The sequence below is a fragment of the Sebastes fasciatus genome, chromosome 13 (genome assembly GCF_043250625.1).
Source record: "Sebastes fasciatus isolate fSebFas1 chromosome 13, fSebFas1.pri, whole genome shotgun sequence".
NCBI classification, from domain to species: domain Eukaryota; kingdom Metazoa; phylum Chordata; class Actinopteri; order Perciformes; family Sebastidae; genus Sebastes; species Sebastes fasciatus.
Window position 1 is genome coordinate 7157569 of NC_133807.1, and position 71172 is coordinate 7228740.

A 71172-nucleotide genomic window follows, 5' to 3' on the forward strand; every position below is an offset into this window, starting at 1 on the left:
GCCTTCTGTCCTCTCTGTGAGCAACATTTTGTCCCATTGTCCATATTTGGCCATACTTGCTGCTCTGAATACATTCTCATTTCTGGCATCTTTTCTTTTTACAACTTTCGCCCAAAAAACTATTTTTCACACTTGCCATTCTGTGTATCACACATTGTTATCTAATAAATAATGTGTTTATTCTCTGTAATTCCTGCTATTTAAAGCACTGAATAGCGGAAATTATACAGGGAATTTTCTAGATTACCGATAACCGATCAATCGATTAGTTGAGAGCTATTAAATTAATTGGCAACTATTTTGATTGGTTTGAGTAATTAAAAAAAAAAAAGGGTAAAAACTCTGATTCCAGCTTCTTAAATGTGATTATTCTCTGGTTTCTTTACTCCTCTATGACAGTAAACTGAATATCTTTGAGTTGTGGACAAAACAAGACATTTGAGGACGTCATCTTGAGCTTTGGGAAACACTGATCGACATTTTTCACCATTTTCTGACATTTTATAGACCAAACAACTAATCAATTAATCCAGAAAATTGTTTGTGGTAGTTTTCCCCCACATTTTGCCTTCTTCCCCCTCTGTGAGTAACATTGCATCACATTGTACAAATTTGTACTTGCTGCTCATTTCTGGCATCTTTTCTTTTTACAGCCTTTGCCCAAAAAACTCTTTTTCACACTTTCCATTCTGTGTATCACACATTGTTTTCATTTAGCACAGTTGGTTATCTGAAAAAATAATGTGTTAATTCTCTGTAATTCCTGTTATTAAAAACACTGAATAGCATAAATGATATTGGGAATTTTCTAGAGCTGCAATGACTAATCGATGAGTTGTCAACTATTAAATTAATCGGCAACTATTTTGATAGTCGATTAACCGGTTTGAGTATTTAAAAAAAAAAAAATTAAAGATAAAAAATGTCCGATTCCAACTTCCTAAATGTGAATATTTTCTGGTTTCTTTACTCCTCTATGACAGTAAACTGATTATCTTTGAGTTGTGGACAAAACAAGACATTTGAGGACGTCATCTTAAGCTTTGGGAAACACTGATCAACATTTTTCACCATTTTCTGACATTTTATAGACCAAACAACTAATCAATTAATCAAGAAAATTATCGACAGATTAATCAACAATGAAAATAATCATTAATTGCAGCCCTACTCTGAATGCATCCTCGTTTCTGGCCACTTTTCATTTTACAACCTTCGCCCCAAAAAACTCTTTTTCACACTTGCGTGCTGCCATTCTGTGTATCATTCTGTGTTTTCATTTAGTTATCTAATACATGATGTTTTTATTCTCTGCAATACCTGCTATTAAAAGCACTGAATAGCGGAAATAATAGGGAATTTCCTCCTATAGGAAGGATATAGTATCCATCCATCCCACTATTAACGTCTCTTTAGCCGTATAATTTGGCCAGAGGGACATACATTACAGTGCGTCTGTCTCTGATATTCCAGAGATTATGTTGTGACCTTATCACACTTTAAAAACACTTGATATGTATCATTTTCCCCTGTGGTATATAGTGAGTAATGTTGTTTAGATTATACAACTGTTATTATTATATAAGGGGGTATGAGCTGCCGGAAATAATATGTAAGCTGTTAAGACTTATAGTTATGGCCTTCTGATATGCCAGTGTTCAAATTAAATTGCATGATCAATATGCACAAATTAGGTACTAATGCTCAGCATCGTTTTTAAACTTCACAGTGTTTTGAAGCCAGTCAGCCCCTCTGGACGATCAGAGATATGAGTGACAGGCCAGTAAAAATAGAGCCCGGCAGGAAGCTGCTGAACTCAAACCTCGGGGTAGATTTGACTTTTCAGCTGAGAATGCTTCCAGACCTGATAAAGAAGACAGAGACACAGAGATCTCTCAACACTCTCCAACCTGCTGCAGCATCAGCACTGATAACTGCAGCATGTTTAAAGGCAGCTGTTAGTTTAAGTTAATGGGAAGTCATCCAGATAATTACGTTGTTTTTTCTCCGCAGTAGAAGACAGAAAAGCTCTTTAATGGTTCTGCAGTGTGGCTCATGGATGTGAGTGGGAGAGGAGCTGCGTTCAGGTGTATAGCTCAGTACAGTGAATGTGCTCCATGTATATATAATGTCCACTAACTTCACCTAACACCTTAATGCAACCACTGTATTAACAAAAACATCATCATCCAGATGTTAAGCATCATTTAAAAACAATGCACCTCTATAATGGAATGAAAGACTCTAAAATACAGAATCAACACGTGTGCTGAGTGTCTAATTGATAAAACAGTTGTTTTTTTCTAGTGCGACACACTATAGAGAATAAACAGGGTATGCTGCCACACAGTGGCTCATTAACCTCAGCACACCCCTTCCCTTTAAAAGCCCAACACAGGCACGCACACACACGCACACACACAAGACACACAGACGAGACTGACTTCAATAAAACAACACCACATACAGTACAAAATATACTTTTTTATATATATAATATGATAACAAAGCACTTTTTCATGGCACTTTGTGATCACCGTGACGCCTCAGAAGAGGGACAAATGTGACAGCGAGCAAGTTCGACAAGCAAACATTCATAATGAACATTGTACAAAGAAACGAGTTACACGATGCGGTGTGTGCGTGAACAAATACAGCTTCGGGTACAGTCTAGACAACAACATCCATCGGTATTAAAGGAGACACAACAATGTTAGGGAGTGTGTGTGTGTGTGTGTGTGTGTGTGTGTGTGTGTGTGTGTGTGTGTGTGTGTGTGTGTGTGTGTGTGTGTATAAAGATGTGAAAATAATGATAATTATCTCTCTGTGGGATGATGCTCCAGCACATTTACATGTACAGTACTTTGAATGATGATTCACTGGCCCTGAATTGAATGTACAGACAGACACACAGCGGGCGAGCGCCCTCAAAAAGTTGGCTTTATTCTATCTAACAGCAGTACAGATGTGAACAGACGGGATCATTTTAGCTACAATCTGACTGTGAGACTGAAGTCCACTTCTCAAACACACTGAGTTAATCAAAGAATAATGATGGAGACTGTAAGGCCAAAAGGGATTCAGTTCACAGTCTGGTCAAAACAGGGATGGCAACAAACTAAGAGCTGCAGGGCAAAATGCTATATCCACACCAACAGTCGTATTGATTGTTTATATAAAAACTGCAAACTGCGGGATGAAAAAGGTGACGGGTTCTGAGAATATGGCCAAACTTCGCCTTCAGGGTTTTGCTTCTGCCGCCGGACCGAACTCAGCTCAAATAGTTAAGCTCACTGTGGACAAGATTGATGAAGCTCAGTTAAACAGCAACATGAGGTCAAGCTGGGTCCTGAACTACATTACATTGTTTTATTGTGCTGTAATCACATAGATTCTTGATGGCATATGATGTTGATACAGGTCATTTTTTTTGTATCTATCTGCTTGGATTTGAAAGTTTGGTTCAGCCGAATTCTCTGGATCCTCCCTAACCGTGACGAAATATACTCCGAGGTGTGTTACGCCATAGACCCCCATGTTAAAATGCAACTTTAAAGCAGAAATAAACATGTTTACAGCCTGGTACAAAACACGGTTTCGGTCTGTATAGCTAATTTCACCGTTCATGACAACTGTACGGGGGATGAATTTTTATATAATAATAATAATAATTTATATTAAGGCTTAAGGTCACAGGTGGGTCCCGTCTCAGGTCACTAGCTGCTAGCTGTCTGCTCTACTGCGTCACCCTGGCCCACCTCAGCTCCACCGACGATCCACCTCTTAGCTCGTTTTTGGATTAGTCGGGGGTTAGGCTGAGTCGTCACTGCCATCCATACTTGCCAACCTTGAGACCTCAAAAATAGGGACAATTTCCAAAACCAAAGCGGGGTGTCTGGGGGTCCTTTCAGAGACTTTGTTTCCTGCATTCTGGTGATTTTGTAAAGAATGAAAATAACAAAATAGTAAATGCACTGCAACAGCATTTTTTGTTAAATAGGCCTACTTTTAATTTTACTTTTAATTCTCAGGAAAAAAACACCTGAATAAGCAGCTCTCCTCCGCCGGGAAAAGATATTTGGTGTAGTTCTATTGCCGTCCCGGTGGACAACAGTAGGTTTTATGGCTTATACACGCTGTACAGTGCCAGAAACAGGTTGAGATAAGGAAAAGGAAAAAAAAAAGGTGTGGAAAAACTGCCATAAATCTGGAGAAATGCGGGAGGATTGTGACCCCGGGAGGAAACCGGGATAGGGCAATGAAAAACAGGACCCTCGGCATGGATGGCAAGCATGCTGCCAAGATAGCGACGGCCGTAGTCACCCACTTTGAGCTTCACAACGGTTCTTCCGAAACCTATGGGTGACGTCACGGAGACTGCGTCCATAATTTATACAGTCTATGCTATAGAAGCGTTATGGGCCTTTCACACAGAATGCAGCAATGGCATCACTGCGCTCTGAAACAGATTATTTCCAATGGCTTGCGCTGTGCAACAACAGCTTTTTGTTGCACCGAGCACAGCGCAAGTGCAGTGGAGCGCGTAAGTGCAGTGGATCGCACAGCTTGCGGCGCGCTGCGTCCAAAGTTCAAACTAGATTACCTTTTTTGCAACCGTATTCTCTGTGAAAGATCTATTAGCATTAGCACATGCCAAGAAACACTGTTCACCGGCCAGATTTATTTCTCCTCAGTGGCAGTAAACACAACACAAGGGCCCACCGAAAACTGTGCTGTATTCCGAGCACAAGATATTTAGATATTTTGTACTGACACTCCAGGTTCAAGCAGAACCTGAGGGTGTAGTTACCCTTTAGGTGCAAAGTGTCTGCCTAGCGGAGCGCGAACACCTCCTCCCCCCCAACTAATAAACTCTCTGAATCTACACAGATCACGACGGTGCCATATTTTTCATCCAAAACGAGGAGTTTTGAGTTTGCAGCTATGCAGAACAGAATGATGCTTTCTGTTTGTCCCTGCAGATGGATATCGCATTTCAGATTGCAACTCCTGACTTGTAGTTTGATACAACTGTCACCACAAAGACCACAAACATTTCTACGCATGACATAAACAAGATTTAAATTCACATTTCAGATAGGGGATGGCCGGCCAATCCAGATTCACTTCAAGCTAAAAAGCTCAGTAGAGAAGACGAGGTCGTACGCTTCTCAGGATTGGTGCTGGGATTGGCTTTTTGTAAAGAGAGCAGACTTCTTTTTTTACCTTGTCCCCACTCCCTCCCTCCCTTTCTCTCTTTCTCTCTCTGTGTCTCTGTCTGCCTGGTGATCAGGATCGGCTACATGAGGCCACAGCAGCTAGACTTGTGCTTCTGAGACTCGATGTAGTCGTGTATCTGGAACTTGGGCTCATTCTGCTGCTCTGTCGCTCTGTGCCTCAGCTCCCTGATGGCGAGAGAGACAGGAAGTTAGACACGGAGGGGGTGGATGAGTGGGATGGAGCACGTACAGGGTGAGCAAATCAAGAAAATGAGAAGGGAAGAGAAAGAAAAAGTGAGTGAGGGAGAGAAACAGGACTGAGATTTAATCAAAATGCTTCTGGCATGAATCATTTAATCTAACTTGCACTTAAAATACACATGAATATAGCAAATCACCCACATTACTGACTTCCACAGCTCCGGGAACATGCTGTGCAATCGCTCATTTTTAGACTTAATAATAATCCTTTTCATATTTTTCTGCCTTTCAATGAGAAAGGTGTGTGCACAAGGAAGTCAGTCAAAAGCAGAAATTACACAGTTTGAGATCCACAGGGAGCCTCAGACAAGTACAATCCCATTAAAACAAGTCAACAGGAACTAACAAGAAATTAGCTTAAAAAAACAAAACATTAGAGTGTATTAGTTGCAGGGATCAGAGCATCAATGCCAAGTCAAAGAAAAATATAAAATACTGAGAGGAGAAGACCGGAGTAAACTCAGTCTGCAAAAAGATGTCGGCTGTATGCATGAAGCAGATTAAAATACAAACCCTTTATGTGAAACCTCAGTGTTTACTACTCCAGAAGCATGACGCAAACTAAACTGGGAATCAGGATAGAGAGGAAGGCAATCCAGGCACTCCAAAATATTAAAACAAGTGGCGAACGAGGAGGGAAATATATTAAAAAGGCTATATTATTGTAGCGGCTAAATCATTAAAAAAGCATTTTTTGACCACTTCTTCAGGGCTTAAAACAAACTTACAGTGGTCGAAACATGTTGGCTTTTTTAATGATTTAGCCACTATAATAATTTAATATATTTCCTTCCTCGTTTGCCACTTGTTTTAATATTTTGGAGTGCCTGGATTGCCATCTGGTCAATTATGAATTTCCCCCGTTTTCCAAGAGCACCCGACACGTTTTTACCTTACGGTTGAGCACACCGAGCAACCAGTGATCCCTCTTTCCAAGTAAACTGGAAATTAATTTCATTTTGTTTTGGCTTTAGGTGCATTTTCTATTAGTACAATTTGTAGAAACATTAACTTTCTCACTCTTAGAGGACTATTTAAAAGAAGATGTAGCCTTTGAAGTGTAAAATATTTGTTTTGTAGACAACTCTGGAAATGAGAAAAGTGCAAATAGCTTCTCTATATGATCCCCAAGTGTATTTGTTTAGGTGGGTGGTGTGGTGTAGAGACAGGTCTGCTCTAGAGACTTTCACCTGTCGCTTCTATCAAGCATCTTGTAACAAAAACATGAACAAAAACTACTGTGAGGCCTTTAGAGCTCAGAATAAAGACACCTGACCGATTAACCAATCATGTCTCTGAAAATAAAAAACATCTGCATCCATCAGGGATTTCTCTCCTGTTGAGCCAGGCACCAACATCTGGGTTTGAAAAGTGAAGCCAATGTCTTAAACTTGCATTTTTTTCTAATAGCCAGCAGGGGGCGACTCCTCTAGTTGCAAAAAGAAGTCTGATTGTATAGAAGTCTATGAGAAAATAAGTCTCACTTGATTTATTACCTCAGTAAACATTGCAAACATGAGTTTATGGTCTCAATCACTAGTTTCAAGTATTCATTTAGTAAATGATGGTCCCATTTAGAGTCATTTAGACCATAAAGCAGGGAATGCTTTAGGGTGAGGCTACCTTGTGATTGACAGGTCGCTACCACGGCGTTGTCCGGTCTGGGAGTCGTCTGTGTTTTCATCTTACAACGTTAACCCTTTCACAGTGTGTTTTCAGTTCATGAAAATGTCTTATTCAGCGTTCGGTTGTACTTAGCTCCACCCTCTCATGTCACTTCTGGTTGCCAAAAAACAACATGGCGACAGCCAAAATGGCGAACTTGAGGCTTCAAAACCGTAGTCCACAAACCAATGGGTGACGTCACGGTGACTATGTCCACTTCTTATATACAGTCTACATGTTGTGCATTATATTTAACTAGCTACATGCAGTGTGTTGTGGGATGGGTAACTTGTATTACATGACATACTAGAATGACATATACTATATGGCCAAAGGTAAGTGGACACCCAGGCATCTCACCCACATGTGATTGATAAACATTTTATTCTAAAACTATATATACATTAATAAAACAGCCTCCAGTTTTCCAAAAAGGCTTCCCACTAGATTTCAGATTCTGGCTGCAGGGATACAAGAGTGTTATAGTGAGTTTCGGCGATAAAGTCTGACTCATGAAGTCAGCGCTCCAGTTCATCCTAAAGGTGTCTGATGGGATTTAGGTCAGGGCTCTGTGCAGGCCAGAAAGTCCAGGCCAAAAGGTATTTATGGGCCTTGTTTTGTGCACAGAGGCATGTTGACACAGAAGAGGGTCTTCCCTCAGCTGTTGCCACAAAGTTGGGAGCACTGTCGTCTAGAATATCATTGTATAGGGCCGCATCCCTTTACTGGAATAAAATAAGTAAAAATGTTCTAATTTTCTATATTTTTATGTAAATGAACAACACGTTCTCATCCCATCTCCTCACATACTGCTGCTTTGTCACGCCCCTTGGCGTCACATTAGGTTTAGACAACAAACCGCTTCGTTTGGTTTAGGAAAAAATAACATGGTCAGGCTTAAAACTGCTACATTTGTAAAGTGAAAATGAAACGTTAAGGTGAACAAACAGCTGATTGTAAGGTGAAAGTAGAACTTAACGCGCGAGACACGATTAGCGGTCTCCTGGATGAAAGCCTTGTGTTTGTTGTTGGCTAAACACTAACTTTGACTGTCTGTCGTGCTGGGTGGGTAGTGTACAGTGGGCTTATAAGAGCTTTTTTTTTGTGAAAATAGCTGCTGTTGGAAACAATGCTGATGATAGCAGTGTGAGTGAACCAAAACAGTAAATGTTTGTGCCGGAAAAAAACAAAACTGAGAGCTAAAAGAAATGCTCTGTAGAGCTGAATAGAACTGCAGAGTCAGATAATGTTTCTCTAAAATACACCTTTCACATTACACACAGTCATTTCATCCACTGCTAATATGAAAATATTGATTAGTGCAGCTTTATGACTTACTTTCCTATAGCGAGAAAGGCCAGCTCCACATTGACTCCTGTCTTCGCACTGGTCTCCATAAATGGTACACCGTATTCCTACGATGGAAAAAACATTAGAAGAGCAAGTGCAGTGTGTGTTGTTGAGAATATGACCACACGGAGCCGTCATACATTACCTTCGCCAGCCTCTCTCCGTCCTCCACCTTCACAACCCTCTCCGCGGCCATGTCTGCCTGTAAGACGGCAGCAGGGGGAAGAGAAAACAAGTCATCATAGCGGAGGTGAAGGGTCACAGAGACACCATGCCATTAGCTACAGTGAGACACCGCCGTGTCAACCCGCACGTCCTCTTATCTGCCGCCAGCTGGCTGAGCCGGAGCTCCTTCATAATGATGAGATGTCAGAAACTCCACCTCTAGCAGAAGAGCAGCGCTCCCACAGACTGATGCCGGCAGTCCCGCTGCTCTCACAGCAAATGATCTGAGTGGCTGCTGTGTGACATGTCTGACCCTGGAGAGGGGTGAGTCCGCTCTGAGCCACCAGAGGGAGCTTAGAAATATAGCAGCAATGATATTCATCACCAGCAGCATTGTGGGGGAAATGGGTCCATGCAAGGGAAGCTTGAAGCAAGTGATAAGTCATTTTGTGGCTGGTTTTGAATGTATCCTCCCCAGTCACAACAATCAAATAACATTGGGTGATGGGAATGAAATGAATGTGTAGACCAACTTTAGTTTCACCGCAGGGAAATTCTTCTCACAGACAGAAACATAAATCAATGAAGACACACAAAACACAATTAAAACTGCGTGTCACTTGTAAATGTTCAGCGAGAGTTTTGCATCCGTGCGTCACAGCGGAGACATTTTCTGGCTTTGGAGCGTTCACAGGTCTGTCTGAGTGTGATAAGAGTGTGTTAAAATTGTGCTAAGAGACCAGTTATCCTCCTGATCTCTTTTATGTAACGCGAAAAAAGGAAGCTTCGCTCACCTTGTTGCCGAGCAACATGATGACCACATCCTTCTGGGCATACTCGTGTATCTCAGTCAGCCAAGCCTTTTGAAAGTATAAAGAAGAAAGAGAGATTGGTCTATAAACAAAACAAATACCACCGCTCGCACAAGTCTGCATTTTCGCTCTCCTCTCCCTACGCCGCGTATTATTACCATCCTCCAATCAATCATGGTGAGACTGAGTCACTCTTATCCTTGAACACTTTTATTGCTTTTCATTACTGAAACTGGGAACAGTGTAGCGAAGCAAGCGATAACATCATGTCATTTCAAAAGAGAGCTGTGAGAAAATGTTGGAGGGCCTCGCAGTGCTTTGCATGTAAACAGACAGAGTGAAGCGTTCAGCTTGAGAGGGTTTAGGAAGTGAAAATGGAGAGAGAGAAGAGGGAGAGAGTGGGAGGGAGAAGTAATTTGATGCAGTCTTACCCTGATATTGTCAAACGACGGCTTGCTGGTGATATCATAAAGCAGAAGTAACGCTGTAAAAGGAAACAGAACACCTTTATTGTTGTCTGCACACCGTCTCATGCAACACACACACATCAACACCTACACACACCTTCTATGCACACACTAATGAAAAGCACACATCTTAGTCAGGTTACCTACACCACCCGTTCCCACACACACAATATAAGACACACACATACAGAAGCATGAGGAAGTGCAATATAAAAAGCAAAAGGTTACCCTGGGCATCTCTGTAGTAGGCGTGTGTTACGCTGCGGAATCTCTCTTGGCCAGCTGTATCCCAGATCTGCGTAACAAACCACATAATTACACAACAGCAAACGTGGGAAAACTGAACATCCTGAACAATCCTCGCAGCAAATCATACACAGCCAACGACTAAAGCAGAAACATACCATTATACCGCCCTACAAAAGCTAAAATGCAGCAACTATATATTTAGTCCAAATGTAGTTAAGACCAGAATCTGACTTGTTTTAACATAGAGTTTTAAAAAAACGGTATTAATGCAAAGAAAACAGCTCAAAATCAAACCATACAGTCAAAGCAAGAGACACAAATTTAGCTAGTTGAAGCTAGATTTGAATTTATTTTTTATATCCCCTAGTTGTTTCCTATGAATGAAACACATCAATTAGGATTTTACTGACATCTTGGTAGTTTAGTTTGTTATCCTACATAAATAAGGTAGAAACTATCTGGTCATAGAGATTAAAAACATCTTAACTAGTCATGGTAGTTGCATAACAGACTGAGAAAACTCAACATCCTTGCAGCAATATCCTATTGCACAGGCAACAACAAATGCAGAAACATCCCATTACAGTATTCTGCCTTACAATGACAAATTGTAATGACATATTTACTCAAAGTTTAGTTCACACTGGATTCTGACTTTTTGACGTTTGTTTAATCATACATTTCATGCCATATAAATGTATATATATGCAGCTAAGCTGAAAACAAACCAAACAGTCAATTTGCTAGCTGCTACAGCTCCATTAACTTTTTGATCCTGGAGCTGTTTCCTGTAATTGAAATCCAATCAATTTTTGATGAACTAACATTTTGGCAGTTTAGTTTGTTATCCATAAATAAGGACATGAATAATACATAAAAAAGGTAGCATGTAAAGCTGATCATAGAGAATAAATACAGCTGTAGTCATGCTAAAAGGTAGACTAACTACCCTAGTTTAGCAAAGTAGCAATAAGTAGCTTTTGACTCTTGTGGAGTTCAATGTTTTGATGTAGTTAAAATTTAAAGGAACAGTGTGTAACATTTCGGGAGATCTATTAACAGAAATTGAATATAATATTTATAACTATGTTTTCATCAGTGTATAATCACCTGAAACTAAGAATGGTTGTGTTTTTGTTAACTTAGAATGAGCCCATCATACCTACATAGGGACTCTTCACGGAGTCCGCCATGTTGCTCCGCCATGTTTCTACAGTAGCCCAGAATTGACAAACTAAACACTGGCTCTAGAGAGAGCCTTTCACGTCTTTACGTTACCTGAAGGCCACCGTAGTTCTCCGACACGCTTGTGAAACTGCGGTAACGTGATCCGCAGAGTGCAAAACCGTGGTACCGCCAGCCGTCATCCGACTTCCGTTGCTCCTAAAGTGTTGTTATTATGGCAAGGATGGCCTCTGAGCGTGGCCAACAGCGTTACCACGGTTTTGCACTTGGCGGCAAGGGAGGAGTGAGTGGAGGGGTACTCAGTTGGCTGCAATCTACAACCACACCACTAGATGCCGCCAAATCCTACACACTGTACCTTTAAATCCTATGTTTAAATATATTCAATTGTAAATTAATAAATTATATCAAGATAATTAATAGGCCTTGAATTATGGAAAGCTGAAATAACACATTTTGTTTGCTGTTTCTGTGTTTTTCCTCATATTCCTTTAAGTTTTCTAGAGTGCAGTTTTTAGGTTGTATCTATATAATAATTGGTTTAAAAAGACATCATATGACAGTATTACATCCAATCAATCGGTCACACTGTTTATCCAGTCAGCCTGAAAACGTAAAACCTTTTTCTCTGAACTTCAGCTTCTATGTATTTCCTTTCTATAGTAGCCCAGCCTATAGACTTACACCTGTGGTGGTCGACTCTATTTTGGAATTAATAACAGGATTTTATCCTGTTCAAGGCCCGTGCAAGAAAGACAAATCTAAGGATTTACTCGAGGTAGCAGAGGAATCTAATTTTGCCACCTCCCACTCAGTGTTGAATGAACAGGTTATGATGATAGACGGGTATGTGCCTCAGATTAACAGCTTGCTGCTGGCACATGAACCTGCAGAGCCGTTTATCTTACTACAATATCAGATTCTTTGATTGGATTGGCAACACAAACAATGACAAGGTAGTGTAAAGCATATTAAGGTCAATTATCACTTTTGATTTTATTTTTGATTCTACATAATCTAGCAGATGAGTCAATATTTAAGTCAATTACTGCCAGATGGATGAGATGATTTGCCATTTATAGTGAGCTGAAGTGTAGACACTGTCTCACGCAGGTAAAGGTCCATGTTCTCACCTGGAGTTTGACTTTCAGGTTGTCGACATCCACCACTTTATTCTGCAGACAACGAGAGAGAGAGCAGTGAGAGACTGACAATCCACCATATGCTTTAAAGGCTAGAGTGCTGTGAAAACTGCATAGAGATGAATGACGAACATCACGGCAGACTAAAAAAAGCCAAGCTACTCTGCATGTGGTTAAAGAAACAAGACAACTAAAAGTGGTTTTGAATGCTGGCAGGGAATGTAATTTGCAACACCCACACAACAACAAGGTCCTGGGATTAGACTTAATTACACAACAGTGCGAAAGATAGACTGGCAGCATAACAACTGACTCCCCCGTTAATTTCCTGCAGCCCCGTAGGGGTGCCCTCTGATTTCCTGTAGAGAAAAGATTGGCTTAAAATAGTTTAGGCACCCCACTAAAAAAAGCTAAATGTTGTGACCGGTGAATGTGTTGAATTAAAGAGGACATATTGTGCTCATTTTCAGGTGCATAATTGGATTTTAGGTTTCTACCAGAACATGTTTACCTGCTTTAATGTTAAAAAAAAAAACTTTATTTTTCTCATACCGGCTGTGCTGCAGCACCTTTTTTTACTTTCTGTCTGAAACGCTCTGTTTGAGCTCCTGCCCCCTCCAGAAAAGCCCACTCTGTTATGATTGGTCAACCGAACCAAACTCTTTGGACTCCGCTCCAGCTCCGCTCTTACTAGTTTTGTTTGAGGGCGTGCCACACTAGCCGTTAGGCAGGTATTACGCAAATGTATTACTTGGTGACATCACCACATTACGGAAGATAAGGCAGGACTTCAATCAAGACGTTTCAGGCAGTTCAGGAGCAGTGTTTCTGTGGGGGAGAGTAAAGATTTGTTTATACTCGCGTGAGACACCGTGACGCGGGCCTCCGTAGATGGTGCGCGCGCTACGAGCACGAGCATTTATGCACAACGCATTGTTCGCTGCAATATGCTCCGAAACGCCAGGGGGCGTACAAACAAAATATTCTGTGGATAAGCAAGAAGTCAACGAGTGGTACCGGAAAGGAAAGTAGGCTGCTTGGCAACAGTAGTAAACACTGACGTACCGTCAAACGTTGCATTTGTGCACTGTAATAATTGCTCCAAGTCAAAACTACTTTCTGTCTCTCGGTGCTTTCCCTTGGGTCGCTTTTTTAGCTTTTACAATACAATGTCTCGTATTCTTTCACAGCCTGCAGCAATAAGCCTCTTCTTTCCCCAGTGTGTTGCCTATTTCTTTTCAAGTATTTAGTGTCATGGGACTGTCCCTGTTGTCTCTCAATGAACAGTTGTAGAGAAGTCTGTACAGGAAAACCTGCTTGACGAGTCTTCCCTCGAAAGCATCCATGTTGAACTGAAAGGTGCAGTGGGCGCGTAGTTATAAAAATTCAGAGGTGCACGACCAAGCGAAGCGACAACTGGCGTACCACCTGAAAGCCGCAGTGACATCATTTTCTGGCGCGTGCACCTCGCGCTGGTTTCACTACGGCGACCATAAACCAGGCTTAACTCTCTTTGGTGTGGACTTTGGGCTTTTGTAACTTTGCAGACCTTTTACATGCACAAAAACTATACAGTATAACACACTAAAGGAAAGGGAAAAGGCACAAAAGCATAATAGGTCCACTTTAACAGTGAAGTGGAAATAAAGGTTGAGGTAACATGCAATATTTTAACATGCATGCTCCAACATGCAACGTCAAAAACACAGGTTCTTTCACGGTCTGTTTCATGGGGGGAGTTTTTTTGATGTTATGACCTGCTACACAGCAGCAAGCCAGGTCACAACCGCATTTCAACCTTGCACAGCGAAAACCACCAAAGCGTGATGAAGGAAGTACGACTCGCAAAATGTTCTGCAGCACTTCCTGCAATCACTTTATCGCTTTGTATCAGTGACAGGTCATCACCAAAACACGCCCCGGCCTTTCCTGAGAAACACGCAGAAATGCGAAACCAGACACAGCGACAAAATAACAACCTCTGCGACGTGTGCAAAAAGCTAAAGCTGCCACCTGCTGAATCCTCTTGCCTTGGCAGAATGGACATGGTTCAACCCCTGCATTAGTTGCCATGGGTTTCCATTTTTTCCCCTCTCAATTATGACGTGAGAGGAGCCTGCATGCTGAGTAACTGCTACAAGGAAGCATGCCGAAAATAGACCGGCCATGTTACAAGCTGCCACAACAGCCTGCCTGCCTGCCTAACCATGCAAAGAGGAAACCTCAGCATATTGACTCAACTGCTCCTCTCGGATGATTTCTAAGCAGCTTTGCCCCTTTTCACAAACACAAATTGCTTACATTAAGAGCCCCTTCTTCTGAATGAATAGTGTGACACTGAATCCATCCTGTTTTTGTGTGTAAACCAGTGTCAGTTCTTTTTATAATGCATTTTATGAATGGGCACTGGCCGCGGTACTTGTTGCTTTCGCTTGAGATGAACGCTTCTGAATAGACAATGTCCATACATCTGTCAGACATCCATTACACTCTCTAATGTCCACACCGCCGTCCAAAGAAGACAATACATTACTCCGTCTAATGCAACACAATTTCCTCCTCAAACCACCCCTACTTGACTCGCCATTAGTGTGAGTGTTTTGCCTCGATGGGAGGTCGAAACACTCGCCTATTTTCCTGTTCATCCCCGCAGAGGAAGATATACAGTAGAAAATCTGCTCCAAATTCAGCGACAGTCACTGCTGCGTGGGTCGCTGTGTGTGTGTGTGCATGAGGTGTATGCGACTAGTAGGTAGGAGCTCGTCTGTCAGCAGTGTGACTCCTTCAGGACTGAGTTGAGCCACAGCCAATCTTTCCAGGAGACAGAGAGAGAGACGTGGGCAGGCATCTGCCAAGACATTTAGGAAGCCAATCCACACCGAGCCACGCAGCACAAGTGGTCTGTGAACTCGACTTGATTGGTGAGACGATTTTGTACATTCGGTGCCATCGTCGCCAGAATGACAAAGTGTTCTGCGCGGAAATAAAGGTGATAATTGGGCCGCGGTGGCTCTAACAAGTGGATCCCTTGTTGCTTTGGTAAATATCATTAAGGTTGTTTTTCAGGAAATAATATAAACACAGAAATAATGAACAGTATAATGAGCCACTCTGTGACTGCTCAACAACATCTCTCTCACCCTAAAGTCTATTCCAACGGTGGCTATAAAGTTGCCTCCCAGAAATGCCCCGTCCTTAAAGCGCACCAAGACGCACGTCTTCCCCACGGACGAGTCTCCCAGCAGCATCACCTATAGAGCGAACCCCACCACCAGAGAAGAGGGACAACAGGTTAAACATGTGACTGACAGCTTATACGTGATGCTAGGATAAGAATTACAATCCCCCCTCTGTGAAGAGGAAATTAAAGCTGAGGGACGTGCTGCATAAATTATTTTGCAATCCCGTGAGAAAAATCTTTCACAAGTGGGATCACGATGTTTGAGACAGATGATAATGTTGTGCAATGTCTTATTTTTCTAAGATTTCAGTTAATATTATATGGAAAATACAGCTACAGATAGGGCTGGGCCAAAATCTTCTATCACGACATAGGTCATTTCATAACTCGATAATGATATATATATCACAGTATAGCATGTTTTCTGGTAATTCAGTAAATACATAGTCTATATGAATTAACCACATGGTGAAGCCCATTTTTGTTTACTCCTGTGTGAATTAAACACAAAAAGTATGGAGTATTTTCTCATTTTAAGAACGGGAGTGCAAAATGAACTTAACTTTAAGTGAAATTATAGAGAGAAAAAAAATTGCCTATAGCCTATATCGCGATAAAACAGGCAAGTCGTACAGCAGTTTGTGAAATAGTCAAGAAATTGAATGTATTGATTGAAGTATGAAGAGCGGCGAATGCCACGTAGGAACGAGGTTGGGGTGGATGGGTTGGTCAAAAAACAAACACCGGACACCAGAGTTATTTTAACCAAAAACCACGATCTTTTCCTAAACCTAACCAAGTCTTTTTTTTCACGTAACTTCCATACTTATGTTACGCCACTTCTGGTGTTATTTAAACCAAAACCAAGATCTTTTCCTAAACCTAACCAAATACTTTTTTCACGTAAGTTACGTACTTATATTACACCACTTCTTGTGTTATTTTAACCCACACCGTGATCTTTTCCTAAACCTAACTAAGTAGTCTTTTTCACGTAACTTCCATAATTATGTTACGCCACTTCTGGTGATATTTAACCCAAACCACAATCTTTTCCTAAACTTAACTATGTAGTTTTTGTCACATAACTTCCGTACTTAAGTAACGCCACTTACAGTGTTATTTTAACCTAAACCATGATCTTTTCCTAAACCTAACTAAGTAGTTTTGTTGCCTACGCCTAACCAAGTCGATGTTTTCCTAAACCTAACTAAGTAGTTTTATTTTGAAAAGATTGGAGTAGAAATTGACACGTGTTGACACGTGTGTTGCTGAACATTCTTTTAGGAAAACGCACAAAAAATACTTGATTGAAAGTCGTGCAGAGCATCGTGAAAAAAAAAGAAGGGAAATTCGTGTTTATGTACAAGAATCAAATAGATTAAATTTCATGACTATTTCACCAACTGCCGTGAGACTGTGTTGAATAGTAACGATACAGAAAAATATATACGATAAGACTATTTTATATGGTTTTGACCATATATCATCATATTGCCCAGCCATATAGCTACAGATAGTGTTGTGATCCACTGTGTGTCTGAGCTGCCACCAACATGTGACACTGTATACTGTAGAGAGAGGACTCGAGATGTTTTGAGCCAACTCTGTAATTTCAACTCTCTCATTATTTTTCCAGCATGCATCCAAAACTAATCAATATAATTACACCAACAGGATGTGTAATTATACAATCCATCCAGGCACAGTTATTCACACAGTGAGTCATATATAGCTGCATAAACACATCATAGATAACAAAGACAATTTAACTTTAACTTTTGTCTTTTTGTCTGTGGCTCTTTTAATAAACAGTATAGCTTTTTATAAATAAATATTTAATGGGAGGGAGCAACAAGTACACCCTCAGCAAATATTTGCCTATACCAGTAAAAGGGCGGACAAAGCAAGCTGGAGAGATTTAAAGGCTCAGAGAGACTTGTTAGTAATTCAGATGAAACCATCAGGTGTATGACTTGTGTCATGTGTGGCCTGTTTAACAAGCACAATGCATAATCAACTGATTTTCACTCATTATATGCTCCAGATGTGGAGTCATCCAGCTGTTTGTGTATATCAAACATTTAAAGACACCTGTTCCTTCCACCACAAAGAAAAAAAACACCAAAAACATCAACGCACAAAGACGGAAATACACACCTTGAAGGCAATATCATAATACTCGTTAACAGAAGCGCATCTCTCCAACACATATTTGGACGTCCCGTTTCTAGCCTGCTTGTCCGTCAACGATGTCTTCCTCGTGGACATCGCAACACCACCAAAGAAGAAGAAGAAGAAGAGTGCGCTAAAAACACACGCACACACAGTTGTCTCAGAGAGAGATGTGTCCAAGAGGAAAAAAAGACGCGCCCGGTGTCTGAGAGCTCTCCGCCGCTCCGCCGCTCAGTGCCGGTGTCTGCCAGCCTCCAGCAGCATCTCCTCCGACGATGATGATGATGCTCGAATCACAAACATGATCAACACAACCACCAGGCGCTTTCCCCCGAGGAAAAAAACAAAAAATCACACCTTAAATATGTCAAAAAGACGGAAGCAAGACTGTCAAAGTTGAAAAACAATCAGCGGCTCCGTCTACATCCACGCGTCACCAGAATAAAAGCAAAACAGGCGGAAACATTTCTCTGCATCCTGTGGCGTGGGCAGGTGGTTATTGACTGAGCATCTGAGGACGTCGACAGCTACTGTGGGTTTTCTTATTAGTGAAAACACCAGTGTGTGTGTGCGTGTGTGTGTGTTTTCAGGCTGACATTGTCCCTCCAATAAACAGCTGCTGGGGGTCAAAGCGCGCTGATGACGGCTGACTCATCCGCCACAGGTGGTGGTGGTCCATCACTGAGAGGGTCAGAGAGGAGGAGAGCAAAACTGCATCTATTAGTTTAAATACACTTGATGTATATGGTGAATTTCCTCCCTAAAGATAGACGTACTTCGTGCGTAAAATGGCGCACAAACCTTCTTTTTTTTTTCTCCAAACATGTTTCCTTTAAGAATATCTCTTGACAAAACCATCTTATATTATGATAAAGTAGTTCCTATCATTTGTTATTATTATAGCTCTCTTTATCAACCCATGTCTTCAACATCCCTCCTCATGGCAGCCAAACACATCATGATCCAAGTCTTGTCAAGAACGTTCTATAAATATCCCCAAATCCCTTCATTTAATTAGCATGTCATACATGTCTAAAATGGTTTCACTCTGAGACTCTGAGAGTCTGAAAAAATTAATGTTTTTCCTGCAGTGTTTGTCTCCCCCCAGTGTTCAAGTTGAGTCTCTGCTCTGGACTAAAAATGACACATGGTCAGAGATCATTTATGTTATTATATAACTGACATGTAATCTATATTGTCTGAACATATGAATGCATCGCTCGTCTTCGTCTCGGCTGCAGGCAGGCAACGCCTCACCACTCTGACATGAGCGTAATGATGAAACATTCATGTGTAGACGGAGCTGATTTATTTATGAATAGGGTGGAAAAAGAGGTCGCTGTATCTTGCCTGTTTGACTGGCACTCACTGCTTTATCATCTGTTAGGGGTGTAAGAAAATATCGATACGCATGAGTATTGCGTTATTATGTTTTGTGATACTGTATTGATTCTACAAAATGCTGTATCGATTTTTAATTAACCTCATAAAGCTGGCCCGGCCGCTGTTCGATCTTTCGGAGGATGTAGCGGGCTCAGTTTTAAAGTATTAAACTACAAAAACATAAGGAATCTTTTGGTACCAACCATGTCATACTAGCTTGTCGCAAAGGATGCTCAATAATGCTCCAATTTTGGCAAGGAAAAACTGGCGTTGACCTCTGACCTCAATATATGTGAATGAAAATGGGTTCTATGGGTACCCAAAAACCATGCATTTTTTCGCATGCAGTTTAAATGTGTTATTTCTGCCTATTTTAAAAAAAATTGTATTTCTGGTATGTTCTTTATACAACTGCAGTTTTCCTAAAAGTAGATTAAAAAATCGCAATATACTGCCTTGATTACAGTAACGCAATATATCGTAATATATTGAATCGTTACCCCTGGATCATGATACGTATCGTATCGTCAGGTTATTGCTAATACAAAGCTCTATCATCTATGGTAGTTTATAAAAAAAAATCAGAGGCTGAAAAAGCTTTAAATGCAAAAGGTGAAAGGTTATAATAAGATTGTTTAAGAAATGTGCATTTAAGACACTTTATTTTGACAAACTGCGCCAAGCCCCATCAAAATAAAGAAAAAAAAAATGATCAAAGTCTGTCTTCTACACTTGACTTTAAATCCAGATGCAGCTGCAGCAGAGTGACTTATTTTGTTTCTGTGGTGCATTTCCCTGCAGGCTTTTTTTTAAAGCTTGAATCACACGCTACCACAATCTTATGCTAATGCGAAATGGCAAAGCCAATTTTATACCTTCTCACAGATTTCTGCCTCCTCTGTGCTGCTCTAATGGCAATGACACCAAGCCAAAGTTATCACAGCTGAAGAATCAGATGTTAAATGAGCCATACATCTTCCCTAGTTTGTCTCCTCTTTCCTCCACTAGCCACACAGACTGAAACATCCCCCCCCCCCTCACACATGTCACAAAGCATCAAATCACCCTGGTTTAAAACAGCTTTGTTACAAACATCCAACAGCAAACAGCCTGCCCGCCATGACTTCCATTAGCAGCACTGTGTCTTCACACTAATTTAATCATAGCAGAGGCATCATTAACCATAATAATGCACACACACATACAGAGTGTAATGAATGCAGTGAGAAGATGCAACATCCCACACTGGAGAGCACCACTGATTCATGCTGCTGCACTTCACCGGCACACAAAACAGCACAGAAACGGAGAAGATTCGCTTCACTGTCACATCACGACTTCAGTGCAAACAGCCCATCGCGGCTGACATGTCCTTCTCATCATAAGTCAACAGCGTGACAGGAGGGAGGGAGGAGGGAGAGAAAACATGCGAGGGAGGGAGGGAGGGAGGGTGGAGGACAGGAAGTGTGGACTCACTGTGAAACCGATGCCGACGGTGGCGGTGAAGGACCCCGGGAGGAACTTGCCCTGGTCGAACTGAACCAGCAGAGAGGTCTTGCCCACTCCGCTGTCTCCCACCAGGATCGTCTGCAGGGAGAGTCACAGAGAGATGCGACATCATGTTTCCGCTGCTGCCTCCTCGCTTATCGCCCGGAGGCCGGTACACTGTGTGTGGGCACATGGTGTAGTTTTACTGTACATGTACATCTGTTGCTCGGTGCACAGCTCTGTGTGCTCTCTAATGCAATGTGACGGCTTAATGCCTTCAGGAGGGAAGGGCAATGTGAACTGGGAAGATACTGGAGGGTGTGTGTATGTGTCTGTGTGTGTGTGTGTGTGTGTTTGGGCCTGAAACTGTGTCACTGTATCAGAGACGGCTGCTCACATCTCAGGCTGATGTTCTGCCCTTGTTCGTTCTTGCACCCACAAGGGGAACACAAACCAGAGCTATCTCTCTTTCTTCTGCCCTTTTTTTTTTTGTGCACGTCACCGGCAGTACATTAACTTAAGTACTGGGGAGGCTGTGGCATCAGAGGTAGAGCGGGTCGTCCACTAATCGGACAAATCTGCGGTTCGATCCCTCCTCCAGTCTGCATGTTGAAGTGTTCTTGGGCGAGATACTGAACTGAACCCCAAATTGCTCCTGAAGGCTGTGCCATCTGTGTGTGAATGAGCATTTAGATTAGATCCTGATGAGCAGTTTGGCACCTTGTGTTGCAGCCTCTGCATGATATGCGTACGAATATATGTGCATATGTATGAATGTGTGAACGTTGGCATGTAGTGTAAAGCGCTTTGAGCGGTCGGAAGACTAGGAAGGAGCTATATAGATGCAGTCCATTTACTATTTACTGTACTTAAGTACAATTTTGACCTAAGTATTTCCATTTTTATGCCACTTTATACTTTACTACGCTTTTCAGAGAAAAATATTGTACTTTTTACTCCACTACATTTACTTAACTGTTTAAAAAAGTGTTCAGGGTAGAGCTGCAACGATTAATAGATTAGTTGTCAACTATTAAATTAATCGCTAACTATTTTGATAATCAATTAATCTGTGTGAGTCATTTTTAAGAAAAAAGCTTCTTAAATGTAATATTTTCTGGTTTCTTTACTCCTCTATGACAGTAAACTGAATATATTTGAGTTGTGGACAAAACAAGACATTTGAGGACGTCATCTTGAGCTTTAGGAAACACGGATTGTCTTTTTTTTTTTTACCAAACAACTAATCGATTAATCGAGAAAATAATTGACAGATTAATCGACAATGAAAATAATCGTTAGTTGCAGCCCTTGTTCAGGGCATAAAGAGGAGAAATGATCCAATATTTCACAAAAAAAGAGAGAAAAAATTATACAAAAGTTTAAAAAATAAATACCCTCAAATTTACATAAAGTACTTGTGACCCTTTGAAGCGGCCCGACCCCTAGGCTGAGAACCAAAGGACAAATACCAAACAGTATATAAAGTAATTTAAACTAGCTCCACCTCGACCAACACAACCGTAAAATGCTGCTTACACATTGATGCATCAGTATTAATAATCTATGTAGTAATTATCAGTCACAGTCCTCATCTGCAGAACACATAGTTTTACTTTTTCATACTTTAAGCACATTTAGCTGATTGTTCTCCTGTACTGTATTTCTATATAGTTTATAGAGTACTTGTTCTGTTCACCAGACACACACATACTGTACTGTATATAAACAAACAGTGAGTGTCGGTGTGATAACCATCGGTTCTCATGGCCGAGGGTCATGCGTCACCCCAGCAGGGATCTGCGGATTTGACACCACAGCGCTGGACGTAGGCATCAGTTGGCCTTGTCGCCATGGTTATCATCTCATTGGGAGCTGCTGGGGGGGCCTCCAGCCTGGAGCTCCTCAGCAGCAGATGCTTGCCTCTTTTGTTGACATTTATCTCCCCTCTCCTCCTCCTCCTCCTCCTCTAGCAGGCCTTCCCTGCTGCCTGCCTCTTATCTCCAGTCTCAAAGAGCCCACATGCTGCGCAGCATTACAGCATGCAGCGCTCTGCCGCTTTGCAATACGTTCGCTTTAATCACTGACTTCCACAAGTTCTGCACATTGGACTTTGCTCTCCCATTAAAAACATAACATCGTGGCAGTTTTAAGCAGATATATAGGATGGAAATCAGAGGCTATCTGGTGCTTTAAAGTGGATGTTTGCAGAGCTCTCTTTGAAGATATAGGCTTCTAAAACGCTGAGTAAAGCAACACTTTTTATGCTGAAAGTACAGATAAAAGCTTCAGCGTGCAGGATATAAATAATATAGGATGCTTATTGTTTCACTTTTCAATAACCGGCATTAAGAGAAGTGTTTTTTTTTTTCTCCCAGTGTGAGGCGGTACAACATAAATTGGCCCTCAAGTACAAACGATACCGACCAGAGGCAAGCTGCCGTGTTGCCTGACTCACTCTGCGTTTGTGCCGTGTTTAGCTGGCCAGTGTGAAGTCAACATATTACTATTTCATGCCTCCTTCATAAAACTTTGATGCTGGTATGTAAATGTTTCTCAGGACAAATGCTGCTGGAGAACAGAGCAGCAGCGAGGGGGCAGTTTATCTCCAGGAAGCACATGTGTATGGAGTAAGGATGGAGATGGTGGTGGGGGGTTTACTGTGGAGAGGGCCCTATAGCAGGGGTAGGGATGCTGATTATGTCTCCATGGCAACATGAGATTTCTCAGAGTTGTTTGGGTTCATCAAGATCGAGCCCCAGAGACGTCTCCTAATGAGATAGTTACCGTGAAAGTGCCGGGTCTAAACCAGAGACGCTCATATATGCAGGTATCCAATAAATCCAGTGGATGGTGATTTAGTCACAAGTGTCTCCCCTTAAGGATATCATCATATCATACATAACTCATCATGCAGCATCCCGGCCGACATTACGGTCTCTAAAAGGCCGTAGCATGCTCAGTCTTAAAGGTAGAGTGTAGATACTGGGATATGAAAGTAAAAAACCTAAAGAAGCCGTTGGTACCAACCATGTCATACTAGCTGGTGGTGAAGGAGGCTAAATAACGCTCCAAAGTTAAGTTGGGCTACATTTTGGTGAGGAAAAACTGGCATGGTGATTTTCAAAGGGGTCCCTTGACCTCTGATCTCAAGATATGTCAAAGAAAATAGGTTCTATGGGTACCCACGAGTCTCCCCTTTACAGACATAACCACTTTATGATAATCACATGCAGTTTGGGGCAAAAAAAACATGCAGTTATTTGCATGTAGCACAAATGTGTTATCTTTTGCCTTTTCTAAAAATGGTGTATTTGAATATTTCTGCATACTGGGGTCCCTAAACAGTCTTAGAATTACATAAATTGGGTATCACTGTAAAGCTGAGACTCTTGTGAATCCAATGAGCCCAATTCTATTCATGTGTGATGATGATGATGACGCAGGCGCCGCCTGGTAGTAACGTTACTACCTGCTTGTGGCGCGGTCAGTTTGCCTCTTTTCCATCATTTTTGAAAAATGATCGACTAGTTCCCAGTGATTATCGAATAGTATTTTTGCTTGAAATGCACATCCCTAGTTTCTGAGCAGTTTCCAGAACAGAAGTGCTCGCCATCCAATCGCCGAGAAATGCAGTCCATGCAGAAATCTCCAAATATCAAACGATTTTGAAACCAACCTTGTTGTCTTAATGTGGTGTTTTGGAGGGATTTTTTATCATTTTTATCAATTCTCAAGTGGTACAAAATGGTTAAATTTAGCACCAAATCTGTGTAACAAATGGTATCAACCTAAATTGCTGCAACAACTTATGAGACGTAATAGAGCATGGGAATGGCCATCATATACTTCTATCATAATGTTCTAAGCCCTCATACACTATTTATTTTAATCAATTAATTAGTTCATGTTTACTTCGGATTTATGACTAGAACAATTTGACACACAGTGCTGAGCTGCATCTCAAATTAATCTTCAGGTTCCCAGCTTTCAGATGATGTACACCTCTTCTATGTGACATCTACTGCTGACCTGCTATCTCCCCCTAAAGACCCCCTGTTCCCCCCCTAAAAAACGGGTCTATATAGGTCTTTTAGTGTTAAATAACATGTTTCTAACAGTATTTAACATGTTTGGTCCTTTTTCTAGTGATTATTGAATGACCTTGCCAAATGTATATTTTGTCCACAGATTCAGGATGAATAACAGCCCTTATTCTAATATTTCCTTTATTGTTTTTCTCTTTAAAAACGTAAATTCATCTGAAACGATTTATAATTCAAGAAAAAGCCAGGCTTGTCTTTAAATGTGAGCAGCGCTGTGTGGATTCTGTGAGGGACAGCAGAAAGAGAGAACAGGAAGTGTCTTCACTTTCATGTTTCCCAACCATTCAGCAGATGTCTTTAAATGCTAATAACTTCACATTAAGAATAATTACTGAACTAAAAGAAACAGATTTTAGAAAACCCTATGAGCAGTTCTGATAAGATTTTTGGGTTATACCTTTTTGTATATTACGGTGTATTCTCTAACAAATTTCCTGTCACACATTTTCCATGAGTATTTGAAGTTAATTGGGTATTTTATTTAAGAACTGAGATCCAATTGGCCCATTTTAGCCTGCAAAAAGTGGAGCCATCTGTATCTAGTATGCTGTGTAGTTTCTGGCAGGCTGTGACTCGGAAAAACAACAAATATAACCGGATATGTGATTACTGAGCATCCCCCTGTTTGTTCTAGCCCCACACACAATGCACGACTGACTTAGCAAATACTGACCGGTTGAGTTATTGAGGTTCTTGAAGCTTATAAAGCGATCTAAATCATCAAAATAGCTGCAGTTTTAAAGCAGTAAAATTCAGCTCACAGACTGTCGAAACAATCTTTTAATTATCTTGCACGGAATTTGATCAATTACTGTAATATGGGCAATAGACAAAACCAATCCTGCATATCTCTACATGTCTACATGCAGAAGTAAGTAACACTTGATTTAAAGGTCTGCAAATTTCATGGTAATTAGGTAATAATTAGCTAGTAACCTATTTGAAATTTCTTTGGAATTACTGACAATTTTACCTCAATATTTACCTCAAAATGTATCGAAAATTACTTTATTATAGACATTATTTAACAATTATATACCGCTATTTCCCAATAGCTGGTAATTTATTTAATACATTTCCAGGAAAAGAATACAAAGTTAATTGATCTGCTTTATTTCCACGTCTGCTGGTAAATACATAATAATTAGCAAATAACTTGTTTGAAATTTCTTAATAAACTCCCTGAATCATGACATTAGCTACCAGGTTACATTTGTGTAGAGAATAAGTCACACAATGGTGAGATTTGTGTCTGATCAGAAGTGTCTTCTATTAGTTTTCCACCTCCGATGAAGAGCAGCGCAGAGCCGCTTCTCAAGCCCAAGGGCCGTATTTGAACCATTATATGCCATTTCAGCATATGATTATTAAATAATGTTAAAGTATTTTTTGGGGTAATTTGGCAGTAATTCCAAAGAAATTTCAAATAGGTTACTTGCTAATTATCACCTAATTACCATGAAATTTGCGAACCTGTAAAATGAAGTGTTGCCCAGAAGTGTGCTTTGTATTATTTTTACCCAGTACAGTAATAATAACGTAGAAAACAGGATTGGGATTTGAGCTCTTACCAGCTTTACACTGTTAGATATGATACATCAGTGTGTGTGTGTGTGTGTGTGTGTGTGTGTGTGTGTGTGTGTGTGTCATGTGTACAAGTGGATCTGTGTATCCAGGTGAGGAAGTCGGCTCTGGATTTGCTGCATGTGATCAGGATTAACAAGATTTTACTCATGAATACCAATGATGTACAGTACTCTTTCAGCTGAACGACTACAGCAGTAAAGCTACTTCAGCTGAGGATTTTAGACCTGAGGGATTTTCTACAGAAATACATTTTAACATCTACTGATAATCAAACATCACCCAAAGTCATAGGGACCCTAAAAATATTTAAACTAAACTATTTGAAAAGGTAAAAAATCAGTTTGAAGTGCTCAGGCATATAACATTTGTGACGAGGGGTCAAACAAAGAAGTTGCTTTGTTGTAATGGGACACAAGTCAAACAGGTTCATAAATAGTGGTTTACTATGGAGCCTCAAATTGTCAAATATTAAACAAGTAATGAGTAAAGAAAGTAATAAAGCCGTAATTAACAGGAGCTCACTGTCTATATCTGGAAGCAGCTGTTGGACTTGGTAAGATGCAGGGTGCATGTGATGAGACACCACTGTCATGAAAAGTGACATTATTTAATAAAAATAAGGGGAAAATGCTAATATGAACTTAAAAAACTTACATTTGAAAAAGAGCATTTTGAAATAAAAATGTCTAAAATTATATCCAATAAAACCGTTATAATAAAAATAATACATCATATTAATGAGTTGAGTTTTAATAATTTCATCAATTCAACAAATTGTGGGTTCATTTATAATTCTTTTCATAATATATTCATATGATTCATAATGTCTTTTTTAATTGATTCAACAGTGAACAATTTAGGGTTCCACAGATTACTGTAACTGGTATAGATATTATTCATTGTAGCTGGCGTGACATGGAGCACTAAATAATAAGAAAAATATTATTAAAACCACAGTATCCATACACACTTTTATTAAGTTTACTGTAACAGTTTTCCTGATGACCTTTTTAGGGAAATTAGCTGGCACTAGGTATTTCTTTATGTGCAGAGGGAGCACACTTAAATGGAGAATATTGTAGTAAAATTGCTAGAAAATCATTCATTTTCACTACAAGAACTAAGATCAGCTGTAATTCTGGTTAATTTGGCCTCTGTGACAATTTCAAACTTGACAAATTCTCATCATGTAGAAGTAATGAATGGATCACCTTATGCGTCAGGTCTTCATTATAGGGGAAGGGGCTGGATGTGGGAGTCTGTCCGTCCTCTGTGTCCGTGTCCACCGCAGATGACCCGTAAGCGCCGTCCGAGGAAACCAGCTTCACCTCCTCCTGCCTCGGCGTTTCACAGGCGTCATCCATCCCGTTTGATCTATAGCTTAAACGCATTATCTGGTCAAAAGCAGATGAGCTTCTGCAAATAAAGTAAACTTCCTCTCCTTCAGCTTTGTCCGTCGGTCATCACCTGCTGGTCTATATCCTGAACAAAGACGCAAACATGACTAAATATTTATATGAAAGCGTCACGGAGGTGTAGTTTACAGTATTTATGAAGTAAAAACCATGTCGGGCATTTCTACAAGGAAGCGTTCAGCACCCTGGAGAGCGCCTCTCCTTCTCAAACATGTCCTACCTCCTTTATCTTCTTTAAAGGATAAAACCTTGCAAGGAAAACAGGTAATTTAAGACAAAAAGAAAATGCTGGTTTAATGTAGTCCATCTGGAATATAAGAAACAAGAATTATTACTTAATGCCACTAGATTTGGTTAAAGAAGAGATACGTGGTAAGAGGATAAAACTAGAAAACTGCATCACTGTATTGAGTCATCAGTCAGGATGCCTATGAGCTTCCCTAGAGGCAAACCTTGACGGGCTGAAGTTGCCTCCTCAGATGAGAGCCATGAAGCTCAGGATGACTCACCGACCGGACTGCCGCTGGTTATCACAGCAGCACGCTCCTCAAGAGACCTCAATCCCCCACCCCCCAAAACACAAGATCTGCTTCAAACGTCACTGAACAGGCAAGACTGTCAAATACGACATTATTAGACAGCAGTTTTTAATAGTTTAACAGAGCACTGGAGATGAACGGACAACATACACACTTCCTCTCAAACAGCATAGAAAAATAACATCTGTTCCGACGCTTGCTCTCTCTCGTATCCATAAAACTGGGGCTTCACTGAAGCAACTGTACTGTGCAAGGTAAACAAGGTCACTTGAAAACTCATATTGTGGCCAACTATTATTGACGAACATTTAAAAATTATGTAAAAAAATGCAAACTAAGACACAGACATGGGGGCTCACTATCCTCTGAAAAGGCATTCATTGCACGTCTCTGGAAGTTATTATCCCGTAGTAAACAATTCATCTTTACGCGGAGTGAAGGCAGCTTAGATTCTCTTGATCACGCTAAAAATAAAAACACAAACATACGTACTGTTGAACATTTTTTGGTTGGTTGGACTTAAAAGAGTTGAATTGAAATGCATCGTAGGAAATGAAATGAGAGCAAACACCAACGATACCGCGTATACACTGATACACAGGAGGTATAACGTATTATGTCCCTCTGTTTCCACTCTTTATGCTAAGCTAAGTTAGCAGGCTACTGGCTGTAGCCTCGTTTTTACTTTTACAAAACGTATCAATCTTCTCATTTAACTCTGGACAAGAACGCAAACCAAACTATTTCTTTAAAGTTTTCTCCAATTTTTCTTCACCTTGCTAAGTTGGCTTTAGTTCAAAAGAATTCTGGAGCCAAAAAGCACACGATTTCTTTGAGGATTTCACCTCGACAGCTCATTCTTGACCTTTTAAAAGAACAGCTGACGAAACAATCAACTCAAAGGGATAGTTCGGGTGTTTTTGAAGTGGAATTGTATGAGGTACTTATCCACAGTCAAGTCATGCTCTCTCCAAAGCTAGCAGGCTTTCTTTTAGGTAGCTAAAATAAGTTTTTCTGCCGTCCCCGTCCACAGCACTGTATTGCTTTGCTACGGTGTCGGTGCTCCGGTCTGTTTCTCAATGCTAGGGGCGTGCCGACCGTCGTCTACTGTAGGTAATACACCTACTATGGATAAGTACCTCATACAACCCCACTTCAAAACACCCAAACTATCCCTTTAAGGGCTACTTGCTCACTAATGGTCTCCATCAGCAGGTGGAGTTTGTCATCAGAGAGCTGTAGCTGGACGTTTTGAGTTGAGATTGTTTTGTCCTGTATTTCAAGGGAGTTTTGAATGTACCCTGGCTAGACAGCTGCAGCCTTGATGCTGGAGCTGTCTAGGCACTTCCTCTGACCAGAAATAATGGCTTTTTTGCAACAATGGACATCAAAGATAACTTAACACTTTACGGACAGTTCAGGGGAACTAACGGACAAAACAAATACATCAAAAAAGTTTAAAAAAAATGAAATGTCACAGTAAACAGAACTAAAATTGAAATACTCCCTCTCTACACTCTGTTATCTCTTCCTCATTACAAGTCCAAGTATTTAGTGATGTGTCTGTGCAGGGGATTGGTGGTGCAGCTATTTTAAAATGAAAGTGATGTGACCTTATCCATGACTCTTTCACTTCTGCTGCTCAAACTGTAACCAAGTGACCTCTGTGTAACATTATAGTCTTACAGTAAAGTGCACTTCATCTGTCTGCTCCTTAGGCTTTATAATAATGCTTAAAAATAAGCACAATAACATGATTCAGAGGTTCCACTCTCCTGTGAAATGAAGAGGAGCCTGTTGTTGAGTTTTGACAACTGCTTCCCGAGTCTTTCAAAAGCAGAGGAAAACTGTGCGCAGGTTTGTTTTTGTTCTAAACTCCGACCCTGACTGGCAACCTGTGTGCCAGCATAATAACACAATACTGTCACAATCTGGCATCCGTGTAACCATCCAGCAAACAATGACACAAGTCTGTGCGCTTGCAAAACGTCTATGTGCAAATTTCCAGCAGTCACATCCTCCACTTTTAAGTCTGTATCACCGCTTCACTGAGAACGTCCCGACTCCTCCGTGCAGGAAGATGTCTTGTTGTTTATGTGCCCTTGAGCTCTGAGACAATATCCGGTTCACACAAGTTCTCATGGAGCTCTGCAGTGCACGTCCAGCTCTCTCTCAGTCTTCCTGTGTATGTGTTGAAGTCTACAGTCTACTCCTCTCTTGGGGCTACCTGATCCGCCCATCACTTTTGAGTGGGCCCAGATCAGACTTGGGGTCCGGGGACAGAGAGCTCCAGGAGGTCTTGGAGCAAGGTGCCACGGTTGGGCAGGAGGAAGTCTGTATGGCGCACAGGCCGCCTGTGACCCAGAAGGTCCCTATGCTGCTGTCCACCCACGCTTCGAGGGCCTGACCCACCAGCTGGGCTTTACGCTGGGCCTCCTGCATGGCCAACTCCTGGGGGGGCAGCTTCAGCACAGAGCTCAGCTGCTGGTAGCTCTGCTCCAGGTACAGGTTACCTGGAGGACCTGCATGGAGCCAGCTGTCCTCCTCTGGAGTGGACATTCATATTGGCAGACAAAGAGAAATTGAAAGGGGGAAATGAGTTTTTAAAACTTTCCAGAGGAGTTATCACATATTAAACTTTAAAAGGTGTTTGCACACTAAATCCTTATTTTTCGTATGCTTTTTTGTTTTTTATCCCTCATCCAATAAAAAAACAACAAGCCTTGCACACTGAGTCTGATGCGTTTTATTATTCTATTCGTTGCAAAAATTCGCAATACGAGACAAAACTGACTTAATTACGTGGGTGCAATGGATAGCACTAGTCCCAAACGGGGCTAATGAATGAATGACATTAGCAGAGAGCTATCAGTTTAGCTGCCAATAGAACACAATCACTACTGTCTGATCTTTCCTACATCTTTTGTTTTGCTACCATCCCTGATTCCAAGCTGTTCTGCAATCAATCTGTCTTTAAATTCTGCATCTCTGCATTCTTTTATTTCTTTATCGTAAAGTGCTTTGTGCTGGGAGACGAAGACAAATATACTCTTTGGATAAAGTGAATGTTTATCATGTATCCAAATACTACAGTGTGCAGCTGTTTCTAAAATTGAAACTATATATTTGTGACCCATTTTTCAAGATTTACATCTTCGGTAGGAATACATGGGGTTGGGGCTGAGTGCCACGGACAGAGTTGGGATGTCGGCAAGTATTAAGAGACAGACTAACGCATTGTTGGTTTTGGTATTTCATGGGAATTGTGGACAATAAGACAAATATGGCAGCTTTATCTTTTTAACTGACATAATGACAATCAAATGCTCTGAATCCACGTCTCACCTTTGCGTAGCGGCTCCTTATCTTTGAAGGTTAAGGGCATGACGAGGAAGCGAACTTCCGCCACGCGCTCCCACTGTTTTAACACCCGTACCGTCCAGGTGCCGGGCCGCAGGGGGCGCTGCAGTGGCGGTTTGTACTGGGTGTACTCTGCATCCACATCCACGGTGATGTCATAAGACGCTGCCACAGACAGAGCCGGGTCGATCCACACAATAGTGGCTGTGAGGTTGGGACCGCGCGCCCACTTCTGGACCGCCAGTGGTTCGTTCAAAGGGCCGATCACGCCGCCGAAGTTACGGAAGATTCTTTCTTTAGGATCCCACTCTGTGCCGATCTGCCGGGGAGAAAGACAAAAGGAATCACAGTCTGTAGAGTCCTGAAATAACAAAAGGTTATGTGACACAATACAGCAAAACAATGCCTCCTACGTCTTTGACTTTCATATTTTATTTGAGGACGAGGAGAGAGAATAGTTAGCACTCTCTGCTCTAGCTTTCCTCCCAAAATTAACATATTTTTTAAACTAATTAGTTCAGTTTCGGTCAGATCAAGCCCTGATAAAACCTCTCCAATTTTTTCATATCAGGAAGAAAATCTTCCTGTAAAGCAGTTTTCTTTAGATACCTTGATATTAAAAGTTTGCACAGGGCAGAATCTTCAATGATGATGAGAAATCCTCATCATCTTCAGACAAGAAGTACACTTACTTCCAGATTCTTGAGCCTTTCAAACTCCTTAAGGTTCGTCTCGAGGACAAGCGTGGCTTGGGGCACTGCCCACATCTCCAGTGTCTCCCTGACCTTTGAACCCACAGCCTGGGCTTCCTGACGTATCAGATATCCCTGGAAACGATCGTCATAAAAGTACACGTGTACTGATAGAGGGTGGCCAACTGGTTCCAACCTGCAGTGAGTGGAAAACAATATAATCACACATAAGAGATTATTGTATTCTGCAAAGAAATAAACCTGTCCCTCTTAGATGACTAATCGTCCGTTTTGGTCTTAGTCGACTAAGATTTCTTTAGTAGATTAGTAATTTTAAATGCTTTTTTCTGTTAAACACAAGATTTAAAGTGGTGCATTTGTGTGATTCTTTCTGATTTGACGATTAAATCAACCAATTAATTAGTTGACAAACTCGTATGAGTGTTAGTCGACTAGGAATTTCTTTGGGCGAGGACAGCCCTACCTGTTTTATAATTTACAAATCTCCAAATAAAAAAAAAAAGTAAACAGTGTCTACGGACCTGCAGGCCTCCACGTTGCTCTGAGTGGTCGCCAGATTCTTTAGGCTGATACGAAAGAAAGCGGTGTAAGCAGTGAGCGCCGCGTCGCTGAGTGAGCCCACTCCATCCAACTGATCAAACAGGCTCTCCCAGTACGCCTTGATGGCAACGGTGCCCGGAGCGTACTGGCCGTACAGGTGAGTGTCCAGGATGTCTATGGCCTCCTGGTTCACAGTTGACTCAAACTTGCGGGCAAAGAATGTCGGACGGGTCAATTGCTGCGGAAAAAAAAATGAAGAAAAACAGAAATAAGCCTTTGAGACGCTGAACCGAACTGGTGCTAATGACACACGAGGGGATTGGGAAACTACAAGCTAGACTGTTGTTCTTCAGCTGGCCCACTCACTTGGATCCGGATGAGGTCTTGCGGTTTGAAATCATTGGGAGAGCAGCCACACCAGTCGACAATGTGCTTGTACTGGCATTTACAGCCCAGCTTACGGTTCCAGTTGGTGACGCGCAGGTTGTTGTCCACCAGGGTGTCGCACATGTGACTGTTCCCGAGCACCGTGTGGAAGAAGGACTGGGAAGAAGCAGAAGAGTAAACACATCATTTCTGCTGTGCTGCACAATACAACAAAAGCCTGTGTTGTTGTGTGAGAGTGAAGATACTGTAAACCGTCAAAGACAAACAGTTTATATCCTCTGGCTCTAAATTGCAAAAGGTCACGCCTCTATAGCCCCAAACAACAGCGAACAAACCGCCGCACCTCCTCTGAGACATTAAAGCACACAGTCAGATAAACTCAAGTGAACCCTTCTCTAGTCTGGCACCTCTGCTGCACGCTGCGCCTGAAAGCTTAAAGTATTACATTATCTCTGCTGCTAGGCTCTTCTGACTTGGCAGGGGAGGACGGGCCTGAGACAGACTTGTATATCAACCTGTCTGTCTCAACTACGGGAGATAAACAGACCACCTAAGGCTTACTTTACCTCAGCGGGGAGCAGGGCGTAGGAATAGAACTGCTTCAGCCCCGACACCAGGTCATCCTGGGAGTTGATGACGTACTCCACGAAGCGGCGGGTGAGCGCAAACCAATCGGAGCCACCTGAGACCTCCAGGCCTTCCGGGATGCTGCGTTCGCCGAGACGCCACATGTGGTTGTCGCACTCGTGGAAGAGACGATCGAGGCCCTGCTTCTTAATAAACCTTCAACAACAAAGAGACCACGGTTTAAATCGATGTGTGTGGGAGAGACATTGTGGTGCAGCATTCAGCAAAAACACCAAGCGAATGTACTCACCGGGCATTTTCTCTCCCATGGGACTTGAGGAAGTTCTTGTCTCTTTGCTGCGACAGGAACGCCACTAGTTCATCATTGGTCCTGCAGGAAGAGGTCAAAAAAGAAGAGAGATTTCTAGAAGATTCTTTGGAAAATAAAAGGCTGGCTCGAGTATGATGCTGTCTGATAACATCCATGAGTGAAACTTGGACAGGATTTGGTTGACATAGGGTTGTCTGTGTGCATCCAACCAATCAAAACAGCCCAGGAAATGCAGCAAAAAACAATCAGCAAGAAAGACGACTACTTACTGCCATCTCTGTGAATCAGTGAATAAAACAATCCATTTAATGCTGCTACAACCAGACTACTCTTTTCATCTGGCAAATGCTATGGCTGCTACTAACTTTGCAGTAACTGTTGGTCAGGAAAGGAAAGGAATCAGATCTCCACGCAGTATTGAAAGATTAAGCCGCCAATGAAAAAGGCAATCAACGCAAACTGGAAAAGATGTCAAGACAAGCTCTGATGCACAACACCGGATGAACTGTATATAACACTTGAATGGAGTTGGGGCTATAGTGATGTCACGGTAAGGCCATTTTTCCACCGGTTAATTATCTTGTGACAATACTGGTGTTACCGATTACACCGGACATTTTACAAGAAAAGACGGCGCTTAATATATGTAGAGCGCTTACTTTGATCTTTACCGTCGGATGGCTGTGTGTCTGGCCTCTCCGGTCCAGCTTTCACTGCAAGGCTGCAGGTTTCCACCTGGAGCCGCTGCGATTGCCTCATTAACATCATGGTTCCCTTAGAGCATTGGGTTTAAATTCGAAACATTGCCAAATAGGCGCTTTTGCTTTTGGCTTCGCCACCAAATCCTCCGCCATTGTCTTTGCTTGTCAACTCTCTCTTGTCCTGTGTGTGTGAAATCTGACTCCTGCTACTATGAGCTGAGACTCCGTACAGAGCAGACACTTTCACTCTCAGTTTGTAGTGTCCGTCGTCCAACTATGTATTGATAACACGCCACTGACTCGCCAAAATGAACTAAATGGGTTTTATTTCTATAAAAAAAAAGCAATCGATGTATGCCCGACCACCTTGTAACACCGGTAACACTGGCAACCGCGGCATGCCTATTTGGGGTCCACCATAACCATAATAAAGGTTAAATGCACCGAGTTCAGAGCTACACAGGGATATGTGAGAATACTGCTGTGGTCTAAGGAAGTTGCGTAACAATAACGTTACTCTGGTTACCTGGTGGGGAAATCTGTAGCGCTGAGATTGACGAAAAAATCCCACTTCCAGTCCAGCATGGAGAGCAGGTCCTGCATGCTGCGAAGGTAGGCCTTCAGCAGGCTGGCGCCGCCCCAGATGGTGACCATCCGCCAGGGTGTGGCTCGTATGTTCGGGTACTGCTGGGCTATCTCCAGCACCTCCCGATGCATGTAGCCGGACCGCTGGAGAGTTTCAAAGCACAAAAAGGTCAAACAGTTAGATGAGTGAAAGGTGAGCGAGTTTCTGCATCGCAAACGTTAATCCAGTTCCCACAGATCTGCAGCTGCCACTGTGCCAAGACAACCACACAAAGCTGGCCTGTGTTGAAAGAGAATCTGATCCGAGCAGAACAACAGGGGGTCAACATGATGATGGAAAGAGAAAATTAAAATGAGCTATTTTTGCCGTGTAGCAAATTCCCTTCTCAAAGTGGCAATAGGTGACAGCAACTGAGCTTAAAGGATACTAAAAAAAAACGTCGAGCAGGGATTAAACTTTAGGAGGGAATAAAGGACGAGATGGAGGAAGTCAAAGAGCCAAGCAGCTGTCGAGCTTTATGCAGAGAGTAGTGAGAGATATAGCTACAAGTCTGAAGATTGCAGGAAGCCAAAATCTGCAGGTTCAAAAGACCTTTTTTATTTCCCTTTAATTAGATTAATCATCAACTCATTACCAAGCAGCCCGTTTCCAAATGAACACGGCTAATAAAAGCTCCTGAAGCGATAAATGGGCAGTTTAACAGGCAAAAAGACACTTTGTTCAGGGACGTGAAGTCCAATTGTTTTGTTTAGTGAAGCATGAACGGTGTGCTACTGACTCTGTCCTGTGTTAAATAAAGAGTGGACATGTTGTGGACAGGTCTTAAATTTGTCTTCAGACATTGCAATAAATCTGTGGGCGTCCTGGTTGTGTTCATAACGGAGACAACGGCACCAGAATGACGGTCCTAAACCCAGTCTTCACTTGTTTGAGTGTTGGAGTGCAGAGGAGCTGGTAGACTGACTCCACTACAATCTGACCTGTTTTACAGCCTCATCTCTCAAACAGGCTTTTGCCTCGGAGATAAATGAGGTTAGGTTGGGCGGTGTGTCTGAGATGGTGTCTGTGGTGTGTCTGTCCAACTGACTGCCTATTCATCACTGCCTCTCCGCCGTCCCCTTGGCAGCAGAACAGAGCGACTCCCCGGGACTCGACAACCTTTCCGGCTACACAGGTGCACTGTCGACAGGCACCTGTTTCTCTGCTGTCTTCGCTGAACACACCTGAGGTCTCTGCCTCAGTATCGCCAGTAAACCTTGCATTTGTCTTTTTGCCTTCAGGCTGCACATGATAGCAGACTTTTCCTCCGCTAAATCCAGCCCCTAAGAATAACCACACTTTACTCTATCCAGGCTAATCCCCTTTACCACACTGCGAGACCCACGGGATATATTTAACCTTCATAATGCAACGACACCTAACCGGTAAAAGCATTTGTGAGCTCAGTGTGGCGAGCAACAAGCAGGGTGCCAAATACACTCATCAGTGTTCAACATAAATAAACAACACTGTGTAGGCTAGTGTCACCAGCAGAGCCTTTTCCAGCTTGAAGAATGAATTGTCTCTTATTTATTTCTATCATGCAGCGTCCGTGTGCAAGCAAGGGCAATTGTGATGCCATGTACATATCACGCAGATTATATGGTAGTCAAGGCACTGTGATATCCTTCTGGGGCTTACCTTGTCCACGTGGATGTAGTAGTAGTGGTCTTGGTGATATATGGCTTTGATGAGGCGCTTGAGCTGCCGTACAGCGCGGCCATGGACCATCAGAACGAAAGCCACTCTGACGGGGTTTTCCACTTTGGACAGGCTATTGTCCAGCTCGCCGACGGCCTGGACCTGGTTTGATACACCTGGTCAAAGAGGACGGAGACATAGAAGGACTGACTCAGTAAAGTCTGGAGAGTTTCAAAAGAATAATATCTTGTAGGCTGGGTGTTGAGAAAGACACTGTTAATTGGATAAACATGTATTTTAATAGGTTACATAATAGGTTCATGTGTGAAATGTATAAGCTTGTTTTTCATTTTTCCCCCCAACAAAGCTTCCCACACATGTGATCGCCGCCAACTGTGTTCACTGGAACAAACCAGAGGCGTGGGTTGAGTGTTTTGCCCCAGTGCAACCACTACATTACACTACAGTCTTGTAGTACAGATATACACATGTATATAAAATCAGAGATGTGTGCGACTTGATTGGCTGCCTATGACATCAAACCCTTACTTGGTGTGCAAGCGAAGCGGTGGGCGATATACACAACATTAATGTGGAGGAAATCTAATTATTATTTACACTATTTATACTATTATTATTATTATTATTATCATAATTATTAATCATTTTATTTTTATTTAGTTCTTTATTATTATTTATTTATTTTCAATTAATGTTTTGTTTTAAATGATGCAAAAAAAAGTTAATTTCCAATGTATATCTTTAGAACCAATAAAAGTATATCTGAAAATATATATATATTAATGTGGAAATATTAATGTGGAAAGACGCATATATTTGTATTCATCCCAGTGGGTCAAATGTTTTTTTGTAATTTACTGTAACAAATCCTATTGACTGAAGTCAATGACGTATGTAAACCACATTATCTCCATAAAAATGAAAATTTTAAGTATGATTATATTCAATTATTACCCAGTCTTAGGGTTTTCAAAAAATAGAGTAGCTATTTTTTAATTTATAAAAAACATTGGCAGAGACACATATGTTGACGTTTCTGGGCTTCCTTTAGATACGACAAAAGGATTGAGAAAACAAACCCCACCACAAAGTTCATGGGATATTCAAGAAAAAATTTGGTGAAGAGAAATGTTTTGATTGAAAATCTTTCAGTGGGTGAAAATTAGACAAATAAATGATCATTGAGTAGATAATCATGCTATCTGTGCATGAGTTCTCACCGAGCTGCGGGCAGAACTGAGGAAGTGTGTCTGGCATGAGCTTCCCGGCCTGATGCTGACACACCATGTTGGCGATCTCCTGTCGGCACTGCTGCGACCCGGCGCGATGAAGGGCGGACAGCGCGTCCTTACCTATGATGTCACATTTAGGCACAAAGTCACTGCTGGGGGCTTGGTGCGCCCCGTCCACGCTGCCCGGCTCCCCCAGTATGGCAGCGGCGGGTAACCTGGCCGCCCCGTCAGCTCCACCCCGGGTATCGCTGAAGTTGCGGCTGCTGGACGGGTCGTGGAGGACCAAGCCGTCCAATCCAGCTCCCGTCATCCCCCGCTCCTGGGGGGACTTCAGCCTGACGCTGGGCTTTTCTCCTTTGCGGCTGGTCCCTCTCCTCAGCGCGCTGGCTGCTGTGCCCCCCGTCCTCTCCGACCTGCCGCTCCATCTGCCTCTGTTCCTCCCCGACAAGGAGTTTTGTTTCTCCCAAAGTGCGGCGTCCCTTTTGGGATCCTGGCTGTTGTGGTCAGGCAGCTTAGACCGTCGTGTTTTTCTCTGAGGAGAGAGAGGAGAGAAGAAGAAAGCAGGACAGAGAGAGAGAGAGGGACACAGAATAAAAAGGCATTTAAATCCAGATTCATTGCTTAGGAGGAAGCATTGATTCACAGTCCAGGAATGACATAAGGTAAACTAAGACCACCACTAAGACAACAGCTGAAAGAGCCCCAGAGGAAAGGATGTGTTTACTTGTTGTTGTTTTTTTCCTCATTTCTCTGATCTGGTTTATTTTTAGCTGAGCCTCTGCCTTTTTATGGAGCTAATCTGCAAAAAGCACAGTTCTGGGTAGCCACACACACACACTCGAAGACACATAATGAATTCAGTGATTCACTGTAGAGACCTCAACCAACCTCTGTCTGCACCCTCTGGCAAAAAATGCAGGAAGAATGCATACAAATGTGTGTCACGTGTTCACACACACACACACACAGACACCGAAACTGAGTATGAAACCTCAGACGTTAAGGAGGTTATACAGAGAATCCTTATCAGACATCTACTGTGTGTGTGTGTGTGCCTGTGAATGTGTGTGTGTGTGTGATTGTGTGTTTGGAGGGGGGGGGGGGGTTGAATATGTTTTTACTGCATGTATATGCATGTTTGTGCCAAAAAATGTGAAAAATGTTCTTATAATGTTAGTTTATAAGTTAAACAATTAGTTGCACAGCTGCAGGCTATTGGCCCAGCTTTGTATGATCATTTTTCCTTCATATGATTAATACATCTTCAACATCAAAGCATTTTAAATCATGACTTCATGATTTGTGCATGACATTTGCATCTCAAATCATCCTCTGAGACTTTATAGACTCCCTAAAATGTCAAAGAGATTAATCCTCTTACAGTATATCTGCTTTAAAGTCATAAAAATGTCTCATAACTGGAATCTTTTGCTGTAATATTCCTAAAGGAGATATGAAAGGGATAGTTTGGTTTTTTTTAAGTGGGGTTGTATGAGGTACTTATCCGTAGTCAGTGTATTACATACAGTAGATGCCCTTTCCGACGGAAAAGTGAACTGAAAGTGAAAAAATGTCTCAGAGGACAAAAACAGTATAAATACGTTTCACGTTCAGTTCAGTTCGCTGTCTGAAAATATTCTAAATATAGCATACTCTTAAACAGATATACATTTTTTTAGGTGAGCCTTTATTTTAGGTGGCTAAAATACAATTTGCTGCCGTCCACAGCACTGTATTGCTTTGCTACAGTGTGGGTACTCAGGTCTGTTTCTCCAAACTTGGGGCACGCCGACTGTCATCTACTGTAGGTAATACACCAACTATGGATAAGTACCTCATACAACCCCACTTTAAAACACCCTAACTATCCCTTTAAGTCCAGAAAGCATTTGTCATTTAGATGTGGTTGAGTGAAAATCAGCAATATAAGGGAAAGATCAGCTCCAAGGGATGTGTTGAGATGTGTGTTCCTCCAATAGAAAAATTTAGTTAATATAATTAAAAGCTAGAGAGTTCATCTTTAGTCAATATTTCAGTTTAATGTCAGGGTTTTTGTGCACAAAGGTACTGAGGTACTGTAATGATGTGAGGACCTAGTGTCGGATACACCGCAACCATCATTAATCTTCTGTTTCTTCCTACAGTTTCAATGCCCAAGGCTTAGGCGTATAATATAATTTTAATGCACGAGTATTGAGAGAATCAGTCTTACTGGAGCACAAATCACACCTACAAAAATGGACGGATAAAAAAAAAAACAGGACGTAAGCCATTTTTAAATCTTTCAGCCAAACAGCATCACAGCTTTGGCACACTAGATTACTGGATCACACAAAAGGCCCTTCAAAATGTGCACTTGGAGAAGAAGAAGAAGAACAGTGAGTGGGCTGCCTCTGTCAGACGATATGGCAGAACGCGGGCTCGCTCGCCTCACGCCGCTGGCACGCCGACAGCCCAGAGACGGTGGGAACAGGATAGTGGGACTGCTGGTGCTGCGTGGTTAGGACAAGGAGCCAGATAATACAGTGCCAATAAACCAGCTGCCAACCAACACAGCACAGTCTGCTGATGATGGCCAACTGCACTCTCAAACCCATTACAGTAAGAGGCATTGTGGAGCCCAGTTACATACCAGAGTCATTGCAGTGCGAGCCTCTTTCAGTGAGTTTACATGGACTTGAGTAACCTGGCTATTGTCAGCTTTCGGCAGAAACCTGATGTCCTAAATGTCACCTAAACAAGAAACCTGTGTTCCTGAAGACACCCGGTAAATACAGCTAGATGTATGCTAAAGAAACCCAATAATTATGATAAAGACTTTTGTTCTCAACTTCAAAATCCTGAAGAATATTTTACATTTTCAGTGGTGGTATCTTTCTATGGTGGCTCATAGCTGCTAAATTAATAAAAACACAACTGTGAACATCTTTCGCCAGCTAACGCTGATAAAGACACTACTTTACTTTTTCAAGAGTAAATGTTCTCACACAGAAGACAAGCATGCAGCAGGGGCTAATGTTTCAATTTTCCTTATCACTCGTTTTCACAGCTTTTAATTAACACCATCATGTCAAAAAATGTATTGATTCAAAGGCAAGCGAGGCGGCCTCTTTACTTTCCAATTAAAATGGAGTGAAAGCGTATCAGCGTCACCATCTGCTGAAGCGGGGAGCAGCAGCGAGCGCTCGTTTCTGCAGGAGAGCACGGGCAAGCAGAGGGTGACACAGATATGACAGAGTCTTCTTCTTCAGTCCTGGACAAGGGCTTTAAATATAAACGCACGTGGCTGTGTTCACGCATGCATGGCGAGCCACCGATTAGAGCAGATGCAAGTTAACACAGAGACCGCAGAGCGTGGAGGAATCCAGCCACTCGCTCATGTTGCCCTCTTGAGCGGTGAAGTGATGATTAATATGCACTCTCAAAGCCTGATATTTGATTCTGCATCTGTGAGTGAAACACGTCAGGACTCCACGCTCGCTGACGTTTGCATAGGTGTCTGCCAACATAGTTGCATGTCAGGCTGACATTTGCACCGAGCGGCAGTGTCACATTACTGAAGCCAGAGTTCACGAGGTATGAATGAGACCTGTTTTCAACTTTAAATCATTATTTTTCAGTTTGCCCTGAGGCACTGGACAGCAAATACTATGTGTAGTCGTGTTGAGATTTTAGAGGTGTACGTATGCTCCTTTACATACAGACAGTTCTAGATGAGCTTAACCACAGACACCCTACAGACACTTCTCTGGATCTTTGCTGAAGCATGTTTAAGCCTGAATGCACCTGATGAGCTAGCAGAAAGCCCAGAGGCTCATAATGCAAACACAGGGGATTGAAGTCCAAAGGAACATTGCGTGTTCAATATGAGGAACGACATTTCACACTTCTCGTTTTGTCACAATGTCACATTTAAGTGTGTCAAAACTAAGGAAATGGATTACTTCATCTAGGCTGGTGTAACATATTAAATGAATGGCAGAAAACCAGACACTTACTAGGGGTGTGAAAAAAATTGATTCACTTATGTGTCGCAATTCTTTTTTTTTCCGATTTTGAAATTGATTTTTTAATGCCGGAATCAATATATTTGCTTCATTTGAGTCTATGTGGAGGTAGAAAGAAGTTACCGCTGTTATTGTTGTAGTCTGAGTAACGTGACGTCATATAATAATAATAACCAAAAACAAAACAAAGCAAACCGCAGCCGAGGGTCCGCCTGGATACGACCTGCACCCTCACATATTAAATCCAGCCTGGTAAACACTACACATCAAGTAAAGTATGGAAACACTTTGGGTTTCACACATTGCCAGGAAAAGCAGAGCTAGACATCACGGCTAAACTTGCATGCAAATCTGTCAAGGACAGGAAACGTTATCGTATTGCGGTAACGTGCGGTCAAGCCAGCCGTCACTCGCATCTCTGAGTTCAAATCAGCCGACGCTACAACTGTAGAGCACCCATATACTGACATTTATGTTAAATGCATTCAAACGGCCCCGATGGAGCTGACCATGGATGTATAAAGAGAACGGAGATGACGGGAGAGCTAGCGACGGACCTGGCAAAGTTAGCTGAAGTCTACACGTGTGACTACATCCGGTTTTCTAAATAAGGTGTTAATAAAGGGAACTGTATATACAAAATACATCTATGGAAATAAGATTGATCGGATTATATTCACCAGTAGTTTAAAACATTGCATGTCCCTTATAAATTAATAAGAAAATAACCACTAATTTGTGAGGGAAATGTCTTTATTCTTTGATTTTTGGGTTGCTGGAGTTGTTTTTATAAATAATGCCTGACAGTGACTGATATATTTGACTTCAGGACATCTCTGACTACATACATGTTGAAAATCTAATATTTTTACTGTATTCATTTAGATATTTTCCAAAGTAAAAGTCCCTAGAGGTGTATGATTCAACTTTTTCCCATGGTCTAGTGTTAAAAAAGTCGCAATAAATTGTAACATCGAATTACAATACTTGGCAGCCAAACAATACTGGCACCCAAGTATCGTGATAGTATCGAATCAGGAGATAGGTGTGTCGTCCCAGCCCTAGCACTTACTGAGAATTAGCTTTGTGTTTACTGTTTAGCTCATAAGTAAATTGGTCCACATCATTGTCTTTGAGGGCAAAGGGCAATGACAACAGGAAGATTCCCTCTATGGGTCAAACTTCTTCCCTCCACTGAAGCCATTGCATTTCATCTGCTGCCTGCTTCACCCTCCAGGCACAGATCTGCAATCTATCCATGTTGGGAGGAATATTATACGCACACTGATTCCACTGCTTGTCATATCATGATAAGGAGACAGCACGACTCCCAAACTCAGGTGTCAGCCTTGCATTCCTGCTACCCTCAGGATCTGTGTGCCTTAAAAAAAAAAAGATTCCAGTATGCACACATAGTCCTCCACGGGTCACACATCTGTTAACATACTCCCTTTACCTTATTTAGAGGGAGAACAAGAACAGGCACTGCCTCAGGGTAGTGCGCTTCCAGGTGTGCAAGAGAGACCCAGAGATGTGCTTCTCACGGTGGACTAAATGAGTTGTTTCAGTGGTATGTAGTGGAGGCAGCTCTCTCTGCTGCTGCTGCTAAACTTTAGCCTTCATCCCTGGGATATGCTCCCTCTCTGTGGGTGTTTTGGTATGAGTCAAAGCTTAGTGAAGGTCACAGAGACGGAACAGCCCCCACAGAGAAACGCCTCTGGTGGATATGAATACAAACAGTATAACAGATGCTGAATGGGAGCAGCTAAATGACGCTCATATCGATGAACTGTTTATGATTAAATGAATCATAACGGGAGTGCTTTCACATGTTCCCATAAAGTTGCATCACTTCATAGACCTCCTCTCTTTACTCTTTCAGATGTGTAACGTTAGTACTAGTTTGTCTGCCACATTTCAGAGTGACTCTAAATTAAATGTAACGTTAATGACAGTGTGAAGACGACTTCTTCTGCAGAGGGTCATAGACACGGCCCAGAGGATTATTGGCTGCCCTCTGCCCTTCCTGGAAGAGATCTCCAGCTCCTGCTGCCTCAGTAGGTCCACAACTATTACTACTACTACACAAACAATACATCTGTGCAATAGTAATACACTGAATGTGAAATACATGTGTCTGTGCAATATATCCTTGATGCAATGTACACCTCAAGTACAACTACCTTTGTTTACATTTTATTTATTACATCTACCCTTCCTATTTTACAAGTGCAATTACCTCTGTTTACATTACATCTATTTTTATATTTTATACTTTATACCTCTAGTGTAACACTTCTGTTTGTATTTATTTATTACATCTACTTTACCTGTTTTATTTGCTTTATAACTGTGTGTGTTTTACCTGTTATATGTTTTATCTGCCTCGTTTAGTCTTGTCAAGTATTTGTTTTAAAGCACTGACCAGAAGTGGCAACTGTGAATCTCGTATTTAATACAATGACAATAAAGCTTACTATTCTATTCTTAAACAAGTTAACAACCGTTTAACGAGTGCTATGAATACCGGTAATGTCATAGTTGTGAACATGTAGTATTGTACTGTACTAGTCTGGTTGCCGTGGCGGGTGACAGACAGACAGACAGACAAGACAAGACAAGACAGGGCTGGTCCGGTTGTTACTGACGCTGTTCCTCCAACTGCTAACTGAGCTAGCATCAGCTATCGCTACTGATTCATAACACACAGGGAGCTAATGCTAACGCTAAGCGCTAAGTTAGCGGATAGCTCCTCAATTAAACCCAACCGGATCACATATTAACCGTAGGGACTGAGTGTCTCACCTCTGCGTCGCCCTCCTCCAGACTCCTCAGACTCCATACCACCAGCCCCTGGACCAGGAGGATGGTTAACGCGGCGGCTATCGCTAGTTTGTACCGTCGGAGCAGCTTCTGCACTCGGTCGCTGGCCACCATCTTTACGACTACCAGTCGAGTCGACGAGGGGCGCGTGCACGGCGCATTCTGGACTGCGCGCGCTCGCGGTGGCGCTCAGCCTTCCTCAGGTTGCTGCAAAGTTTAGTCCCCCAAAACTTTAAACACTGGATCACGATGTTTCTACTGTGTATTTTTGTTCAAAACAACAATATAAAAATAAAAATATGTCATTTTTGTTGCTCCTTTTGCTTAGGTTTAATTGTTGTTTGTAGAATTGTTCTATGGCAGGGCCAGGTGTAAAGTCCTTCAAGCGGTCACCTTATACTTTGTTACACTAACAATGTATACATTTTAGGACTGTCAATCGATTAAAATATTGAATTGCATGATGGTCCATAGTTAATCACGATTAATCGCAAATTAAAGCTGAAGTAGGTGAGATTGGAGCAAATATGATTAAAAAAAGTTATTTTTATAAAACGGTCGCTATATCGTGACAGTAGTACATGAAACAGGTAACCTGACAAAATCATGTGCCTCTGTGTCTTCCGGTGCTCCTAACGGCATCTGCAAGATTTCACTTACCGGAGGTAAACAAGCAGTAAGAGCTGATCTGAGGTCTGCTGTCCAGCTGCCCTCTATGAGAGCCGGCTGTCAATCACTCGCGAACTCTGACCGGCAGCACTGATCGAATATGAATCAATATTATGTTACGTTAATGCTTATTTCTCGCCTCAAATATTTTCAGAATCATCTTGTAGTGCATGGTTTAGCTGTAAAATTAGAAAGTTTGTGACGCCGCCGCCATTGTAAAATCTGGTGAAGGAACGCCAAGTTCCGGTCACATGACCGGAGCACAGCCAATAGGAACGCTCTCTCTCTCTGAAATGACCTGTGATTGGTCAAAGTCTCGCGTCACGGGCTAGATTTTTTAAAGCCTGAAAACAGAGCCATGAGGAGGAGCAGAAGTCTAGTTATCTCTCAGAACACTTGAATTACAATATGCTGAAAGGTTATTATGGAATTTTTGCCCGATGATGCCAAAAATATACTGCCTACTGCCACTTTAATCACACATTTTTTATCTGTTAAATATGTACCTTAAAGGGAGATTTGTCAAGTATTTAATACTCTTATCAACATGGGAGTGGGCAAATATGCTCCTTTATGCAAATGTATGTATATATTCATTATTGGAAATCAATTACCAACACAAAACAATGACAAATATTGTCCAGAAACCCTCACAGGTACTGCATTTCGCGTAAAACATATGCTCAAATCATAACATGGCAAACTGCAGCCCAACAGGCATCAACAGCTGTCAGTGTGTCAGTGTGCTGACTTGACTATGACTTGCCCCAAACTGCATGTGATTATCATAAAGTGGGCATGTCTGTAAAGGGGAGACTCGTGGGTACCCATAGAACCCATTTACATTCACATCTTGAGGTCAGAGGTCAAGGGACCCCTTTGAAAATGGACATGCCAGTTTTTCCTCGCCTAAATGAAGCGCAAGATTGGAGCGTTATTCAGCCTCCTTTGCAGGCAAGCTACTATGACATACCAATGTATTTTTTAGGTTTTCTAGTTTCATATGATATCAGGATCTTCACTCTAGTTTTAAAACTGAGCCAGCTACGACCTAAAAATTGCAAGTTGCGTTAATGCGTGAAAGGAATTAGTGGCACTTGTGGCAAACTCATATATTCCCTTAGTCTACATCGTCTCTTAAATGCAGTCTTTTTTAATCTTATAGGTTTATAGGATGCACTATGTGACCATACCTCTAACCCTCGTAGGCCTAATAATTTTGTTTGAGTACAGCTTTATTATCAGACACAATTTGTAGTTGACTTCCTTCTCCCTGCTGCCTTCTTTGGTCCATAATATAATATATTGATCCAATTCAGAAAGCCTGGATCAAAGCCAAATATGCGGAGAACACACTTAAGAGATCCATTCCACTCTGTCAAATGGGTTTCTCTGCATTCAAAGCACAGGCTGCATATAGTTAGATGAGGTACATCAGATCAATTCCTCTCCTTAATGAGTCCAGCCTGGTCACCATGAATAGACCAATATATCTAATAATATATTTGTAATCCACATTACTCAAACGTATTGGTAGGGCTGGGCAATATGGCCAAAATCTTACATCCCGATAGAGGTCATTTCATACCTCAACGTATCACGATATGGCATGTTTTCTGGTGAATCAATAAATAAATAGTCTATATGAAATAACCACATGGTTTTGTATACTCCTGTGTGAAATACATACTTGACAAATGAAAAGTACTGAGTATTTTTATCATTTAAATAAGAACTTAAGTGCAAAATGAGCAGATTTCCTGAGTATTTTTATGTGCTTGTTATTATCATTTTAGATGATGTGTATTACGATATCTTGATATATGTTTTCATCACGATATGATTCCATTGAAACAAGATGCATTTTCCTATTGAATTATTGCCCAGCCGTATTCGTATTGGTTTATAAACTCGATCTGCAGGCCTATTTATTTCAAAATATTTTTTTCATTATCAGTATCATCATTTTTAGTATCAGTGCTTCATGAATTTGGCAGGTTCTTAAGAGTTGATCAACTTTTAGTGTCTACATGTAAGATCAAGGTAATGGCTAGGGATGCACCAATCCGACATTTTCAGTCGCGATACCGATAGCGATACCTGGGCTTTGGGTATCGGCCGATACCAAGTATCGATCCGATACCAGTGTTAAATTAATAAGCTGTATGCCTCGCTGTGTGGAAGTGACTGGGATCATTCTTTGATGTGTAAGGCAAAATCAGGCTTGGCTTAAACATTGCTTTCCTAACTTTGTAAAACAAATTCTGACCAATAAATACTATAATAATAATAAACCTTACACTAGCAACTTGGTAAAACAAATCTTAAAAATTGATAGGAATTATAATTCAGGTGTAAACCTTTTTATTGCAGCAACGAATTGGTCAAAAATGAAACAGAAATCCAAATTACAGTACATAATGTATATAGTATAAAAAATAGAATTGAATTGAATAGATCGGCTCCATTCTCACCGATATGCGATCCAGCTATTTGAATCAGTATAGGTCCGATATCCGATGCAGTATTGGTATCAGTGCACCCTTAGTAATGGCCACTTCTTTTCTTTTCTTATCTTTTCTTTTCTTTTCTTTTCTTTATAACGCTGTTTTTATTGTGCTTTTATGAATTGAAACTTGTAAAACACATATGAAACATATGAAAGGTCATACAAGAATTATAATCATACACTGGTAGTTAACAATCTGTCACATGAGTTACCCTGCACTATACTCATTTTTAACAGTCTCTTCTGCACTATATTCACTTTTTTAATAGTCCTGTATCACAGCTGTTACCCTGCACTATATTCAGTTTTAGCAGTTTTCTTCACCTCTTTGTATTTTTATATCTGGTATATTTTTTTGTACTTTGTACTTTGCACTACTAACTTTTTGACTGCCTTTTTACTAACATGTTTTGCACTATGGAACTGTGATGCTGGAATCTTGAATTTCCCTCGGGATCAATAAAGTTACCTTCCATCCATCTATCTATCTATCTATATAATCAAAATGTACAGCTCACAGAAGAGTGTATTGTCTTACCAACAGTCCTACCAACAGAAAAAAATATATAGAAAAAACTAATAATAAAATGAATAATAATATAAAAAATATGTAAAAGATAAAAAAAAAAAAAAAAAAGTAATGGCCACTTCTGAACAAAATAAAATAATCTCATGTCAGGTCCTCTAATGTCAGGGCCTATATCTATTCTATATCTATTAAAGTTAAAATGGCTATAATTGCTATATTAACCAAATATTGTTATATATATTGCAATGCAATAATGTAAAGGCTGTCCTGGTAGTTTAAGTTGATTCATGAATACTGATGCTACATTTAGGCTCTTTGTCTGTATAGAAACCATCTGAGGATGGGACCCCCGCTGTCTCCAGGGGCAACGGGACTCCAGCTCAGGCATCCGGTGTGTTAACCGGCTGGTCTGGATAACATTATAATAAGTAGACGGTGGAGGAAGCTGCAGCTACTTTATGAACATCAACTGGACCGTTTGTAATCTGTGCCTAACACATGATAAGTTGCTGTTTCTGGGAGCCTGTGTAATAATAAATCTGTGGCTGCTCTCATCCATAAACCAGCCCGCCGTCCAGCGCGTAGCCAGAGCGACGTCACGCGGCTGGAGAGGGCGCGTCACACACACACACACGCTGTGGCGTGTTTACCGAGTGGAGAGTTTGTGATCGGACTTGCAGAGCAGAGCGCATGTATAGACAGACTGTCACCGAGCAGACAATGAAGAGGAGCGGATCGCTTGTTTCTCCGATAAGATGAGAGCCTTTGTGTTGAGTCTGATGAGTTCAGGAGGATTTCTGAAGGGAACACTAACAGTTTACACAGAGGACATGTCCACAACTACGAGTCCAACCATCCCCTCCTCACAGCTGACATCGGATCAACTCACTGTGGTCGCTGCATCCTGTAAGTAAAACATTTAAACTGTTATTATAAAGAAAGCAGATTTTGTTTTGTGTCTCTGGATAGTTTAATTGAGCCATACTGCAGCATTGTGATAAGGGTTGCACTATGATAATGTGTTTTTATAGATAGCAGCTAATTTGATCACATTCAAAGCTCTAAACCATAATTACAGTTAATGGCATAATTAGTCTATTATGTTCCAGCTGTCATTGTTTTTGATAGACAGGTAGAGCAAAAAGAGAAATTAAACCTTTAAGTTTTCAAATTCTAGAGACAGACTGTCAGTCAGAGCTGTTCAAAGTGAATCAACTTGCTAAATTCACAGATTTGAACTCTTAAAAGCAAACACTGTTCTTTTACTGCCATAAAAACACACAATGTATGTCTGTTTCACAGTTGATTAACAATCATTTCTTTCTCTGCTTTTCAAACAGTTTCTTCTCTGGTGTTCTTTTTGGTTATTGTGGTGCTGCTGTCCATTATTTACCGCAGGGATCTCCAGTGCTGCAAAGTGTTCTCCTATCAGGGGCCACATGCAGATATGGTAAGAAAAAAACAAAAGGGAGAAAGTGCCTTTTGTGCTGAGTTTTCTTTTTTCTTTTTTTTTCTTTTTAGTGACTCATGTTCAGTTTTGAATCTGAATCCAGATCCACAGTTGTTGAGGTCACACTGAAGAGAGAGAGAGAGAGAGAGAGAGAGAGAGAGAGAGAGAGAGAGAGAGAGACTCAAAGACACCACTCAGTGTCGGGCCATTACAAAGTGTCAGATTCAATTTGCATGGCTGTGGGAAAAAGGACTACAATAAACTTGATATGATCATTGTCAGGCGATGTGGATTTGCCTCAGTTGAATTAGCTGGCCCTCCAGAAATATCTGCCACAGCAGCTCTAATGGAAGTGGACAGAATTAGCACTTACCGCGCATATTGATGCTGCTTCAGCACCTAATTAAATCACTGCAAATCAGATTTTTGCTGCTCACATCAGCATCGCAGGTGAAGCAAAACAACTTAATCTTTAAGGGAGTTGGAGGCATTTTATATCTTTATTGATGTATTTTTTTATGCCTCCAACATCACAAATCTGCCCGCAGGCGATGGTGCAGGATGAGGTGGAAAGGACATGTAAACACAGAGGTAACTTTTCATTGGTTGCCTCTGCTTCCTCTTCCTGACTTGTTTCTCACCTCTGTGAGTCCCAGGGGCGAAGTTTGAGTGTTATCTTTGGATTGCAGAGAAGCAACTCATAACAACCTCCCCCTTCAACGGACAGGAAGGTCTGTTCGGCTGTGGTTTTAATGGTGAAGTCCCATTTAAGGAACTAACAGAGCGTTTCACTGGTACAAAGTGGCCTCTAGTAAAGTATCTGTGCACAATGTGTCTGATAAGAAAACATTAATTTACAGTGAGGTCAGTACAGTAAAATACACGTGACAGACTGTGTTTTCAGAGTTGATTTTCATTTGTTATGGGATAATTAATACACTTAAGAGTTGTTTGATATGTTCCTGAAACTGATTCTTACATGTAATTGGCGTAATATGATTGAAAAGGGAAAGGGCTTTTTTTGTTTTTATTATAAGGAGACAGAAAGTGAAGGTTAGTCATTCTCTCTCACTCTCTCATTGTGTTCCTGTGGGACATTTCATGTCTTCGACTTCATCGTCACATACCTTTCCCTGCTTCAGTTTGCACCATGAATAGTGGGCAGGCCCCGCTGTGGGTGTTGGGGACACAACGGGGACAATGGATCTCCTTTAGGTTTGCGGCGGTGAAAAAAGGCACACTGCCGCTGGGGTCCTCCCCCGACTTCAACACTGATTTTACACGGTTGTGCTTTTTCACACTGGCGGGAGACAAAAGGACAAGTCTCCCTTTTTTTCTCTTTCTTGAGGAGTTTTTTTTTTTGGGCTTCTTAAAAGTACAAACCAGTGAGGGGAAAGTGACCTTTGCCATCACCTTTTTGGGTCTCTCGCTGAAATGATGTGAGGGTTATGGCAAAGGTCGTCGGAGTGCGTCACACTAAGTGTGAGTGATGTCATTGTTTAACTGGCCTGGGAAAATAATAAATCAGATATTTAATACTGCTTTTTACATGCTGAACTCACCCTTTTGTTGCTTCTGAGAGGAAATCTCCTCAGTAATAGCAGCAAAAGTTGCCCTAACATCTCTTATCCTCACGCTGGATTTAAATCCCAGTCAGGCAACAAATTGACTTTTGTTGTAATGCCGGCCCAAATGACATACGAGGCCATAATGTGAACTGGAGTGTGCTCGTTAAGAGGTACCTGCTGCAGTTACAACGGGAAGAGAGGGCCCACACAGTGTGGTTTGTTGCCTAGGGACCCCGGTGACACAGTAGGACATCACATTGTTCTCCACACAAAAGAGACTCATTTGGACTCCAGGCAATTACCTAGTGTTCCTGGCAGTCTTTTTTTCAGGATTCTTTCGCCTCATACAGTGAGACGCTGACAGGTCTTGTTTTAAAGTGGGTGGGACTGGGAGGAGGCACGGAAATCGGAGGGTGGTCGTCTTATTGATTGGATAATTTATGGTATTGCTAAACCAGACAGTGTCTACAGTGATGAAACAAGGCATGAACATTGCTCAATTGGGCTTAAATAAGTGACTAATTGCAGCAGGATCCATATAGTTAGAATATAAGCTGATGAATGCGTGTAATGGATAACTCAGCTCGTCATTACTGCTTGTTTTACAGGACGCTCCTCCTCAGTACTACAGCAGCAGACAGACTCTGGTGGGATCTTCTTGTCTAGAGCAGACTCAGATCATGGATGACACTCAGGTGAGAGAGAGCCCCGCATTAGCATCATCTGCTGTCAGCCAGTCAAAGCATCAGCTTTCCCTTCTATGTACACTGTGGCAGCAGATAAAGACACTCTCATTAACTGGCATTAACATGCGTCCTGAGTGATCCAAACACAAGTGGACAGCTTTAAGTAGGTCTGTTTGCATCTGGTATTAGAATGCGTCTCCAGTGACCACTTGTGATCCAATCTCATTCCCCGCTCTATATGCAAATAAACACGTAGTAAACACACGGCTAATACAGCGCAGACGTTGTGACGTAATATCACATGAATGTCAGTAGTAATATCCTACATATTCCTGAATTTGGGTACATTTTATTGACATCAAAATATAAGGTAAGGTAACGACAGTATGATAATAATGCACTTTGCGTGCCTGGTCTGATAGTCTGTAGATTATGTAGGCTATAGATAAGATATATTTTTAATAAACTACAGTTGTACCGACAGGATACAGTAGAGCACGAAGCTGTTTCCATACTGCGAGGCCAAGCGCTCGCGTCTGCCTGTCTATTCACATGTGGAGCGCAGTGAGACGCCGCGGATCCCTGCGGGACGTCAGTTGATAGGCGGTCCTTCAATGTGGCCCAGGACACATTCCCGTACACACTGCTAAAAGAAGTGGCCATATGTGGCCCAGACCACCTCTGAATGTGGTCTGAGTGATCGGATCTCAATGCGTCCTCAATGCATCTTGAGTGCGTTCACACCTGTACTTAGGCAAGGCAAGGCAAGTTTATTTAAATAGCACATTTCATACACAAAGGCAATTCAAAGTGCTTTATATACATAAAGGCAAGATAAAAGAGCACAAAGTGCATATGACAAAAACAAATAAAAGAATTTAAAATTATAAGTTATAAGAAAAAAATTAAAAGGATAACAAAAACAATCAAAAGACAGTGAAGTGCAGCATTTGATCAATTAAGAAAAGCATCTGAGAACAGTTTGGTCTTGAGTCTAGATTTAAAAGTGGCCACTGTTGGTGCATCTCTGATCTCATCTGGAAGTTTGTTTAACAGTTGAGCAGCATAGCAGCTAAAAGCAGCCTCACCATGTTTCCTTCTCCTCTTGGGTACTACTAATAGATTTTTTCCCTTAGAGGTCTCGTAGGTGTGTACTGCTGAAGCATATCTGAGAGGTAATTTGGACCTACCCCCTTTAGTGATTTGTAAACAAGCAGTAGTGTTTTAAAATCAATTCTGTGACTTACTGGGAACCAGTGTAGGGACTTAAGTACTGGAGTGATGTGATCAGTTCTTTTGGTTTTTGTTAGAACTGTAGCAGCTGCATTTTGCTTACTTAGAGCTGTCCACTTGTGATCACTGAGGACGCATGTTGATACCAGGTCTGAACAGGACCTCAGTAGTACTCACCTCTGGAGTGTGAGTGCTTTAAAGTGGTTTCAATGATCCACAAATAAAAGCTTCTGCTTCCTGTCCCTCATAAGTGTTTTTCTGTGTGTGTCTCAGCAGGCAGGTCAGCTGTTCTACGTGGGCCTGCCCTCCAGCTACAGCCTGCCCTCACTGGAGGCCCCCCTGCCGAGGCTCCCCTCCTACGAGAGCGTCCGAAAGAAGGACCGCCAGAGGCAGATCCACATGATGATCGCAGACCGCTTCGGCCTCAATGGACCCATTGTGACTGAGGTCGGCTAAAATTGGGGATTAGGGCTGTGTCGCAGCGCTTGATACAGTCACAAATGCTTTGACAATGAAGTATTTCAGGTGCTGTTGTTGAGCCATGGGAACAGAGGAGATATTGTACTCCTATTACAGTTTCAAATAATGCTCAAGCTCGTGTAAACTCATCTTATTACGGAGGCCCCTCGCGTGTAGCTTCACAATGAGTGGAGATAATAAGAAGCAGGCTCTTTCTATTATGACCACGCTGTCATACAATATTGTAACAAGAGCTTGTTCAAAGATTAGGCTGCATTCAGAGTGCGGTAAACAGGACGCGCTATCGGCTCATCTCGCGCCCGCTGGTGAGTTGTGCTGGCGGCCGCGTTTCAAGGTTTTACCGTGTTGATCTTTCGCTGAGCTTTTGACTCGCATGACGCTTGAGCAAACGAGGTAATGAGAAAAAGGCACATCAAACATAATTAAAGCCTGCATCCTGTGTGCAAACAGTGCCCGGGAATGCAGCTTTGTGCTGCTGTCTTCTAGCGTTTTTTTCCTCTTTGACCTCCCATTTTTTTCTCCTTAATTAAACAGTCCTTAGCATGGCTGCCCATCTCTTACACACACACACACAAAGAAAGCGCATTCACACACGGTACTTTCCAGTCAACCCATCACTGAAAGGTCTCCCTCCCCCCTGACCAGAGTTCAACTGATGGCCCCTTAATTTGCCCCTGTCTGTCCTGCGGCCTGAAGCAGGATAGCAGTAAAACTTTGCGGCCTGGAGTGTGTGTGTGTGTGTGTGTGTGTGTGTGTATCACACAGAGGGCAGGGTTGTAGGGTTGCTCTTGTCGCCTGAGGGTCCCCAAGCAATTAAAAGATAAGAGGACCCAGTCGGGGAGTGTGAATCTGCCAGATGTGATCAGGAAGATAATGCATTGGAGACAAATATGTTCCAGGCGGCCGACGTGGAGATTAATTGGTAGTGTAAATACAAACATGTTCCACTTATTTTTAGGGATAGATATCAGACCTCAGGATGTTTTCCAAGCAACACTTTAATCCTGTGAAAAAAACCAAAAACATTTTCTGTCTGTCCTGAAGAATTTTGTGGTTATCACCTTAATGCCTAGTTCACACTACACGACTTAAGCCCTGATTTTCTGCTCGCCGACAGTTTTTGGAGCTCCCCGACAAAAAGCCCAGATCAGAGGCAAATCGGCGTTGGCTCGGCGCTCGCAAAATCGTCCTCGAGTGCTCTGTGTGAACTGCTCGAAGACGCGAGCCGAGAGGTTTGCCGGAGTCTGTCAGAGAACTACAGCCAATGAGAACGCAAGACAGACGGGTTGAGGGGAAACCTGGCGGAGGGTTCACCTGTAACTCAGTACCGCCACAACAATAGGAACTTTATTGTTGAATATGCAACACGGACCAACACGGACCAAAGTTGTTGTTGCACCTAGGGTGTTGGATGTTTGCATGACATAACATCCAACACCCTACATAACACCTAACACAGTGACTGATCTACATAGGGGAAGTAGTAAAGACATGGGAACAGGTTGTTATGTGAACTTTGCCTGTGTCACTTCTCGTGTGTGTTTTCATGATTGAAACGTAGTTTGGAGACCTCATCGGGGAATCCTCCCACTGAAAGATTTAATCGCTGTTCATAAACTTCTGCTGCTTTCAATGTCTTCTTGGAGGAAATTGCCACTGCTAAATGTTCTCTGCACAACATAGGGCATAAACATAGTTCCTATGTATGTAGTTTTAATAGAAACAAATCAACATTCATGAAAATAAATTGCATAAATATTAATATGTAAACAAATAAAATATTAAATAATGATAATAATTATGGAAATCATGTTAAAAGTCGAAGGTGGTGTTCTATTGGACTACATTATGTTGAGAGGTGTTTCAAATAGTTTGTCCTCCCTATTCACATACTTTACACGTCCCTCCCTATTGCAGTCCAGTACAACACCACCGTGAAATATGACCTCAATGCTAAAATTGATTTATAGGCATCATAACAATAGACTTTATGGCAGAACAGTGTACCTAAAAAAAGTGGTGTATTTTCAAACTCTGTCTTGTTTTTCTGTGTTTCCTACAGCCTCCTCCAACATATGAAGAGAGTATCCGCCAGTCTATGGAGCTGCCGTACAACATCCTCTCATCCAGTCTGGACATCTCCCTTCCTCAGAGTATCTACACCAACACAGGGCCCGACACACCTCATCCAGTCAACTCTGATACCAGCAGCACTGTTCTACCTGTGTGATTACTGAGCAAGCTTCTCAAGCTGTCTGATGAATGTCAAAGACGTGCGATAGCTTTATACACAGATGAAGTCACCAAAAGAACAAGAGACATTGTTGAAGACTGGATCCTTCCCACACAAGCTGATCCAGATACCTCAAGACTGAGTTAATGTTGAGAGACGGCTGATGAAGGAGTAACCAAAGAGGAGCTTAAGGAAAAGGACACCTTTGGCTTGGCACATTTGAATGTTAAAAACACTTTGTGACAGCTACTGTCCATGCCGATGGATTTCATTTACTGAGGTGGCTGGTACACCTTGAAGAAGAAACGTGTGGACTACAACATACTTAAAAGGGAACCACTATTTACTTTGTTGATTATAATGAACGTCTGTCTTCTCTTTTATTGTGCTGTTGCTGAGCCAGAGACCTCATTGTCTGGTGTGTAAGGTTACCAGAGGCCTGTTCCTGTACCCTGCTGTGCCATACCGCCATACTGCCATACTGCCATACTGCCATGTGGTTCAGCCTGTGAGAGGGAGAATTTTAAAAAAAAGGTGCTAATGAGAGTGCCTTCCATGAAGTTATAATAAGACATTTATCACGACAAATGTTGTTGTTTTTTTACCACTTTGCTTATTTTTTTCCTGTTAAGACAGATGGGACTCTTGATGATTTCTCACTTTCTTATATAGAAGCTTTGATTTGTTTGTTCTGTTCTCCAAAAGGCTTCAGAGTGAAGCGGAGTGAATGTGAAATGAAAACAATGGAGAGATACCAAGTTCCTTGTCGAGACCTGCTTTTGTTTTTCTTTATCACACAACGTTACCATGTACACACGCCAAATGTTTGTCCCGCACACTGTCGTGTACTCTATTTATTGAAGAAAGAAGAGCGATTCCTCATTATTTCTGAAAACAAATGTAATAAATACCTTTATCTTTTTGTCGATGGACTATTCTAACTATACACTAGTAGCACATTATGGATATTTAACAAGCATATAAAGAGCAGTAGATACAAACAGATGCTCATAGCGAGGCTGGCCTTTGATAGTGTAGTTATATCTCCATGATGTGTGGGTGTGTGAAAGACAGAAAGGACACTTCAAGGACTAGTGTGTAACATTTAGGAGGATCTATTGACAGAAATGGAATATAATATTAAAAAGTATGTTTTCTTTAGTGTATAATCACCTGAAAATAAGAATGGTGTTTTCGTTACCATAGAATGAGCTGTTCGTATCTACAGTACATACGGGTCCTCTTCATGGCTTGTGTCTAGAAGGTAACACGCAAATTGCAAAACTCTCACGAGATGGTAAAGGTTAGGCATTGACTCTGAATGGTAGTAGCATAGGTCGTCGTTTTTGCAAGTTTTCGAATTTGCGGGTTACCTTCTACAGTAGATACGACCTTCTTCACGGAGCCGGCCGCCATATTTCTACAGTAGCCCAGAACGGACAAACCAAACACTGGCTCTAGATAGAGCCATTCACATTTTCATGTTTTCACGCCGGCCACCCTAGTTCTCCTACACGCTTGGCACACGGGAGAAGTTTCAGTTGGTTGCTATCCGCAACCTCACTGCTAGATGCCGCCAAATCCTACACACTGCACCTTTAAGGAAAATTCAAAAGGAGACTTTTGTCCAACTAGTCTGCAAGTCCTAGGCTTTATTTTTTTTTTTCCTGTTTTCATACTTCTTAAATTAATTTGTAGAAAAATGCCTGTCCATTCTATCACCATGATTTTAATTGGAGCTCCTTAAATGTTTTTCCATTTTTTTCCAGCTCTTATGATCTTTTTTCTGTCAGCTCTTAATTAAGCTATTAAGATTAAAAAATAAACTGCAGTAATGTTATAATGAGACTGCACATTATCAGAAAGTTGTCTCTGTAATAGAAAGTATCAGAAAAAAAGACAAACAAGATCCGTCATCAAATATATTGTCTTATTGACCTCTGTTGGCTAAACACGTTGTCCCAGATATGTTCTGAATATCTAATAAGCCTCAATCATATTTACTTTGCTGTTTCTGCTCATTTTATATGTGTTTTTTATTTTAACATTGGATCATATGACCATGTTAAAAGGGGTCATTTCAGTTGAAAGCCCAGTCGAGGTCCACAGGCTGTGGAGCCTGCCGGCAGAATAGTGTCACCAGTCGTCACCTTTGACCGAAAAAGACAAAGATATCACTGTTGGTGAAACTCTGAAGTCACACTAATTAAACACAAGTCTCATGTCAGCCCTCAAACTGTGTCCTTTTCATCCCTGGTCAAATGTTTCTTTATCTTGAGTCAAAATCTTAATTATTTTGACTGTTTCACTCACATGATATAAGAGCCTTTAAACCTTTTAATTAGAAATAAGCAGCAGACCTACAATATTGCCTGTGTTATTGATATTTCACATATCAAGTCTATGATCATTAAGCCAGAGGGGGGCAGCAATCTAAGTTAATATCACTATAAACACGTGTCTTGCTCAAATTTAAAATACCATCATTAGCACAAGTCTCACTGGTATTATTGGTAGTATTCAGATCCCTTATGTAATTGAAGTAAAAATACAACATTGTAAAAAATCTCCATTACAAGCAAAAATCCTGCATTGAAAAAAATACTTATAGGATTATTATCAACAAAATACTTACTGTATCAAAAGCTAAATTATTTGTTATGCAGCAGAATGGCCACTGTGTTCTATTATAATTATTATTATTATATATTATAGGATTATTATTACTGATGTATAAACATGTAAGAAGCATTTTAACAACTTTATATGCTTTTAGGCAGGTCAATCTGTCACCATGCATTATATTTCATAAAGTGATCATATGTTTTGTATAACATATTCAAAGTAACTAGCGCTAATTGAATGTAGTGGGGAAGAAAGTAGAATAGTTCCCTCTGAAATGTATAGTGTAGTAAAAGAATATAATAAATATATTAAAATAAATACATAAATGACTTGATAAATAAAGAAATATGCCATTAAATGTACCAAAATAATATTAAAAATAATTGTAGGCATTAATTAATTGATATAGGCTAATGTGACATAAATTGATATTTCTGTTTTAATTTGCTTCTTTATTTATTTACCTTTGTTTTAATCCCCCTATCCATCTACTCTTCAATTTAATTTTCCCTTTATATATGTATTTATTTAATTCATTATTTATATTAACTTTAAAAGTTATTTATTTTTTGCATTTATTATGTATTTATTTGAAATGTATTTTTAAATGTATTTATTAATTTATTATTAAATTGCAGTACTAGAGTAAATGTACTTCGGTTAAATAATCTATATTTACAGACAGAATTTTTTTTAATTATTATTATTAGCCTAAAAAAAGTGCAAAATACAAAATCAGTATACAAGGGACAGGTATTTGCAGCCAGAAATCACTGCAAATCACCAAAACGTCAACCTGCGTCAGTGACAGCGTCATAGTGACCTTACAAACATGGCGGCGTGCTCCGTCCACCGCCGGAGAACCTCGTACGTCACTGACGGAGAAACCCGAACCTACCCGAGCAGCCGACCGTCAGTGTGGCATGTAAACAAGGTCAGACACACTGCAGCACACAGTCCGAACACTTCCTCCAGACTCGGACGACTGCTCGATTTAAAGGCAACAGAAGAAGAAGAAGAAACTTCTTCACTAAAAACACCTGAGGAGACCACAGGTAGGCTCGTGCGTCACGTGCGCGTTATCATCAAAGGTGTGTTATTGGTGTTGTTGTGCAGGACGTACTGCAGTTATGTGACATCAGGCTACTATTGCATAAATGTATAAAATATGTCATTCTGTTGCATGCAGAGCTTCAGATAAATCATTTTCCATCTTGCATAAGGAGTCTGACTGCAGCTATAATCCAGATTTGCCGCAAAGTCACGCGGCAGGTGAGTGTTTACTTGATGCGCATGCAGCCATCAGCTGGCCTCTAACTGGGTCGCTCTCACGCTGCAAAAAACTGCACGGTCATGTTTTCCCACGACATTTCATAACATTTTCTGACCGAGCATTTCCTTTTTCAATTCCAATATCTTCCACTTATTTATGCAAAATTGAAATTTGGTGCAATATTTTCGCCTTTCTGGTTAGTGTGAATCATCATTACCGCATACATCATATGAACCACCTAGGTAGGTACTGTATGTACAGATACCAGAGTGCTGCACCTTTAAAGAGCTTGACTGAGCTGAGGTGCTGCAAACATCCATTTTTCTTTTAAATAATTAACCTGCATAACTTCATTCATAGCCAATCCAGGCCTGTATGTATGATAGATAAACTGTAGTTCCTTACAAGTAAATGGGAGAAGTGACGTGCAAGTATAGCTTTGTTTAAACCATTTTTTTTCAGCCACATCATCCTCACTCTGGGTTTAAACTGGTCATCCCAGTTTGCTTCAGTGCCAACCAGACACACAGACTGAACTGGTGCATTTTTCTGCAGAGTGAGGAGGACAGAAAAGAGAGAGACTAACCAAGGACAGTGTACAGGGCCAGTCACGTTTCAGACTGCCTGCTTTGATTGCAGTTAATTACCACTTATGTATTCTGACCTCCGATATGACCTCCAGAAAGACTTCCGGTTGGACCCTGTCCTCATGTCTCACTAGAGATAATGTGACTTTATACATGTTTAATAATAGCTGCTAAAGCCAAGCACACAACATCCCTCACTTTTAATAAGCTGCTCTGATCACATTCTGGTTGTTGTGTTTTCTGAATCGCCACATGGACTTTCCATCACATGTTTAATGATTTACATGACATACTGACGGTGTTTTGGAGGTAAACATTAGCAGTGTTCCAGTTTACTGGCTGACTGAAGACCAGTAGGCTGATCATGAGACGGTGTCCTGTCTCACAGACCAAAACTAATAATGCGTTTGGGCTTCAAGGTCAAGATTTGACCCTGAAATGGTTGGCCAATTATGAAACAACAGTGACCTGATTTATTTGTGATGTTTCACTTCAACACATGATGACAAGAAAGTACCAGAGTATTTCCTTTACTTTGAAGATTTTCCTTTTCCTCTGGTTTATTATTTTGGTTTGATATTGTTATATACACACGTAAGAGAATTTTAATGTTGTAGTTCATCAACGGGGAACCAATTTTACTGGGTAGATTAGTGGTATAGTAATGCACCATATCATATGTTGTTTTAATGTAAAAAGTAACAGGTAACTATAAGTGTCAAATACATGTAGTGAATTAACAAGTACAATATTTCCCTCTGAAATGTAGTAGTGGAGTAGAAACATAAAGTATCAAAAAATGGAAATACTCAAATGAATATGTCAAAATGATATGTAAGTACAGAACTTGAGTAAATGTACTTAGTTACATTCCACCATTGCTAATCTTAGATATAACCATGTAACTTGTAATGTCCTGTGTAATGTCCAGGCTGCTAACGGGAACAAATAGTGGAGTTTTTGCTGGTGAATAATTGTATAAACTAACATGTCTTTGTGTTTATTCCTTGTAGGACTCTTCATCCAGACCAGTCAAGATGATGCAGTGTTTTCACTTCATGGTGGAGCCGGCCAAGAACTTTACGGCCAAGATAAAGGTAATACACGAAAACAAACCCAAAACATTGTGTGTTTAATGTGCAAACCTGTTTTTTTGGGTCACCTTGATACTTAAGCAGACAGTGGACATGACAGCTTTTTTTTAGTACCACGTGACTGCACGCATTTCTCCTGGTTTAATTCAACAAGAGAGAGCTGCTGAGAGAGTCTGGGAGGGAGGGGTGTCTTTCTGTTCTGCTGACAGGAACAGAGCCACGATATGCATTTTGATCAGGCAGACTGACCCCCTCCTTTCTAATGTGACCTCTCTAAGGCTCTTATAAAGCAGCACTAACGTCCTCCAAATGTTTTTTGTTTTTTTGCTCGACCCTCTCCAAACACTTTCCCACAGATAATCCTTTAATTTTTATATATTGTTGCAGGAATCACGCAAGAGAGCGAGGAATGAGAAGAGGGAGCCTCTGGATGAGGATCAGCTGTTTGTTGTGGATCTGGCTAGAGATCTGAGCCGAGTGTGCCAGGTAACAATTCACTCATGAAACCAGAAATGGATTTTGTCAGACTTGTAAAAAAAAATATTTTAAAGGAACAGTGTGTAACATTTTGGGGGATCTATTAGCTGAAATGGAAAATAATATTCATAACTGTTTCATTAGTGTATAATCACCTGAAACTAAAAATCATTGTGTTTTCGTTAGCTTAGAATGAGCCCTTCATGTCTACATAGGGAGCAGGTCTTCTTCACGGAGTCCGCCATGTTGCTCTGCCATGTTTCTACAGTAGCACAGAATGGAGGTAGTGTCTACAAGGGAACCTGCAAGTTGGGGAAACTCTGGCGAGATGGTTAAGGTTAGGCATTGATCTTGAGTAGTTAAGGTTAGGATAGGTCATCTCGTGAGAGTTTTTGCAAGTTTTTGCAGATCTCAGATCAGATTTTGTAATTTGCAACATTACCTTCTAGACACGACCCAGAACGGACAAACCAAACACTGGCTCAAGAGAGAGCCTTTCACGTTTTGACATTACCTGAAGGCCACCGGAGTTCTCGGACACGTTTGTGAAACTGGTAACGTGAGCCGCAGAGTGCAAAATCAATTTACCGTCAGCTGCCGTCTGACTTCCGTTGCTCCTAAATTAGTGTTATTATGGTAAGGATGGCCTCTAACAATACTGTTTTGCAGAGCGTTCTGTCTTTCGGTCTGATTTGCACCTTTGGTAATATGCATGCTCAAGATCATGTCAAACTGCAGCGCATGATCGAGACAGCAGGCAGGATCATTGGGAATCGATCAGGTGTCTGCAGCAAAGCTGTATAGGGACCTTATTCTAAAAAAAGCAGATCAGATCCTCAACGATCCTACCCATCCTCTCCATCAGAAATTCAAAAGGAGTAGCAGATCAAATAGCAGATTCCTGCAGAAAAAAAATAGAACAACGAGGTATAGCAAATATTTGGTGCCGACGGCAATTAGACTTCTAAACGAGAGGTAAATAGGCTGTAGCCCACCCTATACCCTATACTATATACTGTTTTGGACGGTGTTTCTCTGTATACTAAGACTGTCGGATTGCACTTTGCATAGAGTTTATATTTTATATTTGTGGAGGGTGTATTTTTTGTACTGGATGTTCTGCTAGTGTGTGTGTGTGTGTGTGTGCCGGAGGGGAGGAGTGTGCATGGGACTGCAAATGCGCAGGATCCTGGGCAGTGTGTGAGGTTTTTATGTTGTTTTTATGAGACGTGTATATGACCACATGAATTTCCCCTTGTGGGATAATAAAGTTGACCTTTGACCTTTGAGTGAGGCAAACCATGTTTTTGCACTCGGCGGCTCACGTTCCCACAGTCTTAGAAAGGGAGGAGTGAGCGGAGGGGTACTCAGTTGGTTGCAATCTGCAACCACACCACTAGATGTCGCCAAATCCTACACACTGCACCTTTAAACTCTTACTTTCTGTGTATTGAGCTGTGCGTTGTCTTTATGATCACAAATGATGGACCAGTAGACCGTGAGGGTTGTCTTTACCTCTCTGTCTATCACCAGCCCCACGTTTACCTCTCTTATCTCTCTGTTTTTCCTCTGCAGAGGTCATCAGTCCTGGAGAACATCTGGAACCTTGAGGACACCTGGCCAACATCTCTCTGCAGGGTCTTCATCCTAGAGTGGGCCTCCATGTTAGAGAGCAAGGTGCTTATCTGAGAAAATCATCCATTTCCAGAAGGATAGCGTAGCGACAGAATATGGCTTACTGAAGGTATAGACAGGTTTTACCACTAAAGGTATGCTTGTGTCTGTGTGCAGAAGAGGCCGATGCAGACAGATGGCTGGCCCGAGATGGACGAGGTCAAACAGCCTCATATGCTTAATGAGCAGGACCTGCTGCAGGCCAAATCTGTGATCATCAGCTGGATCAAGGACCTGAGAGCTCAGCCTGAGGTGGGAAGTTCGAATACAACGTCAACATTTCCTGCTCACCTGACTCTGTTTACTCAATAGAAACATTTTATTCATCTTGCAGCAAAGCGTGTGGCCTGGGGAACCCGTGGCAAAGGTTCTGGAGGACCTGCAGTCAGCCTGGCGTTGGGGCCGCACGCCCAATCTGCTCACTGCTATGGAGCTGGTGTTTTGGACTTTAATTGTGCAGCGCCCAGATAAGGTAGAAGCCCATGTAGCAGTTCACAGAGTCTGCTTAACCCCTTGTGTTTATTGTGTAATACAAACCTTTTTTGGTGTGTTCTTGCAGGACACCATTCCGCAGCAGTGGCTCTTGTGGAAGCAGAGGACTCAGAAGATTGGTTAGTAAATCAAAACTTAATGAAGTTGAATTTTGTTATAAATCTGGAGACTTTCATTTCCTGATGAGCCTCTTACTGTCTCCATCCAGGTGCCATGACCTACATTCCTCAGCCAGGTGAGTGATTATACTGTATATCAGCATGCATTTAAAACCATTCAAGTTACATTTTGATTGCCTGGTGTATTAATCAGCTGCTCATTGTATAGACCATCATTGCTTTGGCAAAAATAGATTTAATTATAGTTTTGCAACATGAAAATATATGATTATCCACAAGGCTCATTATTGGGTTTGAAGCAAAGAAGGTGGGTAGTGTGCACATGCAACTCCAGTGGGGTGCAGGTGCAGGACAACAGCATATAAAGGAAAAGGAGAGGTTGAAGTTTTGAATCTTCCAAAATCTTGATTGATGCATCAGTTTGATCTACAAGATCTTCGTCTGGCAAACATCTATTAGAGCAAAAAACAGGCAGACAGAGAGAAGTTACAGCTCCACCTGCAAGTAAAAGATCATGTGATACAAAAAATATGGAGTGCACCCTGGTGAGAGTTGTCAAATACAATGCAATACATGAGAGATGGATCAAATACAGGCTAAAGTGCTTTCTTTAGGACTTTTTGTTTTTTAAATCTGTGCATACTTTTGTAAATAGTTTGGGGATATCATCTCATTTTTTGTTCATATGGATATTTGCCTACTGAGGTGAAAATGTTGCATCAATTAAAAAATTTAAGTGCAGAAACCTCTCCTTTACTGTCATCATAGTATCCACTGTTTGGTCCTTTAATACTGGTTTTACAGCCTATATCCAGTGACAACACAGCTCTGATTCTGTAAAATCATTATGTTGTTGCATTTACGCTGTTAGACAAACCCCTCTTACTACTAAAGCCCTCTGTTTTTTGCAGTGTGGGATTGGATCTCAGATGCGGAAGGTACAGCATTCATTTAATCAAATTATTATTAGTCAGTATGATCTTTACTGAACCAGTCTGGTGATTTAAACCGTGTTACTTTCCTCTCTAGTGGAGGTGACTCTGGATCTGGACACAGCCAACCCTGACCTGCTCATCACCAACGAGAAGAGGATGCGCTGTAGCTTAGAGAGGAAGGAAATTCCCAACTACCACCAACGCTTCGACGGCTGGTGGTGCGCCGTCGGGATGGATGGCTTCGGCTCCGGCCGCCACTACTGGGAGGTGGAGGTGGGCGAGCGGGACTTTAGGCTGGGCGTGGCCAAAGAGTCGGCCCTGAGGAAAGGCTTCAAGTCCCTGAACACAGATACGGGTTACCTGAGCCTGCGTTTGGAGAGGGGCACCGAGCTGAAGGCGCTGACGGTACCCTACACCGCCCTGCCGCCCTATCTCATCCCCCGCAAGGTGGGCATCTACCTCGACTACGACATCGGCCAGCTGTCCTTCTACGACGTGGACAAACATGTCCATATTTACACCTACAACGAGAGCTTCGACGAGAAGCTGTACCCCTTGTTTGGTACAGTGGAGATCATCAAGGATCTGGTGATCAAGTCTCCAGATGCTAAGACCCAGTGTCTCTGCCCCATGCCCTGCCTCTGGGGTTGAGTTTCCTCCCGACACCTCTTCCTTTAAAAGCCAGTAGATATCATAATAAAGTATAACAAATGGTTATGTAATAATCACTGGGAGGAATCAGAGATCCTGATGTAAAAGACCATCATTGTGCTATTGAATAGCTGCACTATGTGACCACTCTATGCTGCTGCTGCTTTAATGTGATTGTTGCAACCACTTTCCTCACTATAGAGTTACAGTGCCACTCCTTGCTCATACATAATGTATTTTCATATATTTGAAAGGAAACCTATAGTATTAATGTAATGAATTGTGCAATATTAACCCTGCAGTAAGAATGCATTGCTGTGAATGATAAATAAACCGAATCCATGTCTTACTTTTTGGTCTGTTTATTATTACACTAGACATTACATCATAAGTCATCTATTGCACAAAAAACAGGAACAGAGGACAGTAAAAAAATATATGAATAATTAAAAAAAAAGAAGTCTGACCTAAGAGCTGAAACGTGTGGTATGTCAAATTCAGTCCATGATAGATCACAGGATCTTATCTGTCTCTGTTGTTCTCATTTCACATCCTTACCACTAAATATTTCAAGCACCCTTAAAGAAGCCACTTACCTGCAGATCATGGTGGTAAGATGGGGGAATAGAGTGGGCTAGAAACGGCACCTGTGCCTAAGTAGACCCAGTAACTGATCTTATGAACTCTTATGGAAATGTAAATCAGATTTTATTGTTACACATTGTATTGTACACAGCACAGCACAAAGTGAAATTTAGTCTCTGCATTTAACCCATCCTCATATTAGGAGCAGTGGGCAGCTACTATATAGTAGGGGTCAGGTGACTTGCTCAAAAGTACCTCGGCAGTGCCCAGGAGGAGAACTGGCATCTCTCCAGCTACCAGTCTCCAAGTCCATACTTGGTCCATGCGGGGACTTGAACCGGCGACCAAGCCAAGTCTGAGCTAGTGCCACCCCTGAAAAAATAGTCATGATTTCGATTCTAAATCGAAAATCGATCGAAATTGCTAACAATTGAAATCAAAAGCAAGATTGACAATTTTTTTTTCACCACCCCCTCATACTTGTACCCGCCAGTGGCTCATCCAGGCGTGCTTCAAATGCAGAGATCTTCATTTTCAGTTCAAGTTGAAATTAGGGAGGGAAGGGTAATGATTCACAAGACATCCACAATATTTCAGTTTGATAATCATGTAGCTGCAATTAGATGCTGAAACACAGATACATAATTTATATCATGTGTCACTGTAAAATAGTGAGGAAAACGTTTTACATGATGAGAAATTTAAGAAAGATTTTGACTTAATGAAATTAATATGAAATACTAGACAAGACTGGATTACCAATCACACACTGACACTGCCCTGAGGCCACAGAACTCCAGTCTTACTGTGTTAGCTAGTTTGTGCTAAATTAATTGAATTTTGCACAGAACAATGTACCAATGAAACAAACACATGATCTATTCCACTATCTTGACAACCTGTTTCAATGGTTTAAAGACTTCCTTATTAGTTATGTGTTTATATGTTGCATATCCCCGGTGGTGGAAAGTAACAAAGTACATTTACTCAAGTACTGTATAAGTACAATTTTGAGGTACTTGTGCTTTACTTGAGTATTTCAATGTATGCTTCTACTCTATTACAGTTCAGATGGAAATATTGTACTTTTTACTGCACTACATTTATGTGATAAACTTAGTTAATAGTTACTTTGCAGATTCAATTTAATAAAACAAAATATAATCAACAGTGTGATGTATTATTATAGGTTCAGGTCAATAAAATAAGATTATTGATCCCTGGGGGAAATACAGTAGGTTATATAAAGTAATTAAAATGAGCCCCACCTTTACCAGCTGCAACATTAAAATAATATACACATGAATGCATCAATTATTGTAATACAATAATATAATATACATTATTCTGAAATGGGCCATTCTGCATAATGACTACTTTTGCTTTTGTTTGAATTTTCAGGTTCATATTTTTATTTTATGTTTCTACTAGAACATATTTACATGCTGTAGTGTTAAAAAAAACTTTATTTTCCTCATACTGTCAGCCTGAATATGCCTGTATTGACCCTCTGTCTGAAACGCTCCGTTTTAGTGCATTTTGACAGAATTGCAACAGAATTGCAACAGAATTGCGTTGCTAGACAACAGCTTGGGTCCATGTGTACTTCCTGTCAGCTGATGACATTCACATACACTGCAACCAGGAAATAAACTGGGACACATTTAGAATGTTTACGTTTAAATCTGTGTAAAGGGTTTAAATATTGTATATTTGTGACATCACGAATGGGCAGGAATCAGCTTGTTTCAAATGTAGAGTTTCTGAATACGGGCTGTGTGTATTTCCCTGTGGATTAAGCGTTTCGATACTTTCACAGTATTTATATAGGACTTAAGCCTGCTTTATAATAAAAAAACATGAAAATCTCACTTTTTTATAATATGTCCCCTTTAAAGTATATATTCATTCTAAGTCTTTTGCAGGACTTTTACCTGTAACAGAGTATTTTTACACTGTGGTATTACTACTACTTTTACTTCAGTTCAGTATCAGAGCACACAGGTGTGTCCATATACTTTTGGCCATCACCTGCCCAGCAGCTGTTTTTAAGGCGTGTAGCAGCTCGACCAATCACAGACACAAAATCTTACAATAAATACAAAGAACACGCGGCAACTATTTCCACCATAATAATAAAAATATAAAACAACAAATAAAAAAATATAAAAATCACTATACAAATAAATAACGTAGAATCACTAAATACAGAAATTAAAAAACAAACTTTATTTTCATTGTAGTTTTTTCCGCGACTGTAACGTGTGACGTCACCAGCGTGCGACGACAGCAGAGAGGTCTAGCTCAGCTATATGAGTTCTTCTCCACAGAAAGAGAAACCATGACAACAACTCTACAACACGCTCTAAAAACCCACTTTGGGTTTGACAACTTTCGGTCTAAGCTGCAGGAGGATGTTGTTAAAGCAGTCGTCAGAGGTAAGTCAGCAAATAGTGAACTAGTTTCTATCTCTGTGCTAGTTAGCAGACTAGCAGCTAGCTCCTAGCAGCAGCAACTTCACTGTTGTGTTCATGTGAGGTTAGTTTGTTTACTGAGGTTCAGGTTGACTCGTCTCATGTGTGTAGGGTTGTCCGTGTGTGTCACGGTGCTGTCTGCTGTTGTCTCCCTGCAGGTGACAGGGATGTGTTTGTGTGCATGCCCACTGGAGCAGGAAAGTCCCTCTGCTACCAGCTGCCTGCAGTGCTGGCTGAGGGTATTACTCTGGTTATATCCCCGCTAATCGCTCTCATTCAGGTCAGTCTCTGCCTCTGATTGGGCTGCTTCAATGCACTGTGCAGTCTCAATTATGTGTTAATCCCTCCCTGTGTGTTTCTTTCCCCAGGACCAAGTGGACCGCCTGAGGAGTCTGGACATCCCTGCCTGCTCCATCAACTCCAAGCTCCCAGCAGGCGAGCGCAGTCTGATCCTGGCTGACTTGGGCAGCAGCAGCCCCAAGCTGAAGCTGCTCTACATCACCCCAGAGATGGTGGCCTCTCCCACGTTCCAGCCCTGCCTGACGGACCTGTGCTCCCGCGGCCTGCTGTCTTACCTGGCTGTGGACGAGGCTCACTGCGTCTCCCAGTGGGGACACGATTTTAGGCCAGACTACCTCAAACTGGGAGGGCTGCGTGGTCGCTTGCCGGGGGTTCCCTGTCTGGCCCTGACGGCGACAGCGCCCAAGAGTGTACAAGAGGACGTTGTTCAGTCTCTGAGGATGCGCTCGCCACTGTCTTTTGTTTTACCTGTCTTCCGCAATAACTTGTACTATGATGTGATCTTCAGGGAGCTGCTGCCAAACCCCTACGTCCACCTCTACGACTTTATTCAGAAGGCTCTGGCAAAGGACAGCGGCTCTAATGGACAGGTTGGGATTGTTTGTGTGGAACTACTCCTTTTCTCTGAATGATAGATCAGCAGCTGCGAGTCCTCATACATCTGTTTTTTACACCACTGTTCAAAAGTTTGGAATCACCTGCCACAAAAGCATATATGGGTCCAGTCAGATATCTGAGAGGACTACTCTGTATTTTTGAATGGTCTTTCATGCGTTTAGGTTGTAGAAACTCCTCTTTATAAATAGATCTTATTTTGTATGAAAGTATTGTTTTGTACACAGAGAACAAAACGCTGTATAATGGTTCAACCAGACTGACAATTGAAAGGGAAGATTGAGACTAAGATACCTCTGAGCAACAGTTCAATAAGAATAGAAGAAATCACTGGTCATTAGTCATCAAAATGTCTGCAGATTTAAACCAAAACAGGTTCCTGTTTCAGTGTCAAGTGCACAATAATGCTTATAACAAGCTGGAATTAACAGACGTGTTGCTGTAGCAAAGCTATTCTTCAACGTCACAACAGAAATAGAAGGTTAGTCTAGGGTTAGCACTACTGGAATATCAGCTGAACGTACTATGGACTGACAAATCACAGTTTAAACCTCCATGACATTAAGACCACTGAGAA

At 41.4% G+C, this 71172-nt stretch overlaps 5 protein-coding genes across 7 annotated transcripts in view; 3 read left to right on the forward strand and 2 right to left on the reverse strand.

Moving 5' to 3' along the window:
* Window positions 1-2471: 2471 nt before the first annotated feature.
* On the reverse strand, window positions 2472-18519 carry LOC141780115 (ras-related protein Rab-37-like). Of its 2 annotated transcripts, XM_074655207.1 has the most exons (12): window positions 17857-18519; window positions 15656-15766; window positions 12507-12548; window positions 10168-10234; window positions 9904-9956; window positions 9455-9520; window positions 8641-8697; window positions 8484-8560; window positions 4431-5405; window positions 3774-4136; window positions 3359-3483; window positions 2472-3232 (listed from the first exon to the last, which is right to left on the reverse strand). In XM_074655207.1, the coding sequence occupies exons 1-9, from the start codon at window positions 17965-17967 to the stop codon at window positions 5300-5302; spliced, it is 690 nt and encodes a 229-aa protein (XP_074511308.1). In that variant the 5' UTR covers window positions 17968-18519; the 3' UTR covers window positions 2472-3232; window positions 3359-3483; window positions 3774-4136; window positions 4431-5299. The 2 variants fall into 2 exon arrangements, with proteins under 2 accessions (XP_074511308.1, XP_074511307.1); XM_074655206.1 differs by having other exon boundaries at window positions 3774-5405.
* A 9957-nt stretch (window positions 18520-28476) lies between these two features.
* xylt2 (xylosyltransferase II) lies at window positions 28477-46072 on the reverse strand. Its single transcript, XM_074655199.1, has 12 exons — window positions 45998-46072; window positions 45320-45544; window positions 38496-39039; window positions 37255-37430; window positions 35515-35717; window positions 34267-34347; window positions 33956-34172; window positions 33369-33545; window positions 32984-33240; window positions 32442-32637; window positions 31735-32068; window positions 28477-30935 (listed from the first exon to the last, which is right to left on the reverse strand). Exons 2-12 carry the CDS (start codon window positions 45449-45451, stop codon window positions 30613-30615), a joined length of 2640 nt encoding a protein of 879 aa, XP_074511300.1. The 5' UTR covers window positions 45452-45544; window positions 45998-46072; the 3' UTR covers window positions 28477-30612.
* A 3597-nt stretch (window positions 46073-49669) lies between these two features.
* On the forward strand, window positions 49670-56840 carry LOC141780073 (uncharacterized). 2 transcript variants are annotated; one of them, XM_074655146.1, is made up of 5 exons: window positions 49670-49950; window positions 50385-50494; window positions 52671-52757; window positions 54255-54428; window positions 56524-56840. In XM_074655146.1, the coding sequence occupies exons 1-5, from the start codon at window positions 49800-49802 to the stop codon at window positions 56689-56691; spliced, it is 690 nt and encodes a 229-aa protein (XP_074511247.1). In that variant the 5' UTR covers window positions 49670-49799; the 3' UTR covers window positions 56692-56840. The 2 variants fall into 2 exon arrangements, with proteins under 2 accessions (XP_074511247.1, XP_074511248.1); XM_074655147.1 differs by having other exon boundaries at window positions 54258-54428.
* Window positions 56841-60198: 3358 nt separating this feature from the next.
* LOC141780074 (butyrophilin subfamily 3 member A3) lies at window positions 60199-66970 on the forward strand. The gene is made up of 10 exons (XM_074655148.1): window positions 60199-60374; window positions 62193-62276; window positions 62661-62759; window positions 64326-64427; window positions 64542-64676; window positions 64759-64896; window positions 64984-65035; window positions 65125-65151; window positions 65947-65973; window positions 66065-66970. The coding sequence occupies exons 2-10, from the start codon at window positions 62217-62219 to the stop codon at window positions 66619-66621; spliced, it is 1197 nt and encodes a 398-aa protein (XP_074511249.1). The 5' UTR covers window positions 60199-60374; window positions 62193-62216; the 3' UTR covers window positions 66622-66970.
* Window positions 66971-69462: 2492 nt separating this feature from the next.
* recql5 (RecQ helicase-like 5) overlaps window positions 69463-71172 on the forward strand; it is a 15595-nt gene continuing 13885 nt past the window's right edge. Inside the window, exons 1-3 of the mRNA XM_074655149.1 lie at window positions 69463-69644; window positions 69839-69960; window positions 70049-70570. Coding sequence (XP_074511250.1) covers window positions 69548-69644; window positions 69839-69960; window positions 70049-70570 — 741 coding nt within the window. The 5' untranslated portion in view covers window positions 69463-69547. The remainder of the gene's footprint in view (window positions 69645-69838; window positions 69961-70048; window positions 70571-71172) is intronic.

Bases quoted from the DNA above. Each gene is read 5' to 3' on its own strand.
- LOC141780115 (XM_074655207.1), bottom strand. From the start codon at position 17,967: ATGTCCACGAGGAAGACATCGTTGACGGACAAGCAGGCTAGAAACGGG. The intron at 9,957-10,167 runs GTAACCTTTTGC...TTCCTTTTACAG, and splicing joins CTACTACAGAGATGCCCAGG to CGTTACTTCTGCTTTATGAT. The intron at 5,406-8,483 runs GTAAGTCATAAA...TCTCGCCATCAG, and splicing joins GCCTTTCTCGCTATAGGAAA to GGAGCTGAGGCACAGAGCGA.
- LOC141780073 (XM_074655146.1), top strand. From the start codon at position 49,800: ATGAGAGCCTTTGTGTTGAGTCTGATGAGTTCAGGAGGATTTCTGAAG. The intron at 49,951-50,384 runs GTAAGTAAAACA...CTTTTCAAACAG, and splicing joins CACTGTGGTCGCTGCATCCT to TTTCTTCTCTGGTGTTCTTT. The intron at 54,429-56,523 runs GTCGGCTAAAAT...TGTTTCCTACAG, and splicing joins ATGGACCCATTGTGACTGAG to CCTCCTCCAACATATGAAGA.
- LOC141780074 (XM_074655148.1), top strand. From the start codon at position 62,217: ATGATGCAGTGTTTTCACTTCATGGTGGAGCCGGCCAAGAACTTTACG. The intron at 64,897-64,983 runs GTAGAAGCCCAT...GTGTTCTTGCAG, and splicing joins TTGTGCAGCGCCCAGATAAG to GACACCATTCCGCAGCAGTG. The intron at 65,974-66,064 runs GTACAGCATTCA...TTTCCTCTCTAG, and splicing joins TTGGATCTCAGATGCGGAAG to TGGAGGTGACTCTGGATCTG.
- xylt2 (XM_074655199.1), bottom strand. From the start codon at position 45,451: ATGGTGGCCAGCGACCGAGTGCAGAAGCTGCTCCGACGGTACAAACTA. The intron at 32,638-32,983 runs GTCCGTAGACAC...CACTCACTGCAG, and splicing joins AGCAACGTGGAGGCCTGCAG to GTTGGAACCAGTTGGCCACC. The intron at 32,069-32,441 runs GTAAGTGTACTT...TCTCCCCGGCAG, and splicing joins AAAGGCTCAAGAATCTGGAA to ATCGGCACAGAGTGGGATCC.